Consider the following 72,089-nt stretch of genomic DNA (forward strand, 5'->3'; position numbering starts at 1 on the left):
GCAGGCCCCAGGTTCAATCCACAACATCTCAACCTAAGGCTGGGAGAGACTCAGTACAAGCCAGAAGCCTATGCTTTGAAAAAAAGCTCATCTAAAGCCGTTGGTTTGACGCACGGAACAAAAAACATTCGCCTTTTTCTCCGCCCACTCCGCAAACACCGGCACGAATCTGCTCTGTAGAGGGCTAGCGGGCGCGCGAGAACATGCACGCACTTCCCCTTCGTACATTCCAAAACCACGCCCGCTTCATGCCTTAGAAGCGGATTGGTGGAGGCGGCCTCATACATTTGCCAACCTAGGCGAGTCTATTTAAAGCCAGCTTTTTGCCGCCAGTTGGTTCTCACTGCATTTTGCGTCTTTCTCTTGCGCGTATTCCGTTGCAGAAGCTTCAGCATGTCCGACAAGCCGCCGTACAAAGTTGGTAAGGGAACCCTATTGCTTCTTTGTTCGTGGTGCGAGCTGCTGTCCATGCAAGGCCTGCAGAGCGAGAACGAGAGAGAGCTCAGTTCCCCTGTTACCGTCGCAGTTTATTGCAAACCAGCGTGCTGTCGTTTTTCACCGGGTTGGCTTGGGAGGGGCCGGATGGTGCGTTTTCTACCATGTTTTTTCTTTTTTTCATTGTCCCTAGAAGGAGCGTGACGTTTTATTGCCAAAGAAATCTTACACTGATTCATTGTTGTCTCACCACTCCCACAGCCTTTAAATTAAAGTGAAATTTAAAAATAAACAAAATTATTCTATAGCCCCGTTGGGAAGGATTATTTTCGTTTCTGTAGTACAAAATGGACTTTGACTTGACTAGCTAGCATGTAGTCTCTGAGCAAACTCCATGTGGACTCAGCAGGGAAGCCTGCTTCTGGGAGTTGTAGTTCTTCTGATCATTGGGTAGAAGGATAGTATAGTCGTGGTGACTACATTTCCCATAATGCGTCCGGGGACCATGCTGTCAAGCAGTTCCCTCTCCCTGCTTTAGGAACGCTGGAGATTTGTTAACCGTTCGTGTTAGGGGGAAGCCTAGTTCTTTTGAAACATATGGATAAATCCGTCGGAGATGGAAGGATTTTTAAAACAGAAGACCACCCCGTTTCTCTAGTCGTGTTCAAACAAACGTTTTGCCAAGTCAAGCTGGCTTCCTTTGCAGAAGGAGCTGGAGCTGGGGCAGTGACTTAAAGGGAAAGCTGTGTATTAGTGTGGTTATGTCAAAGTTGGAGGATTTAAAGATAATTTTTTGCATTCTCATAGCTTTCTTAATTTATGCATTTTTCCTTTTCTTCGGTATGGACTTTTCCTGGCCACTTCTAGAGATATATACTCATGATCTAATGATCTATGAAATAATAACAGACTGATTGGACGGCTGTTATGTGCTTCAATGGCCAGAACTGGAAAGTGAAACTACTGATGTATTGTGAAAATGTGAGAGACCCTTTAAGTCTCACCAGTTACCAGCATACAAATCACTGCAATCTAGATTTTCTGTAGCTGATTTCCAAAATATTACTACTCTGTTGAACAACCTGATGTATGCTAAAGTTATCTAGGGTCTTATAAAAATATACCACAGTGGAAACTATACATGTCTGAGGTTTTGAAACTTTCTCTGTTTTCTATTTAAGTGCTGAAGTATCTGAAGGTTGGGTAGTACAGAAAAAACAACATGGCATCCTAGTTCATTCAATGTTAATGCTTGCAAGTCAGTTAACCATTAAGTGGTTTGCATCAGCACTTTTGTTTCCCTGCCACTTCAAAGGTTCCTTGTAATTTACCTGATGCAGTACTTGTCAGTCTCTCCTCTGCTCATTCCCACAAGAGTCTCATAATGTGAGGGAAAACACTGTCAGGACCCTACTCTTTTTGCCTTGGGTATTTTCTTTGATTTTGAGATCAAGTTTAGCAGAAAAGACCACAGATAGAAGCCTCTGAACTACAAAGGGCAGCAAATATTGCTGATAAGACAAACTTATTTAGGTTAATGAAATATTAGCGAGCACTGTATGAAGAGCACAAAAGAATTAACAGTGCCAAATCCTGTTTAAGGTTCTTTTCAGATGAGTGGTTGTTGTGATGAAGTAGTGCTGAGTGGGATGGGTCAAAGTAGTAGATCATTATGGGACTATCATGTTTCTGCTGTCTCCCCCCCCCATCTACTTAAAACTGTTTTCTTAACATATGAGTACTTATGGATTCTGTTTCTCCTTCCCCCACTCCTTTGAGCCCAACTTGATAAAGGCTTGGTTTATAGTTGCCAAATCTGCTTATTGAATTATAGTTGCTAGAAATCACAGTAAACCAGAATAAAGTAGAGATAGCAAAAATGAGTTTGTACTATTATACCATTTCTTTTTATTTATTTACTTATTTATTAATTAAATTTATATCCCACCCTTCCTCCCAGTAGGAGCCCAGGGTGGCAAACAAAAAACTAAAATACTAAAAAAAATCTTAAACAGACTTTAAAATATATTAAAATAAAACATCTTTAAAAACATCTTTCTAAAAAAGCTTTAAAAACGTCTTAAAAAGCAATTCCAACACAGTTGCAGACTGGGATAAGGTGTCTACTTAAAAGGCTTGTTGAAAGAGGAAGGTCTTCGTAGGCACCAAAAAGATAACAGAGTTGGTGCCTGGCTAATATTTAAGGGGAGGGAATTCCAAAGAGCAGGTGCCACTTACACTAAAGGTCCACTTCCTATGTTATGCAGAACTGACCTCCTGATAAGATGGTATCTGCAGGAGGCCCTCACCTGCAGAGTGGTACCAATTTGGTATGTATTACCAAGACCTGGGTGGGTGAGCTGGGAGGATCTGACCCAGCTTTGCCCACCTGGATACTCGGTGCAACACCACCACAGGCTATAGGGACAGGGGGAGGGGTTGCTGTAGTCTGCAGACCTTATTTATTGGTTTATATTATTTATTTATTTGATTTATATCTCACCCTTTCTCCCGGTAGGAGCCCAGGGCAGCAAACAAAAGCACTAAAAACACTTTAAAACATAAAAATAGATTTCAAAATATATGAAAACACAACCACCATTAAAAACAACCATTAACCATTAAAACATATTAAAGCAAAACGTCTATAAAAACATTTTAAAAAGCTTTAAAAACATTTTAAAAAAAGGTTTAAAAGTATATCCCTCAAGTATGGTCTTATTGTGTACTGATCTGGTGTTAAACAGTGCACACAGGCCAGTGGGCACAGCAGATGAGCAATGAGGAACCCGTCTGTGAGCGGAGTGGGAGTGAGGAACAAGGTGTAGATAGTCTTCTATGGTAGCTCATCACTTCCCCATGGCTACCCACGTTCACTGAAATTGGGGTGGCATCACCCATGCTCCTCCTTACTAAGACTCCTCCTAAATACCCGATAAGGGCACAACAAAAGACCACAAACAAACCCAACCAGAAACAGTTATCTTAGTAGGCCTCTGAGAGAATTGGGAACAGTCAGACCCACTCAATATCTTTCACACAGGGCACATCTACTCCCACCCCCCCACCCCCCGGTCTCACACCCAGGGAGGGCCAGCCTTCTGCAAGTTGCAGGCTCTCACTCTGAAGGTATTTGGTGATGTTCTCCTATCATTCAGTTCACTACATAGGCTCTCACCCTGCGCAGGAACTATGCATGTGCCTTATGCCATCCTTGCTCCCAGTCTCCTCTAGATTGATTTAAAAAATAGAAGGGGGTAGTGCCCTCACCCTTGGGACTCCCTAAGGGAATCCCCAAGGGATGACCTCTTATGGTGTTGCCCCTTCAGTGGTGACCCCGCTGGTGGCAGACCCACTACCCAAGGGCTGCTGGGCTTTTATGCCCCCTGACCCAGCCAGGAGCCCATGCAAGAGACTGCAAGATTGACTGAAGCCTCTCTCTGGATTTGGGGTCAGGCAGGGGGTCCCAGTCCCTTAAGCACTTACCAGGGCCCTCAGCTGTCTCAAGAGACAGCAACCCAGAGAAGCAAGCAAGCACCCAGATGCTCAACTGCTCACTCCCAGGTCAGGTTTTTCTTGTTATAGCTTCACCATCTCTTAGCTGTAGTATATGATGCAACAGCATGATCATGATGCCAAGTTGATAAGGTAGTATGAAGCCCCTGGGTAGTGCTTGTGGAAGAGAAAGAGTTAACATTGCCATGAATGTACCTTTAAGAATTGCCTTAGGCTGCAATCCCAACCATGTCTCCTTAGACCTAAGCATTTTCCCCAGGTAACAGGATTAGGATTGCAGCTTTACTGGATCAGGCCAGAGGTCCTAGCCCAGTATTCTGTTTTCAACAATGGCCAGGCAGATGCTTCTATGAAGATAACCAGCAGGACACCTAGAACTTGGACATTATGCAGAGTAAAGGAAGCAGAGGTGTACTCAAGATCCCTGCAGAAAAGATCCTTGTGGAATAATTATATGAGATCAGACTTGCAGCACACTCATTATTCTCTTAACTGTTTTGGATCAAGTAGGTACTGAGGTGTTTTCTTGAGTACTTCAAATCTGTTTGATCCTGACTGTAAAGAGTGACAGAAAAATGTAGGTCCATCTTTGTCATTGATGAATGTGACATACCACTTTTACCTGTTGGAGGGTTGGGGAAATTAAAATGGTTTTTAGCCAGCTTTAATTTGGGAGGCTTGCACCTGGAAAGCTTTAAAGTGGAACAGACTTCACATACATGGGACTTCTTGTAAGAGTTCTCTGAGTATGCCTTTCTTGAGCTCTGTGGGCTGTCCTCTTCTTCAGACTGTTTGAATTATTGGGTTCAAGTAGTTGAAAATGAGTTTTCCTGTATTTGCAACAAGCTTCGTGTGTGGTGCAATATGGCCCACCTGATGCTGTGTCATAAACTTCAATATACCTACCAGTGTATTGAAGTTTGAAAAATGTAAGCTATATTCATAGAACTCATTATTGCGGGAAATCTTGCCTCTGATTCTTGCAGAGCTGGCAAATGCCCTTAGTTCTAAAAGTGTTGTTTTATGTTAGAAAGTTGCAATTCCATGGAATGCTTCTCAATGGACCATTCCAGAAGCACCTAGTTTCAAAGATGTTACTGAGCAAATTAGCTGGAAGTGATGGTTCCTTGCAACATAGGAACCCTTACCCCTAACTCCAAATCACCTGCATATGACTTTTTGTTGTAAAATGGAGGTAGAATTAAAGAACTTCATAGTATAGTATAGCACAGTGAAGCCCTTACCCAACATGTTTCTAGAGGGAACGAAGAGGAACTCCTCTCTCCCAGCTGTCCCATAGTGGCTATTTTGATAGCTTCATAGCAATTGTGCTGCTGCTGCTAACTGGAGAATTTGAATGAACTACAGTTTCATACATGCCTGTTCCAACCACCTGTTGCTTCTTGTGCTTATAGCTGACATCAGCCTTGCAGAATGGGGTCGCAAGGCCCTTGAGATAGCAGAGAATGAGATGCCAGGGTTGATGAAGATGCGGGAGATGTACTCGGCGGCAAAGCCACTAAAAGGTGCTCGGATTGCTGGTTGCCTACACATGACTGTGCAGACTGCAGTTCTGATTGAAACTCTGGGGGCTCTGGGGGCTGAGGTAAGCTTGCATTTGGATTCCTTCTTTAATGCTGCTTGTGAGAGAAAAACAGTCTCAATGTTCTGGGCTAAGGTAGAACAAAATGGCCTAGGTAGTGTTTGCTCAATATTTTCATGGGAAATGGCAGGCTGAAAAACAACCAAAATGAGAAAATTGTTCTGGAAAAAAAAAGTGTTTCCCTTAGTAAAGAGAACTACTGATCCGTACAAAATGAAGCATTTTCATGCATAATGTTTAAGTGAAGCCAGCAGGCTCTGAATAAAGTTCTTTTGCGGACATGGTTAGCTATTAAGAGCCAAGCTATAGATGTGATTTATCATGTAGCTCGGCATTGTGTAACTTTTGTGTTGTTGCTGCTGAACAAATAGCCAATGCGTGGGTCAGATCAGCACTGTGGTGTGTGGGCAGGAGGCTTTCACTCTGTGCCCTTGCTGTAGTGCCATTCTGATCTGGGCTTGTTCTGCCCTGGCTGTTTGTTATACTAAATAAATACAGTAGGGCCCTGCTTTACAGCGTTCCGCTGATGCGACGGCTTTCAATCGGGAAATTCCCCATTTTAAAGCTGATTTTGCCATTTTGTGACGCTTTCGCACGACGCAGCCCATTATAGTCTATGGGGTTCTGCTTTACAGCGATTTCTGCTTTACGGCGGAGGCCTGGTCCCTAACCCGCCGTATTAGCGGGGCCCTACTGTAAACAAAAATAGGTCAACCTGGTGGCCTCCAGATGTTGTTGGACTACAGTTGCCATTGTTCATAACAATTGGCCATGCTGGCTGGGGCTAATGGAAGACTGTGGGGCACCAGGTTAGGGAAGACTGAGCCAGGCAGTACCAAACTGTGTCAAAATCACTTCTACTTTGGCTCTGATTATGCTTCAGAGCAACTGTAGTTGGCAAATGGGAAGCACATTAGGAAGTATCTCATTGGAGAGACAATGCTGGCTATAGGGATTTAGAGCTACCGTCATTATTTTGGTGTAATGGAAGTTCTAGCTCCAATGTATATTCTAACAGTGATAAGAAAGCATTCTCTCCGCACCTGAAGTGTAGGGTGAGATCCTATGCTTGTTATACTTAGGCTAGATGTGTTGAAATTGAAAGACTTATGACCATTGGTTTCAATAAATCTGCTCTGAGTATCAATTAGAACATCAGTTGCAGTTTGCAAGGGAATGTCATGTGATTCAGAATACCTGCAGCCCAATTTGTGCAGAGACTTATTTAGACACAGACTTCCCAGCAATGCTTTTGACATTTTGTTGACTGCCCATCCACTCATGAGGTTTCATATAACCCAGTGTTAGATTTCTGGTCCACCATTTGAGAATATGTTTTTAATTGCAAGTCTGCGGCCATACCAAGGAATGCTATTAACATTCCCTGCATTGAATTTCATTATATATGAAGCAAGTACAGAAAAAGGTATATAATCCAATAAGGAGTTTCATTCATATGAGGTTAATAAAATTGTGATTGGACTTTGAAAAAGGAGGGGAAAAACACCAAACACCCATTTGTGGTATTGTAAGTTAGAACCATTTTCTAAGCTCCAATTACATCCTGATGTTTAACAGATGAATTTTAGAAAGCTTTTTGTTTGACTAGAGTTAATTGTTCCCCAAACTGATTAAGCCTCCATTTGTAAATAATTGGTTTCCTGATTCTTTAAACTGCTTTACCTTTTACATAAAGCACATGGCAATTAGATTTTGGATAAATAGCAAGGGCTTGACTTAAAATTTAAATAGAAAAAATATAAAGCTTATGGTTTCTGGAAATATTTGATTTCTTTCGCAGGTGCAGTGGTCCAGTTGCAATATTTTCTCCACTCAGGATCATGCTGCTGCAGCTATTGCCAAAACTGGGATTCCTGGTAATATGTTGCTTGATAACAGTTTAATTCCTGATTATTTCTTTTGCTCTGTCCAGCCCAATGACTGTCAAGGAAAGCCAGGGAGGGGTGGAGGATTGTCTAACAGAGCATCTGATTGTCATCAGAACAGAAGAAATGCGTCGGTCTGAAAGTGATTTCTCATGCAGTGCTGACAAGGCAACATTCTATTGGTGTAGCATCCTAGCAAAGAAAAATTGTAGGAGATTCATGGGGAAGCAGGTTATGCTGCTGTTTATATTTAATAATAAACAATGAAAATTTAGACCAGGGATGGGGAATCTTGGGCCTTGGGACCAAATGCAGCACTCCAGGTCTCTTTGTCTGGTCACTGAAGCTCATCCTAAAACCACACCCCTGACTGGGCCTACTTCACACCATGAGTGTTTTTATCTGCCTGGAACGTGTCCTTGAACTTTGATAATACCTCATAGTTGCCTAGATGGAGGACAGAAGGGTAGGAACACAGGAAGCTGCCTCACGCTGAGTCAGACCATTGGTCCATCCAGCTCAGTATTGCCTACAATGACTAGCAGTGTCTCTCCAGGTTTTCAGGAAGGAGTCTCTTCCAGCCCTACTTGGAAATGCTGGGGATTGAACGTGAGACCTATAGCATGCAAGGCAGATGCTCTGCCACTGAGCTGTGGTCCTTCCACAAAGGGTGTGTAGTACAGTGCCTTGCAAAAATAATCAGACTCCTGACCAATATTGAAGGATCATTGGTCCGGCTGTGGATCTGAAGGAAAATGAAGACCAAAGAGCATTCTACAGAAATGAGAAATAATGTCATGTATAATGTGATACAAATGCATAGATTAGGAAAAGGGTACAAAATAATATCCAAGTGTTTGGATATCCCAGTGAGCACAGTTGGATAATAATCAAGAAGTGGAAACGGTACCACACCACCCAGGCACTCCCAAGAAAAGGCCGTCCCTAAAAACTCAGCACCCGAACAAGAAGGAGACTTGTGAGAGAAGCTACAGAGAGGCCAACGATCCCTTTGAAGGAGCTACAGAGTTCAGTGGCTGGGAGTGGAGTAATGATGCACCAGTCAACCATATCAAGAGCTCCACATAACACTGGCCTGTATGGGAGGGTGGCAAGAAAGAAGCTGTTACTCAAAACGAACCATCTGAAAGCACGTCTGGAGTTTCCAGAAAGCATGAGAGTGCCCCAGCTGCGATGTGGGAAAAGGTTTTGTGGTCAGATGAGACCAAGATAGAGCTTTTGGGCCAAAATTCAGAGTGCTATGTGTGGCACAAACCAGGGCTGTGGAGTCGGAGTCGGGAGCAATTTTGGATGGAGTCGGTAGAAATGTACCGACTCCGACTCCTTCATAAATGGCAAATGTATATTAACTAGTAATAACAAATTTACTGTAGTAAAAACAAATTTACTGTAGTAAAAAGGTAGCACAAGGTATTTTATCACCACCACATGAATCCAGAGCTTGGAAAAGTTACTTTTTAAAACTACAACTCCCATCAGCCCCAGGGATTGGGCTCGTGGGAGTTGTAGTTCAAAAAAGTAACTTTTCCAAGCTCTGGATTCACGTGGTGGTGATGAAATGCCTTGTGCTACCATTTTACTACAGTAAATTTGTTATTACTAGTTAATATACATTTGCCATTTATGAAGGAGTCGGAAAGTAGAAAAATAGAGGAGTCGGAGTCGAAGGTCTGGCGTACCAACTCCACAGCCCTGGCGCAAACCTAATACTGTCCATGCCTCAAGACACACCATCCCTGCGGTAAAGTATGGTGGTGGCAGCATCATGCTGTGGGGATGCTTCTCATCAGCAGGGACTGGGCACCTTGTTAAAATTGAAGGAAGAATGGATGGAGCAAAATACAGGGAAATACTGCAAGAGAACCTGCTTCAGTCCACTAAAAAACTGAAGCTTGGGAGGAAAATCACTTTTCGGCAGGACAATGATCCCAAGCACAAGGCCAAAGCAACACTGGAGTGGCTCAAGAACAAAAGATGAATGTCCTACAGCGGCACTCCTTGAAAATGTGGTCCACAAGCGATGTCCAGCCAACCGGAACGACCTGGAGCGAGTCTGCCAAGAAGAATGGGCCAAAATCCCTTCAATGCTGTGTGCAAAGCTGGTACATACCTACCCCAAAAGACTGAAAGTTGTTATTGCAGCGAAAGGTGGCTCTACCAAATATTAATGTGTGGGGGTTGAATATTTATGCAAGCAACATGTTTCATTTTTTTGTTTCTTACAAACATTTCCCAACATAAAACAAATGTCACCTTACAATAATTGATTTTGAGTTTGTTTCAAAATAAAATATCATACAGAATGAAATTACAGTGTACCATTTGTAATTCAGTAATATGAGAGCATTGGTCAGGTGTCTGATCTTTGCAAGGCACTGTATGTGTAGAAACTAGCCTACTGTACAAAGGTAAATCCACATTCATTGCTCGACCCACTTTTAATTCTGGCCCCACCCACAAGTGTCATGTGGCCGTGGGAAGGTTGCCCAGAAGCTAATGCAACCCTGGGGTTGAAAAAGGTTTCCTACCACTGATATAGATCACAAGCTGCAAGATAAAAGTAGTTTAATAAGTACAGAAAGCTTACATGCTCCTGATGCTGCTGCATTATTCTGGTTTTGAAGATTCTCTATTATATTGTTTAATATTTGCTGCAATATAGTGAGAACCCACCTCCCACTTCTGAATTATCTCAATGTGTGAAGTGTAAACTGTTTATTTGTATTCCTGAATTAGGTGGTTAGGTTTATTTCTCAACTGTATTTTTGATGTCTTTTGATGTTTTATGCCTACAACTTAGGGGTGATTTGGGTTTCAGGAATTTGATGCTGCTCTTTTTATAAACTTACATATTTTTCTTGCACTTCTAGTATTTTTAATAAAACTACGTCATATTTATTCTAGTGTTTGTTCCTTTGGGTAAACAAGATACTGAATCCAGTCCCTTGTCCACTTTGGCTATAAGCTATTGACCATGTTTTTTATGGCTCCAGGAGCAGAGAACATGGAATCCTAGGCAGGTCCTTTTCATTTTTGCAGCTTGGGTCTTTCCTTGTCTCAAGTGGGTGGATGGAAAAAGCCGTAGTGGCAAAGTGACTACCCTGCAGGGTTGGTTTTTTGTCCTTTTTACCAGCTCTGGCAGAATTGGCAGCTGAGGGCTATGGTCCCCTTACAGGGGCTATAGTCTCCAGGAGTCTGGAACCCAGTGACCTTGACGGATTTAAGTGGGGTTAATATATGTCTTAGTCTGGGATCTAGCCCATTGATTATGGATCTTATGGGCTGCATTAGAACAGTGAATATTGTTGATCTAGGGCAGCCTTCTTCAACATGTTTTGGACTACAGCTCCCATCAGAATGGTCAATGGCCAGTAATGATGGGAGTTGTAGTATAACGGCATCTGGAGGGCATCAGGTTGGGGAAGGCTGCTCCAGGAATTAAGTAACGGTAAAAGAAGAAGATAAGGATATGGATGACACTTTTCTTAACAGTGTAAATTGGAGGCAGAGGTGATATCAGCATGGGGGCAAGGCTGTAAGATAGAAGAGCACACAATATTGCGTCTTTGAGGAAAAAGGAAAAGGAGCAGGAAGTTAATGGCTGTTTATGTTTATATCATGCCTTTCCTCCAAGAAGCTTAGAGTGTACATGGATCTATTGCCCCCCTTCCCACACATGTTATCCTCGGAACAATCCTGTGAGTTTGTGTGGGCTGAGGTCACTTGAGGTCCTGCTTGTGGGCTTCCCATAGGCATCTGGTTGGCCACTGTGAGGACAGGATGCTGGGCTAGGTGGGCCATTGGCCTGATCCAGCAGACTCTTCTTATGTTCTTAAGGCTTCTCTCAAAATGTGGAAATACATGACTAGGCACAGACAATAAAGCTAGCAAATTTATTATGGCGTAAGCTAGTGAAGCAGGCTGTAGTCCATGAAAGGCTATGCCATAATACATTTGGGCTCCTGCTGGGAGGAAGTGTGGGATATAAATTAAATAAATAAATAAAATTGTTTAGACTTTAAGGCTCTGCATGACTTTTGGTATGTTTGCTGCATCAGACTAAACATGGCTGTTACTCTGGAAGATATTAAGGCATGTATTTTGGAGGATGAGTTCTTTCCGTACAGAAGTGTGAGTCTTAAGGGTTGAAGTATGCCACGGGAAAAGCAAAGAGATGTCAGTATCTCAATAATTCTCAGTAACTCCTTACATAATCTTCCTGGAGAAGCTGAGATCTTTTTTTACTTAAAAGCAAGATAATCTGCCAGTCTTTCTCTTCCTTCAAATCCTTCCTCAAAACCCACCTTTTCCCATGAAACCTTTGGTAGAGCCCCTTAATCCTTGTACCTACTGAAGCAAAGCCCATTTAGCTCCTCCCCTGCCCTGTTACTTCTACAGTGACAGTTTATATTATGAGCTGCATGGGTCAGGGGACATATCCCGCCCTTCCTCCTGGCAGGAGCCCAGGTCTTTAACATGCATGATTAAGAGATAAATTGTGCTCCCCTATTCAGATGTAATTATTGTAATTTTCAGCTGCTTATGCAGAGATGAGTTTCTTGTTGCCTCAAGGGAAGATTGCTGATAATTTACCAGGGTAGTATATCTTCCCATTTAGTTCTTGAAATTACACTCACTTCAGTGTAGCTGACTCGGCTATTGAGAAATTAATAAGTTTTCTGCTTTGATTTGTGCCTAGTGTTTGCTTGGAAGGGGGAAACAGATGAGGAATACATATGGTGCATCGAGCAAACCCTGTATTTCAAGGATGGACAACCCCTAAACATGATTCTTGATGATGGCGGAGACCTTACCAACTTGGTCCATACAAAATATCCACAGCTCTTGAAAGGTAATTATGTCTTGTCTGTCACAAACATTTAGAATTTGCAAAGTAGATCATAAGAATATAGGAAACTGGTTTATAAAGAGTCATGTATATCATTGGTCCTCGTGCTCAATATTTTCTAAACTGACAGGCAGTAGATTCCCAGGGTTTCAGGCGGGGACCTTTTTCACCTCTACCTGGCAGTGCTGGGGATTGAATTTAGGACCTTTTACATGCAAAGCAGTTGCTCTACCACTGAACTGTGCCTCTTCCTCCTAGAAATTACCCAGATTGTCCAGAAATATTGTCCTGTCAAAGCTACTGCAGAGGTTCTAGTTTATTTTTGGGTGGATTTAGATATATTGTAAAGCATGTTTCAGACACCTTATCCAAGCGGCAGTCTATTCAGAAGGTGGAGGATTATGGCAAGTCCACTTTCACTATATAATATAGAAAATACAGTGTGATCAAGGAATGCTATGCAGAGGTGCTACATGCCACCTAATTAGCCTTTCTTCCCACTCCAAACTGGGGAGTCAAGGTTATACAAACAGAGTTGTCATGCATATGGGCCTCCAGGTAAGTGTGCCCACATGATGTTAGCTTAGGTGTGTGGTGAGGGGGATGTGTTCATGCTCCAGCACTACTCTAATGAGTCAGCATCTGGGTAAGTGTCTGAACTGGTCTTGACAAGTAAAGGGAAGTCTGTAAATGCATTCTTTATCTTTTATAGGCAACATGCACATTTTCCAACTATGTAAGTTTAATGTCTTTAAAAGGTGGTAACATAACTATTTGCAGTTAAATATAGTGAAATGTGAGCCTGGAATGTCATTATTGGAAACCTACTAGAATATTTTTTAACAATTTGCCGCTTGTGGGGAAGGCATAGAAATCCAGAGCCTCTTCTTGCCTGCCTTCCCTTCAAGTCACTTAATATTTTGGACAACAGTATAAATTGTTTGTAACTGTGACAAAAATAAGTTTGCAGGGTTCTTCAGTCAAGAGGCAAATACACGGCCCTTCATCTTACGAATTCAAGGTTTATACGTGGGACCTCTTTTGTGTATTTGCTCCAGATGAATTCTGTAAGAATAAGAATAAATGCCAGTTATCCACTAATTATACTTTTCATCACCATCCATAACTGGTTTGGTAGCAAGACTGGGTTATTCTTTCAACAAACAGATGCCCCTTCAATTGAAGCAAAACACTACTATGGTTTTGTGAAAGTATGTATTTTTGATCATCCCTTTGGAAATTTTACAGTTTTTGTTGCAACTCTTGGACTGTTCATATTTCAGGTTTTCTACAACACATAACATACTACTTTCTGTCAATGAAACACTGAAGACTTGCAATAATAGCTTTGACATATTTTAGTGCTTTTGCCTCTCAATAAACATGAAGTAGGTGTTCATTATGGGTTGGGATTCTCCTTCTGCAAAAAGCAGAATCTCATCCCAGGGCCCGTAGGCAAGGCTGAAAGTTCCCAAAATTGTATCAAGGTGATCGGAATCCTGTGACAGAAGTTAACACCCATATATACTTGATACTGCACAACTTTGTAATTGCTCTTATTGTAATCAGATTCAATAGCTTTATTGTTGTATTACATTGGTTTTTATCTGATGTATTTTAGTGATTGTAAACTGCTTTGTGAGAAGATTGTTCTGAAAAGTGGCATATAAGTCTTTAAAAATAATAATACAATATATTCCTGTTAGTGTTGGGGAAGGGTAAAGAAACATGCAGAATATGAAAGCCTTGCTCCTTCTAGCCTCAGGTAATCCTCCTTAGCTTCCCCTATCTATCAACATGAGCAGACCATCAGGCATTACTTGCACACCCTTTCTTTCTTTGTGCCATAAGGGACTGAAACTTGTAAAAATAAAAGCTGAAATTCTTGAAATATGTTGCAGTATATGTATTTGTGTGAACATCCAGTTTTTGCACTGATGCAGAGATATAGTAGAAGGAGTTGACCTTTGGGGTTTAGTTTGGAGGAAGCTAGCTTGTTCTCTAGAAATTGATGGGTCTCTTATCCATATATTTTACTCGCTTTAAGCAGTGTTGCCTTGGGCATCCCTGGCCCTAGAATGTGGCTTTTTGTGTTTGTACCAAGGAACAGGAGCTTTTGGAAGCATCAGTCACACAACATGTTTGGTTCAGGTGGTTGTGTCCTGTGTGCAAGTACCTTAATGAAATCTGCCCTCCTGTGTGAGTTCTTTCCTTTGAAAAAAGGGACACGTGCCAATATCCCCATATACCATTGTATAAATATAAGAAAGTTGAACAAGCAACAAGCCGTAGTTAAAGATCAACCAAGCATTGTTTCCAAGCTCCCAGAAGTTAAATAGCCTGCAAAACCTTAGAAGTAGGCAAGTGTAAGAAGAGCTTCTCCTGTGAGTAAAAAATGGTGTAGGCTAGAATTGCACCCCTCCTGTCACACTTCGCTCCTCCCCTGCCACTTTTCTCTCTTTTTCTCCCTCCCCGATTTTAAATATTTACTAGCACAATGCATTATCTGAGCCAGCTCCAGCCACATCAGTAGTTTAGCCTCCGGTGGATTTTAAACCATGATGGCAGGGTGGAAGTTTCGACAATAAATAAAATTGCATATGGTCAGAGGGAACATGCACACCTTGAGATTTTAAATCCTATTGAAAAGTGATTTTTTGCCAAAGGCCCACTAGAGGGGGTTATTGTACTTCCCACTGTCTTGGAAAGTGACTTCCCCCTTCTTGACGGTAACATAGTAAAAATATGCTGGAGAGACTATTTTAATGTAGTATCTACTTCAGCAGACCAGGAAACACATGGCTATAAGCTGAGGGGCAGAATTCTCTGTCGCTTATCATGGAATGATTAAGATACATCTAGAGACCCTTGTCTTTTCATGTAATCTGCTACCGATGGCTGCATGTGGTGATACCTGGTCGTTATGCCTATGCACCTTCTGCCACGGCTGCCATGAGAGGCCGTGCTGTGAACATTGTGGTGGCATGACCAGTGTGCAAAGCCCCATCAGAGAGGAGGTTGGGGCTGTGTCCTAAATAAATAAAACAATTCCTTTCTCTCCCAGCTCTTTAAGCATAAGAGTAGATCTGATATCAGCATTACCTAGGAACCTCGCAAAGGTTTGCTGTTTGAAGGGACATCTCTGTAAAGTGAATATTGGTAGAAATATATCCTATATGTTGTATCCTTGTATGTGAAGAAACATGAGAAATGATCCCTGAACTTATTCCAGAAATAAAACGTTTGTAAGGGGAGGACACATTTATTGCAAGCTTAATGTCTGTCTGGAGAATTATTCCATGTTTATCAATTCAGTAGAAAGCATTCTTGTTAAATGGGTCTCATAAATTTTCTTCCATGGGCCCCTAAAATTGTTTGGAGACATCCATGGAAATGGCAGTAATTCCTGTCTCTTCATCTGCACATGTAACATTTGTACTGTGTATTAACCATTGTGGTAGAGTTTTTTAACTGAGTATCATGTTATAAATCTTTATCTTTGTTATGAGAAGCCGTCCAATGTTAACACTTCAGGGAATTTCAACCTTAAGATCTCCCTTGCAAGAAGCAGGTAGGAAAGTTTTCATGTGAGGCATGTAACACCTCAGCAATGCATATATGGATATATGGATCATTTCCCCATGCGTGTCTTCTACAACTGTAATTGGATCACCACCAGCTGTCTTTGCTAGAAACACATATTTAAGCACCACTGCATTGTAAACAAGTTAAGGAGCCATTGGGCAGAGGATAGTATGTGTATGCAAAGCTATCAATTTGCTGCTATAATCAAATAGTAGAGTTGGAAAGGGCCTATAAGGCCATAGAGTCCGAACCCCTGCTCAATGCAGGAATCCAACTTAAAGCATACCCGACAGGTGGCTGTCCAGGTCTCTTGAATGTCTCCAGTGTTGGAGAACCTACCACCTCCCTACGTAATTGGTTCCATTGTCATATCACTCTAACAGTTAGGAAGCTTTCTGTTCTATTAATCTATTGTATTGCATCATTGGATTTTTTTCAGTATCAGTTTCAGTTTTATTGAACATATTTTGTCCTGTTACATTGGTCTTGTGCCCAAACTGAGTTGTGTCATGAGACTGTTTCATCATGGCATTTTTTGGTTTAGATTGTCCACCTTGTGAAGTAGGGAAGGTTATTGAGCTGCATAATGAAGCTGCCTCATATTGCAGGTATGGGGAACCTAATCGCCCTTCAGATGTTCCTAAGCTCCAACATCTATCAGCTCCAACCAGTATGGTCAATGACCAGGAATAATGGGAGTTGTAGTTCAACAACATCGGGAGGGGGGGCACAGGTTTCCCCCAGCCCTTTGTACTAAAGGAGATAATTGGTCTGTGTAGTCCAGTACTATTTTCCTTGACCAATACTGGTTTTCTAAGGTTTCATGCCAAGGGTATTTCCTAGCCATACTACCTGAAATCGTATTAAACTGGAAATATCAGGGGAGTGAACTTCAGGTATGCTGTCACTGAGAAATGACCCCTTCTCCTGTGTTAATTGTGGAAGCCCTTTTCAGTTACCCAACAGTCAAAATATTACTAAATAAGAATGAGGAAGCATATGACATGTTCTTAGCGTTTAGATACAAACCTAGAATACTTTAGACTGAGGCTTGTGTGAAGAGGGTTGGCTTGTCTTCACATCAGTTAGAAAGTCCACTAAAGAAGCCTACATAGTGTTTGAATTCTGCGGATCTCTATTTCAGGCAGGCTTTCGGGGTTGGCTAGATTTTATTTTCATTGTTTTTAGATTTTTAATGTCTAGGTATTGTATGCCTATTTTGTACGTCACCCAGAGTGGCTGGACAGCCAGCCAGATGGGCGACTAATAAATTAAATAATAATAAGTAATATTTGCAACATGTTGTAAACACAGTTGGATTCTTCCTTTCAGGAATCAAAGGAATATCTGAGGAGACCACCACTGGAGTCCATAATCTCTATAAAATGCATGCCAATGGGACTCTGAAGTTGCCGGCTATCAACGTTAATGACTCTGTCACCAAGGTAAGCCAGCCAGAACTCTTCTACGTCATTCCTCCTCCATTCCCAGCTAGTGATAATAACAGCAGGACTTGTTCTTCCTTTTGTTCCACTGTAAATGTAAGTTTTATCCTTCCTGAGCTGGTACCTGCCACCTGAAGTGATAGAGTTCAGGGATAATTTTACTCTGTGATGAGCTGCTTGTCTAGAGAGCAGCTAATCACAAATACTGATTTGTAATAGTGGTGGGCATTTGCTTTGGGAAGTAGTGGCAAAGCCTTCTAATATACATGCTTCAGAGTACAACTGATCATTAGCTAGTGGGGCGCTTGTCATAGCAAGTGGATCTTTTTGGGAAAAGATGCATGGATTTCCTCTGAAGCTCCTGCATTCAAGCTAAATTGCAACTGGGGCACCTTACTTAACATCTGTGAACACTTGCAACAACCTTCCTTGCCGGGATCTTGTAGCGATAATGTTTAAAATAGACTCTGAATACTGAATATCAAAGGAGGCTTCTTCTGTGAAGAAATCTCCCTACTCTTACCACTTCTGAAAGTTTGCTGTAATTGGTATATCCAGGCAGATCTTGCCGAGGAAGACTTCAGTGGCAGCAATGTAATGTTTGTGTCTATCATAGTAGTTGAGAGTGTAAGCATATTGGTTTACAGAAAGTTAGGAACACCGGAGACATTTAGTCTACCTGCAGCATTCTGATGTGCTTGCTTCATGTTGTAGGCCAAGTACTCATATGCATTTAGCGTGTGCTTCAGTTTCTTAAATTCTGCTTTCCTCCCTAGAGCAAATTTGACAATCTCTATGGCTGCAGGGAATCTCTCATTGATGGCATTAAGCGTGCCACAGATGTCATGATTGCAGGGAAAGTGGCCGTTGTGGCAGGCTATGGCGATGTTGGCAAAGGCTGTGCTCAAGCCCTCAGAAACTTTGGTGCCAGGGTGATCATCACAGAAATTGATCCAATCAATGCACTGCAGGCAGCCATGGAAGGTGAGAATTAGAGGACTATTTGCCCAAGGGGGTCATTGCCTTTGGTGATCATGGGATACTATGGTGAGGCATAAGTGTACACTGGGTCTGCTTAACCTAACTTTGCTTCTAACACCTTGATCTTGGTTGGAAAAACTGGGCTGGACCAGTGTGGGGTGCTGGAGGAACAAAAAAAAACACCTGTTGAACCTTCCACAATAAGACCTGTTGAACCAAAAATGGAGAACCTCTAGGCCGTTGGCCAATTGAGAGCCGGGAGTAGTCTAATTTTGCCTGCAAGACCATTCTTCTCAGCCATGTCTACCCCCTGCCTGACATCACACCTTTTAGTGGCCCATGGCGAGTGATATCAGGGCCTGTCCCGTAAACCGGATCCAGTATGCCTTCACTGCACTGAACTTTTGCCGGAATTGAACTGGAAAAATATCTGGTTACTGTTTCAAATCAATCTGATTAAAGAAATCTTAGTCAGTTACTCATATATGTTCAGATGAATGTCTTAAGTCTGCATATGCTGGGGGTGCAGGGGAGGGTGGAGAACAATTGCACTAGATTGGAAAAGCATGTGTTTGTCTCTTCTTATGATGCACGCATGCCACAGCAATGCAATGGACTGTATCTAAGACATATGTGGAGTAGGCCCATAGAAATGAATGGGCATGGCTAACTTAAATCTCTTGATATTAGTGGGTCTACTCTTGAGTATGACTTGGTTGGGTAAGATCTGTTACTTCCCCCTTTCCCTTGTTCTGGAGGGAATACTTCTAGCTTGGTGTTTGCTATCTGCATAATTTAATAATTGAATGTTTTTAAAAAATATAAAAATTGGCTCCTGTTCAAATGGGGGTACTGCTTTAATTGGTCAAAACATTTGTCTTAAAAAAAATTGAAACCAATTCATTGCCACTGTGGGCTCCTTTGGGAGGAAAGATGGGATAAATAAATGTCGCAGCCCTAAAAAGAAGGCTTCTTCTTCTAAACATCTCTTCTGGGTGATTAGTCTTAGGTTTTCCTGACTGGTCAACCCAATGCCTAGAACTTTTTTAAAAACAAAGGAAGGAGTGGGGAAAGTATGCTAAGACTGCCTGGAAGCCCTATTTATAATCCTTTGTTTGTAGGAGCAAAGCATGATACCTAGATGGTAAAGGGCCTTGTCCCGTCCTTAAAGGCAATCTTGTGCTGGATACCTCATTTTTTGGTACTGGTATTGAAAATGGGCTCTACCTTTCTTACTTACAAAGTGGAAGTATTTATCTCTTCATTTTGATGCACTTATTTTCCATATGTTGTGCTTATGTAACTTTTTAAAAAAATTGTGTCTCTCTGACCTGCCTTCTAAGGTTATGATAAAGTGGTGTAATCCAGCCTTCTTCAACTCTGGGTCCTCAGATATTGTTGGACTGCAATCCCATCATCCCTAACTGTTGGCCATGCTGGTGGGGAATGATGTGGGCTATAGTCCTCCAACTGGTGGGGGGGCGAATGCTGATATACCCCTACATATACCATCCTAAGCTCTTCGAGAAAAGAGCCGGAAAAATACAGTTGTGATAGATATTCAAGAGCTGGTAAAACAGGAGGCATAAGCCTTATATAAGGCAGCTGTGCAGCACAATCTACTAAAGAGAACAAAATAGGTTGTAAAGTCAGAAAGGACCTGGGGGAATGTTGGTCAACTGATGATCAACAGGGCTTTTTCGTACATTACACACGGGAAGCCAGAATTTCTTTTCCTGTTGTGTCTTATTATACACATTTGCTTCGCATTCATGCTTTACATTTCTAAGTGTACATGTAAAACTCTAATGTATGACGTGGCCCACAGCTCCAGTGCAATGTATAATTCCCTTTCTCCTTGTTTTCAGGCTATGAAGTTACAACAATGGAAGAGGCTTGCAAAGAAGGCAACATATTTGTTACCACCACTGGATGCTCAGAAATTGTGCAGGGAAGGTACCGTACACACATGAAACAGTTGTGCAGAGGAATCATGGAAGCTGGTTCACTGGCACAACTTTCCTGATGGTCTGGCTATTATTTAGACCCCCCCCCCCGGTGCTGTGTTCTCCCAGTGCAAACAGATCAGATTAGAGTATCCCTCCAGAGGCTGTGCTCTTCAGATTTAGGACTACAACTCCCATCAGCCCCAGCCAGCATGGTGAATGATCAGGGATGTTGGGAGCTGTAGTCCAATAATACCTGGAGGGCACCACATACTAGCTACTCCTGCAAGTCACCAGCCTCCCTGAACAGATTTCAGACATTCAAGTGTGTATGAAAATTTGATCCGTTCAGAGCCCAAGTCTTCTGCATTTCTCTGGAGTATTTTTGTTCAAACAAGAAATTCCAGCATGTGGAGTTCAAATCTGCATTCTGCCCCTTCTGTTCTTGCTCCCCAAGTAAATATTATAATGCAAAGAAATGTTGTAATATGGTTATGAGGCAATATTCTTTTTGCCTGTTTTTAAAAGGCAGAAATGCATGGGTCCTGTACCTAGGCACCATGCCTATATGAAGGCAACACTCCCTTGAGTAACACTATGGGTACTTCTACAACCAGCGGTGGGGAACCTGTGGCCTTCCAGATGTTGTTGAACTCCAGCTTCCATCAGCCCCAGCCAGCATGGTCAGTGGTGAGAGATGATGGGAGATGCAATCCAACAACATCTGGAGGGCCACAGGTTCCCCATCCCTATTCTACAATTAGTCTTTCATCTTAACATTAATCATCAGATCTGGTCCAAAGAGAGCTATGCTGTACCCTACAAATTCACCAGTAGCTGACTGTGAACCAGAACAGAATTTTACTGGCTTCACTAGCTGAAAGTAGATAATAAAACAGAGAATTGTGCCAGACCCTGATGACATACAAAAGATGAGTTATTTTGACTAGATTGTAGCAGGATTAGCAAACCTGTGTTAGAGTGTGACAGTGGAGTTGACACCACCGTCCCAGTTCTGTTTAAATAGGCTGGATTTGGGGTGAATAGTGTTGAGAGTGATAGGATAGCATTCAAGTTTGGGTGTGACTAGGGCAAATGAAATATATGCTTAGGCTTTGTTTTAGGCTGCACTCTTCATGGCATAACCCTTGGGCAGAGGGAGTGCATAAGTCTTTACATTAGCTTTCGCCAGCCTGGTGCCCTCCAGATCAGTGGTTCCAACTTTTTTTCCCATGGGGCACTTGAAAACTGCTGAGGGTCTTAGCAAGCCACTTAATTATTTTTCTGCCCTTTCCCTCCCAAACTTAATCACGGTTCTGTCTTTTTTTTTCTCCCCCAACCTCATCTTGCAGATGATCTCATGCACATTTACTCAGAAATAAGTTCCACGAAGCTTTAGTGGTAGATGTGCATAGGCCTGGAGCTTTAGATGCTTGATCCCATGCACCTTTACTCAAAAAGAAGCCTCTAGGATGCTTACTTGCAAGTAATCATCATGGTTCATAGGCTGGAAATCTTGACTGGTTTTACCCCTCCTTATATCCAGGCTGTTGAGATAGAAAGGAGACTTCTGCTTCAAGGGAATGGGGCATTATACAGCTGATCCCATGTATATTTACTCAGAAATAAGCCCCACCAAGATCAATGATAGATATGCTTAGGACTGCAGCCTTAGTGCATATAGGATTGCAGCCTAAATTGGTTTGTCTTAAAGATGCTATAGAGTAGTGTTAGCAAGGGGCTGAAGAAGCTTCCAACTCTAGGGTAAAAACCATCCTGCCAGCTTGTTCACTTCTGCATCTTTTCAAGAATGTGAAGTAAGATGGAAGAGTATTAAGTGAGCTAGGACCTGGGAGGTTTAAATCCTCACTTGGCCATGAAGCTCACTGGGTGACCTTAGGCTAGTCTCTCTCAGCCTAACCCACCTCATAGGGCTGTTGTAAGGATAAATTGGGGAGGGGGAGAACCTTCAGCTCCTTGAAGCAAAGCTAAATGCGAACATAATGGGTACGTAACAAACAGAAACTTAGCAGCTGAACCCCCTCTCCCAAAGACTGCAGATGCAATCCTATATTACCAAGAGTAGGCCTCATTGAATACAGTGGAGCTTACCTCTGAGTAAACATCCATAGATTTAGGCAGTGATGGGGAAGCTCCAAGATAAGTGATGGGGGCGGGGAGAGTAGGAAGGCAAGATAGCAAACGAAAAGTGAATGAGGAGACTACTTCCTGGGGACCCTGCAGCATAAGCCAGCATCCCCTCTCGCATGGGGAGGGGGAGAGTGGACTGCCTGATACACACCATAATCCCCCCTCCCTTCCTCACCCAACCAATAACACTCAGGACAATCCATCCCACCCTGCTTCTTCTACCACCAGCCATACAAGGGAAAGAAAGAGGGAGGAGTGAAGATGGAAGAAAAAAAGTCCCATCTGACCAGTCAACTCAGTGCATCACAGAGGAGAGGAGAGAGGTCTGGGGAAAGAGCTGCTGCTGCCTCCACTACTGGCTTTCTTGAACAGAGACAATCAGCGTTTGGCAGGAAGGCAGGCAGGGCTCCTAGCACTTCCTGGACACCTGGCCCATAACTCTGACCTCACTGAAGGCAGAGACTTGTAGAAGACAGAAGGCTAGCTCATTTCACAGAAACTGCAGGGGTGGGATGGGGGTCAATATTTAGCTATTCCACCCATCTGTCGGTGACCTTGGCCACATGCAAAGCCCAGGCTTGCATTATGTTGGAGCAGCCGCTGCTATTGCTGCTGCTGTTCAAAAACACATCGCAGGCCACCAGCATGAAGCTTGTGGGCCACTGGTGGTCCGTAGACCACAGTTTGGGAACCTCTGCTCCAGATGTTTGGCCTTCGACTCCCATCAGACTCTGTCTGCCAGGTTAACAAAGACTGCCATATATCCTTAAACAGATCTTTTTAGCCACACAACAGCTGTCTCGTGGTCATGGGAAAAGTGGGATTAACTGTTGGGACAAGACCCTTCCCACCTCATCTGTGGTGGTCTTCAAACAATGTCTAGTTTCTTGAGTTCAGGACAAATCAAATTGCACTGTCTGCAAAGAGCTGTGTGTGTTTTGTTCCAGGCATTTTGAGAGAATGAAAGATGATTCCATTGTGTGCAACATTGGGCACTTTGATGTGGAAATTGACGTCAAGTGGCTGAATGAGAATGCTCTGGAGACTGTGAACGTTAAGCCTCAGGTGCGTGAGGCTGAATTTGGGATCTCTTGTTTTCTGTCTTCGTGGAATTCATTCTTGGGCAGATGGAAGTCCTAGGAAAGAGTGTGGCTGCCACTAACCAGGGCTGGTGATGGTGTGGCACCATGAAAGTGTGTGTCTGTGGGTACTGCAAAGGTGCACCCTGTGCCTACCTCACCTGTTGCCTAAGCGGTGACCAAGGAATCTCCTCCCGGTTTCTCTTTCCCAGAAAAAAAGGGGGGGTTCGCATCCCTAGCTGGGAGGGAGAGATTTCTAACCATAAGGTTGGATACTTTTCCTTCTGCTGCTCTTATTTTTTAAAAAAAGGCTTAGCTATTGAAGTTCCAGCTCATGGAGTACATATACACAAACTTCAGAATACCACTGTATTTCTGATGTTTTTCTTTCTAAGTGTTGTGATCACATGGTTTTACTGGGCTGAGTGTTTAAATTGTACTGTTCATCAGTTTTATATATTATTGATTGTAACATATTCCTGGAAGCTGCCTTGGGATGGGTATGTTCTGAAAATTTGGCTTATAAATTTAACTTTAATAACCACTAATTTTATGGGTTAGAATGTGTAGAAACTAAAAATGAAGCTAATCCTTTTTTCTGATAAAATACTAGAAGTTGATGTATTTATTAATTTATATACTGCTTAATGCCAAACAGGCTTATAAGTGGTTTACAAGTCTAGAAACCAATTACACAAGCATCGAAATAAGCATCCATAATTAAACAATCCCATTAGAACATTAAAATATAAATATCTATAATCTATAATTATAATAATCTATAATCCTCATTTATTTGTATGCTGCCTTTTTCATAGTTAAGCCATGCTCAGCATTGCAAAAGAAAATTACAGTGCATTTACATAAACTTCTAAAGAGTACCTCACCCCCAAACTCTTTAAGCATACTAAGGAGGAAGTCTTGAAGAACTCGGGGCAAAGATTATCTGTGGCCCCTTCAGCAGCAGTAGCAGTTTTTGTAGCCGGAATCAATCAGGGGCCCGCCTTCCCAGGCCATATGGAAATAGGCCAGCAAAGCAGGTCTTGTAGGACTCGCATGTAAAATAATCTCTGGCCTATTCAGCAGCTTTTGTAGCTGGAGTGTCAGAGCCCCACCCTCCCAGACAAGATGACAGTGGGTCAGCAAAGCTAGGCTTTCAGGAATTACAGGTAAGATGCAATAAAACCAAACCCATTTTTTAAAAAACCCACAATAATTAAAAGAGGAGACTCTGATCCTTAGCAAAAGTCTTTCTCATTCTGGAATGGACAGCTGCCTGAAACCAGACGTGCAGACTGGATAGCCCAATTGTCTTACCAGATGGCACCCACTCCTACTTGCATAACAGGGTGAAAGCTGACTTTTTTTCTTGTACGTGTCAGACTGATGGTTTTTTTTTTAAAAAAAATCAACCCATCAAAGTCTCCTTGTACAAAGACCTAAAGCCTAGAATGTGTGTACAAAGCCCTGAACCAGTACAGCCAGACTTGTTAATCCACACACCTTCAGTAAAACAGTCTCAGGCCTTTCTGGTTAGACATGGTATGATTTTAACTACATAGGGGAGCCTGGCTTGTGTTAATGTATATCTAAAACCAGATTGGCAAAAGTCTCAGCTGGGACTGTGCTGGGTTGCTTCATGTCTTGCTAGCACAGATTCACAGTCGTGGTTATTGTGTCCTGTTGTGGGTTTTATGTAGCAAACCCACATTTCCACTTTGCGCCTTCCTAGTGTGTTCAGTTACTGGCTTTCATTTACTCAAATGTGGCTGGAGGCCTGGAGCCTTTCAGAAACGCATTGTCATCTGCTTGTGTTGAAAGGAATATATGGAACCTTTTCCCAAGGCAAAGTGCTAACTCGTTTTGAAACCTTCCATGTGGTGAGAATATGATTAATACGTCAGTGCGAGCACATCAAAAGGCAGTTCTTCCATTTCATGTTTCACAAAAACAGCCCTGTCTCTCTCAAAAGTCACTGCATCAAAAGTAAGCAAGGAGGCTTACTGTGAGAAGAGTAATTGAACCAGAGTGCAGTGCATAACTGATGGGAACCAGCATATTAGAATTCCTAAGACCCTGCTCTGTTGGGACCAGGCTTTTGAGTTATCTGTTCGACTGTTTTCTCTTCAAATATACCTCTTTAAACTGCTTTCTGCTTCCTTTTGTCTTTTCTTTTGAAGCGTAGATTGCTAGTCTTCAAGAACATTTACATTCTGTTTTCTGACATGGAGTCGAAGTGTGTGTGTTGCTGAGGGGACAGCCAAGATGGAGTCTGGGCTGGTGATTCTCCTCTTAGTTAGTTAGTTAGTATATTAACTAACATGAGTGATTTTTTGTTGTTGTAAACCACTTAGAGGTTTTCTACAATCAAGCAATATATAAATTTTAATGGTGAGAGCACATGAAATTTATTTTTCTTTAAGAGTAGGCAAGCTACGCACTCCTAGTGCATGTGCACGTGTGTGTTATAATTATATCTTATGTTTGTTAGCTAGCAGCCTCACACCTGGCATTACTTGAATTCCAAGGAAAGTATCCAATGAAGTGCTTATGCTAGTGCAAGAATTTCTGCTTGCACAATAGAACTCCATCTCCTCTCTGGCTCCCCTGCACCCTCCCCAGAACAGATTTAGGGGGGCACATGGAGAGAGGAGGGGAAAATTCCTTTGTATAGCCCAAAGTCCTTGCTCTAGTGAAAGTACTTCATTGGATACTGCCCCAAACACCAAAACAATCACTATAGTTTTGAAATCAGTGGTTAAAATAAGCAGTTTTGAAAGCTTTAGTCTGCCATCTTGATTCCAAATGACATCCAACTGTAAGCAAGCGTAGACAACCTGCTTCTTGATCATGTCAAATTTGGTGATATCTTAAAAGGTGTACGAATGCATGGACGATTAACAGATAAATAACTTTCCAAAACACAGATATACATTATTATTATTGTAATTTATTATAAAGTTAAGGTTGTATCCAACTTTATGTCAAATAGCTGTTTTGCATGTCACAATAAACTTAAGCCTTAGCTTACTGAGACCATGTCGGGTCTTGGAAAGAAGCAAAAAGGAACAAGGAGTTCCCCAGGAGCTTGCATATTCATGTGGTCTCGCTAAGCCAATGTTTGGCTTAGCATGTAATGCAGTCCAGGTCATACTTAGAACAGATCCATTGAAATTAATGGACACACCTAACCTAGATCCATTGATTTCAGTGGATCTACTTGGAGTGGAACCTAGATACAATCTAGTATCATTATATAAAAATACATAAACTAAAGGTATAATGAGGAATCTTTGTTTATAGTGAAATAAGATTTGAGGGCACAGAAACAGATTTGTAGCACTCTAATGTTGTGTACATCAACATTTTTTCATACAGACCATAACCATTTCTTATCCTCTGCTGCAGCCTAGGGAGGCAATAAATGCTTTAGGGGGGAAATCTGATCCTTTGGTGGGACCCAGCTGCCTCTGTTGAAACCTAGGAGAGTGTGCAGTCATGGGGGTTGGAGTGAACAGAGCGAATTTTGAAGCCAAAATTCAGCAGTGCCTGTAATCAGAGATGTTGTCCTGATCATGGATGGTGCCACTGCTGCTCTATGTGGGTGTAGGAGAGAATATAAGCAGTAAAAAAATATATATTATGCCAATCATCACTTTTAAGTTTCACTGTTATAGTGGTAGCCAACCTTTTTAGTATTGAGTCTTCTGCACTTAGAAGAGCTACAGGTACAGAACAGAGGATTTCAACACATGCAGGCTTTTGATTTTTGTTTAGCACAAATTCCCAAAACCTCATACAATCCCAACACAGACTAAGACCAGAATGGAGTACAAAACTAATAAAGTGAGGTATCTAATGAAATAGTTCCATTACTGCAAGAATTTCCATGTGCACAATGCAACGTCCTTTTCTTCTCTTCCTTCTGTATGCCCCTGGCACCTTCCCCAAACCTGCTCTGGAGGGTTGGGGGAACCCACGCAACAGATTTAGGGGTGTGGGATGTGCAGGCAAGGGAAGTTCCATTGTTCAGCCAGAAGTCCTTTTTGTTAATGGAAGTACTTCATTGCATACCATCCAGCATCTTTATCTCCACCAGATGTGTCAAGTACTTGGTTTTTAGTTAAAAACACTTCTATATTGCCCTTAAATTAGATATTATCAAGGTGTTGTACAATGTAATAACTTAAAACAATCCACTACAACACACTAAACACCATAAAAATAGAAGTTTTCATCTGCCATATCTAAGAATCAGCAATTACAGAAATATACTGGGGTACCATGTCCAAAAACAGCTGAATGTGAAACAAGCTTTCAGAGCATGTTGTGATGTCCCTATATTAATGTATATATGGTAAGTGTTGGTTGTTTAGAAGATACATGGATAGAAGATAGTGGAGTGAAAGAGGAGGGGGAGTGAATGGGCAGTAGAATGCTAGATGATTGGCTGAGTGTTTAAAATGGCTGAACGTATATTTATTTTTATTTATTTATTTAATGGATTTATATTCCGCTCTAGTTCAAAAAATTTAGAATTCAGAGCGGAGAACAGTAAGGCATAGTCCAATACAAAATACTAAATAACGCAATTAAAAAATACGAAAGTATATCTACTAAAACAATTTTCTACAACATTTTCAATCAGACATTAAAAGCTTGGTAAAATAAAAATGTTTTTATCCGGCGCCAGAAATCGATGATAGAAGTGGAAAGTCGTATCTCGGGCGGAAGCTGGTTCCATAAGGAGGGAGCGGCAACCGAGAAAGTCTTATTTCTGATAGCCGTATGTCGGATGGTAAATGTTGATGGAACAATCAGAGTAGATTCGGTGGTCGATCTGATAGGATGGGAAGACTGGAATTCAGAAAGACGATTAGTCAGATATATCGGTGCTAATCCGTGTCGGGCTTTAAATGTTAGAACCAGAATCTTGAACTGGTGCCGGAATTCGATGGGGAGCCAATGTAGATGATAAAGAAGGGGCGTGGTGTGGACCCACGGACTGGTTCTAGTGATCATTCTTGCTGCTGCTCTTTGAACTAATTTAAGAGGTCGGAGCGATTTTGCAGGTAGTCCGATGTATAGGGAATTACAATAGTCTAATCGCGAGGTCACTAGTGCTTGAGTAACTTTTCTTAAATCAGACATTCCCAGAAACGGTCGAAGTTGACGAACGAGTTTTAATTTAGCAAAAGCCGTTCTAGAAACAGCCGTAATCTGGGGTTCTAAGGTCAGAGCTGAATCCAAAATTATGCCCAAGCTACGGACTTGAGTCTTTAGGGGAAGGAGAACTCCATCTAGTGAAGGTAAATTGCCTAATTCTTGTGGAGGACTTTTTCCGATGAGAATGACCTCTGTTTTTTCTGGATTGAACTTTAGTTTGTTCCTGTTCATCCAGTTTTGTACTGCCACAAGACATTGATTAAGGGGATAGACAGCATCTTTTGCATTCGGTGGAAAAGAGCAATACAGCTGAGTATCGTCCGCATATTGGTGATAATGAATTCCAAATTCCTGAATAATCTTACCTAAAGGTCTCAGATAAATGTTAAACAACATTGGGGACAGGACAGAGCCTTGTGGGATGCCAAACCGTAGAGGCCAGGGTGTGGAATGATAATCCCCAAGGGCAACTCTCTGAGTCCTGCCCTCTAAGAAGGAGCGGAGCCACTGTAAGACTATACTTCTAAATCCTATTTGATATAGACGATCTAAAAGGATGTCATGATCAATAGCATCAAAAGCGGCAGATAGATCTAATAGAACTAGCAGGGATAAATTACCCTTATCTAGTTCTAGCCGAAGATCGTCCATTAGAGCAACTAAAGCTGTCTCAGTTCCGTGATTCGGCCTAAAGCCAGATTGAAAGGGATCGAAGCCGCAGGTGGAGTCTAGAAATGTTTGTAATTGAGTGGCTACAGTTCTTTCAATGACTTTGCTCAAAAAAGGCAGATTGGATACTGGACGGAAATTATTTAACAGTGCGGAATCAAGAGAAGTTTTTTTTTAATAATGGGGTAATAATAGCTACCTTCAGACATTCAGGTAAATAGCCTTGTTGGAGGGAGGAGTTGACAATTACACTGAGCCAGTTAGCTAATTCAGCTCTAGATATTTTTATGAGCCAGGAAGGGCATGGATCGAGTGGGCAAGTAGTGGGATTCATACCCTTCAGAGATTGGGAGATGTCTTCAGGGAAAACAAATTGAAAGGTAGAAAAAAGAGAGGAGTCATGAGCTTCAGATGTAGTATTATTTTCGTCTGTCGTGGTGGTATGATCTAAGATAGAACGAATCTGATCAATTTTAGCCTCAAAGAATGTTGCAAATTCTTGGCAGCGAGCCTGAGAATGAATTGTATGCGAAGCGGATTGTGGCAGATGCAGGAGATTATTCACTATGCGATAAAGTTCTTTTGGTTGATTATTTGCTAAAGCAATTTCCGTTGAGTAAAAGAATCTTTGGGCTGCATGTCTAGCTGAGGTATAAGTTTTAATGAATTTTTTGACAGCAACCCGATCAAGTGGATCCTTTGTCTTTTGCCAACGACGCTCTAATTGCCGATAAACACGCTTCATTTTTAACAGTTCTATTGAGAACCAGGGAGCAGGTTTAGGTCTGGCCATTTTCAATGGACAGAGAGGGGCAATTGTATCTATTGTTTCAGACAACCTATTATTCCAGATGTTGGTAAGAATGTCAATTGGTTCTCCCAAATGGACATCGGGGTAGTCTTTGAGTCTGGATAAGAATACATCTTGGTCTAATAATCTTCTGGGGCGATATAATTTGATAGGAGGCGGCGCCTTAGCTGGAGAAGGCATAAATGATAACTTAAATTGGATCAGGTAGTGGTCAGACCAAAACAATGAGGAAGTGACAATATCATCAATTTGAAAGTCGTTCGTATCTGAAACTGGCTGAAAAATAAGGTCAAGGGTGTGGCCAGCTGTGTGAGTTGGGGTCCGTACTAATTGTTGGAACCCCAGAGTTGACATCGAAGTCATGAAGTCCTTTGTTGATCTTAGGGAGAAAGATTCTGCATGGATGTTGAAATCTCCTAACACTAGAAGATTCGGGGATTCCAGCATCAATCCTGAAATTAGGTCAAGTAGTTCAGATAGGGAGGTAGTTGAATAGTGAGGTGAACAATAAATTAATAGGATTACAGTGGGATTCTGGTGATTAAATTTTAAACCGAGAGATTCGAAACCAGGATGGTACTGAGATGATAGCCTAGATAGAGAGATAGCTTTGCGGTGAATAATGGCTACACCCCCTCCACGATTATCTAATCTAGATTGATGGAAGGCGGAATATCCTGGGGGGCAGAGGCAATTTAGATTAACACCCCCTGCATCTTCCAGCCAGGTTTCAGTTATGCATACGAGATCAGCATGTTCGTCTTTAATAAGGTCATAGATAATGGCAGTCTTGTTGTTAACTGATCTCGCATTAAAAAATAAAACTGAGTAGTCTGAATGTGTTAGTTTATTTTCACAGTAGCATATTTCTTTTTTTAAATGCACTCGAGTTAGCATGGCTAAGCAGCGAGATGGACGAGAGCTAATTTGAAGTCAAGAACTGTTTTGACGATTGTGTCTCCCTTTACCTAGCACAGTGGGTATAGATCTAATCACACTAGTGTTGGGCCGCGCCTTTTTGAGATCGGAGGATATTAGGGAGGATCCATTTGATTCATATGGTCCTGGCTCAGTGATTCAGCATGATGGATGTATAGAATTAGTACGTCTTTCTATTGTTAGTTCGAGGGTCAAGGGCGAGGAGTTAGGGGAAATTTTCAAGGGTATATCAGCAGTGTCGGTCTCAAAATGAGGCAAAGATTGTTTATTCTGTAAAGTTACCAAGAGGTTTTGAAGGTTGTCGATGATGTCGTTTTGAGCATTATCAGAGAAACTGGAGAATTTAGATGTTAAGCCATCAACTTTGTCTTCCAGAAAATTTGGAGATTGAAATTGGTAGTGGTCAGAATTTAGTGATGATCTTTCATTGGCCGTCTTTTTTTGTCTTGTAGCTGGGGGAATGTTCTGGGGATCTAAGATAGAAGCAGTATATCTGGGGGTGTCAGCTGGAATGATAGGTTTAGATGGCAATGCAGCTAAATGGTCTGTCAAGACTGGTTGTTGATTCATAGAAGTGCGTTTCAAAATTAAAGGGTGAGGGCTGGCAACATTAATGAAATGTCTATGCAGTCCAATGCCCAGATTGCTAAAGCGACATCTATTGTTCAAAAGCGAGATCACAGTATTACTAGTTTTAAAAGTGAGTAGGATTGACATGCCAGGCTGCGCTTTTGATAAAATTTCAGCTTTCATTATGTCATTTAAATTAAACAGATGTAAATTTTGAGTCTGCAAAAAATGATGAATATATGTCTTGATATTGAAGGGGTTGTGATTGTCATATCGATTAGATGAAAGGTGATATGGTACTTGAGACAAGACTAAAGTCTTGGGGCTAAGTCGAAGTTTCCAGTGTGTATGAGCATCTAGCTTTTCCTCAATGAGAGGGTCAACTGAGGATCGATGAGAAGAAGAAAAAACATCAGGAACTGGAAGTGGAGCTTGGGAAGTTGCCTGCTGCACAGGGACTTGAGATGTTAAAATATGTGCTCCTGCTTCTTGGGACAGGTCAGTCCGATTTGAAATTCCTTTAGATCGTTCTAAAGCAAGTAATTCCTCGAGTAGTTTAAACAGTCTATGGAAATTCATCTTCCGATATTTAAGGCGCTTCACATTTTTTATATTTTTCGATTTAATTGTTTTTTGCGGTTTTCTAAAATACTTTTTTTTCGAGTTATGTTTGTGAGGCTTTTCTTCTTTTGATATTGTTGAGGTGGCTTTCGGAGGGAATTTGTCCTCAGTAAAAGTGGAGTTGGCCAGAAGAGGGTTTTTTAAAAATTCTTCTGTTAAAGTTCTTAACAGGCTGTTTGTCTCTGCGAGAAAGTTTTTTATCATCCCTAGTTGATCCGCAAATGATGTCAGGTGGAAAAGAAAAAAGGGAATTTCGGGGATTGTGGAAAACATTTCCAAGGGGTCGGTATCCTGGACAGGATTTGGGTCTTCAGGAAGATAATCTGTTAAGACTGAAGGCCTCTTCTTCAGAGTAGACGGGCTCACCGAAGTTAGTTTATTATCTTTGGTAAATAGCATATCAGCTTGTGCTAGCTCGATCGCTAAATTTGGGGTGGTAGATAGAGGAGGGTCCTGGAGCTGATGTAATACCTTAGAATCAAGTGACCAATCCGAGAAAGTATGAAAGGAAGTCCTAGGCTGAAATTTTGAGCAAACTGCGTCGGGGCTAGTTAAAGGCTGTGGGTCTTTTAAATTTTTTGAATCCGGAGTAGTCCAAAGGGGGGATGAGGCAGATGGGGGTTCCTGTATAGAGTTCTTATGAATGCAAAATTGGGTTATTTTAAGTTGTTTCAAAGTTTTCGTTTGTAAGCCTCGTATGTTTTGTTTACAAAACCCGTCTATCGACTGTGGGAGTTTCTCTGGAGATTTGAATTTATTTTCATTTTCTTGTGTGCTAACCCCATCCTTGTACATTTTTCTCGTGAGGACCATCCTTAGCAGCAGTAATTAAAAGATTTGATGGTATAGTTATAGTCAGGGTTAATTCCTATGATGTTTTTAAATTGCTTTTTATTGCTTCCTGTTACTCGCAATAATGGCCTCGGCTCTAAGCAGCTGCACTGGCTTGTTTTGCCTGGCCAACAGATAATACGCCACTCCCCGGCTGCTATCTGATCTTCAAGGCCGCTCGACAGCGTTTTTCAATTTCCTCAAAACAGAGTATGATTGAGGTGAAAGTTCATAACTCACATTCTCTACGATAATGTTCCTCAGTCAGATGATTTATATCCACTAAGGAGTGGGATGGTATATAGCCAAAATGCCAAGAAATGATTCGAAATTGTAGGACCTCTCCAGTCACGTCCTTCTGCTGAGAATCACAATCACAAAAGGAAGAGTGAGAGTGGAATCTGGGGGGAGAAGAGAAAAAGTGGGTTGTTTGGTGGGTTTGAGAGAGTGGTTTATCAGGAGAGAGTGGAGAAGGAGGGGGGTGGAGTTCGGATTAGTATTGAGTAAAACCATATGCTTATGTGCCTTAAGAAGAAATCTTGTTGATCTTGTTAGCTTTGTTATCTTTAATAAATACTTAATTTGGTTTACCAAAGGCCTGATCCTTGGCTGGGGTTTCACAGACCAGAAGGGAGGGTAAGGTAATGACCAAGGCTAAAAGGGAACTGTAATAAATGGTGGCAGCGGTGAAGAGAATAACAATACCAGTATTCAGAGTCTCTGGGAATACTAGTATTAGGATGTGACTGGTGGTTGCCTAGCAGGGGGATCTGTTGAGATCTGTGCTAGAGCAGGGAGAGAAACAATAAAAAAGGACAGTCCGGACTGGTGGAGTCCCTGGTGGTGCCTAGTGACAGGCAGTAGCCACGCGCAGGTAGGAACCTGACAGGGAGAGCCAGGGAAGGGCATCACACACGTGTATATATAACTTTTTAAAAAAGACCTGGTCTGTCCCATAAATTCCTTTCAGTAAAGCTGATAAAAAATTAGCTGCACATTCCTGATCTGTACATTTATTCATTATAGCACTGTTACAGCACTGGTTAGCCTGTTCAATAACAAAGCTTGTCTGTTGTGCAGTGCATAATTATAACTGCTATCAACAAATGTGTCACTGGTTCCTGATTTTGCCAATATCTCAGTTTCTTTCCAACCTCAATTTAACAGGATAAATTGTAACTAAAAAAGCACAATATAGCCTGCCATCTATTCAGTTTTGATCAAAAAAGTTTTCTCCCAGAACTCTTGTATATATTTACAAGACCACATCCTGTGAAAATCATTTCCTTGTTCTTCACAACATTTACAATTTCTCTTTTTTACATACATATTTCATTTGTTCCAGCATGGTATACCATCTGCTCATAATTTTATAAGAAATTTCTCTAATAGACACAACTTAAATAGAAGCATAGTGGATCCAAAGATCTTGCTAGTCCTCCATATCATCTTTCCAGGTCCTCCTCCCGATTCTGCATATTCCCCATTTTAGCATTCAGCAAGTATATAAGCTTGACCTATCAGCTTTTGTCTTGTCTCTAATGAAACATGAGGAATAGTTATTTTGCAATCAGTTGGGACAAGAAGAGCAATCTAGGGAGACCAACCACTCATCTGTATGGATGTTTTGCCCAGTCAGAAAGCAATCCTGTTCTATCCATCCAGATTATCCTTAATTAAACCGAGTTAGCCACCTTTAGTAAAGCAATCTGAGCACCTTGAACAGCTCCTTGAAAGTTCAAACTAAAACCCAGAAAGGATTCACTGCCCCACTGACATCAGAGCTACCAGCCTCCACTGAGTAGATGTAATATAAAACTCTGATACATTAATGATTTATCTATTTATCCATATAAAGGGTCCCTCTCTTGAAATTCCTGTTTCTGTTACAGCTGAACTAATATTCAATCTTTACATGGTGTAGAGGGTGGATTAACTATGCACCTAGCCATGTCTATAAAAGTAAAAGCACAATAATGCTGGCTTAGATAAAATTGGATTTCATTTGATGCTGAAAAGAGCATCAAGTGTGTTGTGAACTCCACTGTGAAGAGGAATTCCAGAACTTTGACATCATTACTGAGAAGGCTGCCTGTGCCTACCTTCCTCTGGTGGAAGGAGTGCCTCTATGGACCATAGAACAAGGCCTCCATAGACGATTGTAGTATATGACATGCTCAGTATGGGAGGAACAAGGTCCAGATATCCTGGTTCCAGATTCCTTTAAGGCAGGGGTAGCCAATGTAGTGCCTTCTAGATGTTGTGGACTTCAATTCCCAGCATGGCCCATAGCTGGGGATTATGGTAGTTACAACATTTGGAGGGCTCTACACTGGCTACCCTGGCAGCATGCGGAATTGCAAACAGGTACTGGAAGTCAGTGTAGCTCTTCACTGGAGTCATGTGCTTGGAGCAGTGAGGCCCAGTCAATAGCCTTGCTGACAAATTTTGAACCCAGTTGTTTTTAAAAGATAGTTCCATTTAATAATGTATTGGACTAATCTAGCCGGGAGATTACCAAGGTATGGAGGAAGATGGCAGCATCATCTTGTACCGGAAGGTGATGCAGCTGGTGTATCAAAGTTGTTGGAAGGTGCTTTGGGTTGTGGATGTTGTCTAGGCACCCCAACTATGGAACTAAAGTTTTGGGAGGAAAGTAATTGCCATTCATAATATGTGGGAGTATGTCTTAGGCTTCTTGAAGTCTAATGCCACACCATCTAATGCAAACAAGCTTTTTCAGATTTTTTTTACATAATCCAAAACAGAATATATTAAACAAAAATTGTCCTGTATGTTGCCAGTGGCTCTGTTGCTCATGCAATGGAGAGGTGGAACAATGAGTGATTTTTGTAAAAGTAAAAAAAAAAAAATTGAAGAAGGATTTTTAATTTTAATGGAGACTTAATTTTCTCCTTTAATCTAATAAACTTGTTTCTCTGCTTGGTTTCAATAAATTGTTTTTGTAACTGATACTCTCAGTGACTGATCACTGTCTGCTGGGATCTATTGCTGCATAGTAATCCCCTGCTAAGATTACATCTCTGTTTTCTGGGCAAACGACTGTATACAGAATTTCCCCCGTGCTTGGTTTAATATCTGTTTGGACCCTAATGTGACAGATTTGTTTCTTTTACCTTTAATCAGAATGTCTCTACCTTCCATAACCTTTACTGTTCTTTGTAATGCAAAAGTAAAGTGTGTCACTAGTGTAATTGTTGCTTACTCTACTATTTTGGTTTCCTGGAGTGTGTATTGTTAATGACTCCATTTGTGTCTGAGAGGCACTTCCTGCAAAAATACTGTATCTATCCCTTTTCTTTCTAAACTGCAAGCTGTTCTATCTCCTTTGACAAGTCATTTTATTCTTCTCATATTAACTCTTCCCTTTCATCTTGCTGCAAACTTCATCTGAACCCAATATGTCTAAACTGTCCCTCTTCTCCACCCAAATATTGGAACAGACTTTGCCAACCTGGTGCCCTCCAGATGTTCTGGACTAGAACTCCCATCAGCTTCAGCCAGCATAGCACAGATGTCATAGTCCAAAATATCTGGAGGGCCCCAGGTTGCCATTCTGATCTTCTCTAGTTGCTCTTCATCTCTTGTGTTTCCAAGAGCTCTCCCCTTCTCAGTAAAGCTGTCCATTTACCCTCTCCATCAGAGTTTTGGTTGCAGCCCCCAAATCTCAGATCATCTTCCTCTCTCTTGAAGGGTGGTAGCTCATAAAGGATGTTTCCAGACAGTCATTGTTTTACAGGAGGGGTTCACTAGACTTGCACAATTAATGTAGGTTAAATTGCTGTGTTGCCCTAGCACAGCAAATGTACTTTAAAAAAGAATTGGATTTCTTGTGGTTTGGAAAGTGATGGGGAAATGTATTGAAAAGTGTGAGATGAACGAATGACTAACAGGAAGATGTGTAAACACCCCATAAGCAAATTGAGATAAATGCAGGACAGATACTTTTTGTCATATATCCACCCTGCAAACAAATTGGAATAAATGGTCAGTAAAGACCTGATATAATCTAACCTCTGTGTAAGCTTTGTACAAGCAAATCAGGATGGATGCTCAGATAAATAGGTCATCTGGAGGGACCCAAAATCTTGTCTTTCATGGTACACTAGAAGCTTAAATGGGAATCTTTGCTTGCCTTCTTCAGTGCTCCCTTATGGCTTTTGAGTTCTGATATCTGGTCTAGAGTGTCTGGTGCAAGTTTTTTTAAAAAAATCAGTGCCTTATGACCCTCATAAAATGAGTGTGGTGTGTTCCTTTCTGAGGAGATAACCTTCTTTCATTCTCTAGGTCAGGAGCTTAACTGTGCTTCTGTACCTCTGGAGGTTTGAGTAGGGCTCTGTGAGGTTGCTCTATCATCCATTCATCATAGTCTAATTCTAGTCAGGACTGGATTAATCTATTAATTTAGAAACTAGCTTGCCCTTTTATTGGGAATACTCTGCAGACTAGATATTCGGTTCTTGTTTTCATGGTCCCTTGGAAAATACTAGCTGCTGGCACTGAGGCTATTGCCTGATAAAATCATGGCTCAGTGTGTCAGTTGTCCAGACATCTACAGGATGAGCATCTCCCAAAACACTCAAGTTGCTGATTTCTTGCACAAATACTTTTAATTCATTAAATATTTTTGAACTTAATTAACCACAGACTATATTTCCTTGCTGAATCAGCTGAAAGACCCACCTAGCCCCATGCCCTATCTCCAGCAGTGGTTGAATAATGTACTCCTTTTGGTACACTACCTGCCATGATTAACTCCTCTAGATAGGAAAGAACATACAAAGCTACCTTGTATTGAGTCAGACCGTAGGTCCATCTAGTTTAGCATTGTCTGAAACCCTGGATGGATGTTCCTTGCTTTGCCATCCAGAGAAATCTTGTACATGCTAGCTTTGAGTTAAGTCCCACTGTGTTCAATGGGATTTATATCAAGGAAGTGCTGTGATGTCCCTGTATTCTAATTTATGTAAATATGGTAAGTGTGGGTTTATTAAGTGATATATGGTAAGTGACTGAGTGAGAGGGGGGAGTACATGGGCTGGAATGCTGGAGAATGCTGTATGATGATTGGCTGAGCATTTGAGTGGCTGAGGGTATAAATGAGAGGATGACAGTTGGTTCAGGGGGCTGTTTGGGTGGGGGAGTTGTTGGCGATTGGTTGTGGAATGTGGATTGGAGTTGGTTGTGGGTTGGATTATATTTGGCTGGTATTTAGGCAGAATATATAAGACTGGAAACATAAAGAGTGACACTAAATGAAACCATATGCTTGTTGAACATTCCTAAAGTAATCTTGTTAGTTCCTGGTGTTATCAAATAAATACTTTTATTGGTTTACCAAAAGCCTGGTCCTTGGCTAGGGATTCACAGACCAGAAGGGAGGGCAGGGTAATTACCAAGGCTGGAGGGAAACAGTATCAAATGGTGGCAGCGGTGAAGAAATAGTGTATCATCAAGTATCCAGGGCAACCCAGGGCTGTATGCTTTATAGACAAAGATACAGGGGGGTTGTGGTCTGCAAGTGCACCCAGACACAGAATAGCAATAAGCTGGAAGGGGACTAAGGCAAAGTCCTAAGGCAATATTGTGAAACAGGGAGTGGCTGGTGGTGCTGCCTAGCAGTGGGATCTTGCGAGATCTGTGCTAGAGCGTGTGAAAGAAAAATAAAAACTACGTTTCTCCCTAGTGGTAGCCACTGGTGGGAGTCTGACAGGTGGTGCCAGGGGAGGAACATTACAAGTGCATATAGGACTTTGACCTTAATTTCTTTAACCTAGCGTATGTTGTACTAAACAACTAAGAAAGGTTTGGCAGACTGGTGCATCTAAAAAGCCATTTGTCCTGGAACTGTTCAGCTGCCTGAACAATCTGCTCAGGGGGCATGGTCCTTTCTTAACATTAGCTTGGTTGCTTTTATTGTACTGCTTGTGCAGTTATACAGTGAAGAAGATTGGAGAAGGGTTGTAGCTCAGTGGTAGAGCATCTGCTTTGCATGCAGGAGGTCCATTTAATACCAGGCATCTTCAGGTAGGGCTGGGTACATCTCCTGTTTGATATCCTGGAGAGCTGTTGCCAGTCTGTAGAATCTGCACTACTCTCCAGGGTTTCGGACAATGCTAAAGTAGATGGACCAATGGTCTGACTCAGTATAAGGTAGCTTCCTATGTTCTTTCCTATCTAGAGGAGTTAAACATTTTCTGTCTCTTCTGCAGTGGCTGCTAAACTGCTTACTGTAGGTCCTAGGTTTTCCCCCCTCCTCCTCCTTGTGTGCATCACTCCTCCCACCTGGCCATCTAGCAGCCCTTGTCATAATGCCCATGTCCTTTTCTGATTCACCAGTTAGCTTTAAATGGGCCTTTTTCCTTTGACTTTTGTTCAGGTGGACCGCTACACACTAAAAAATGGCCACCACATCATACTTCTGGCAGAAGGCAGGCTGGTGAACTTGGGGTGCGCCATGGGTCATCCCAGCTTTGTCATGAGCAACTCCTTTACCAACCAGGTGCTAGCACAGATAGAGCTGTGGACACATCCTGACAAATATGCAGTAGGAGTCCATATTCTACCAAAGAAGGTAAGTGTGTGGGCTAAGGGGATAGTCTTGTGATTTCTTTGGTGATAGTGGTACATGAGATAATGAGGGAGGGGAAGAGGAGGTGGTAAACTGAGTGAGACCCTGGAGAGTTGCTACCAGTCAGAGCAGACAATACTGACAAAAGGGCCAACCTTATACATGGCAGCTTCTTATGTTCCAAGATTAGAACATAAGTGAGTTTATGGCTGCTGTATGATTTGAACTGGGGACTCCCTAGCTGTCATATCCTTGCAACAACTGCTGTTTGTTTGCTTGTTGTTGAGGGACTTCCTGTGATGCACCTGGAGTCACTTACATGCTGGCATTAAAAAACAGTGAAAGGGTTGTCTAGAAAGCCTCTTACCTAATACAATGATAAGTAGCTAACCTGTGGGCTAGTTCACACTTGAATATGTTTGGGTTCATTTACTGCCAAATATACAACTTCTGCAAGGAATACTTTTTGAGACAGATTAATCTTGTCTATCATCGGTTGAGAATTTGATAGCACTGCTCCAGGGGTCTTGCAACTTTCATTTTGTTCTCTGGGACTGCCATTCATTCCTAGGAACATCACTTTCTTCCAAGACCCTCCCCTTCCTAAGAAATGTGTGCACATAAGTATGCTTCATGTCTAGTCAAATGAGAGATGAGAGTTTGTCCTCATTCTTTCTTGATCCTTCTGGAGCCTAATTGTGCCTTGTAGTTTGTTCCTGTGTATAGACATAATGGGAAGAAGGGATTATACGACTCCTTGAACATCTGAGCAAAGACGGTCATAATCTGTTCCTAATTGTCCAGGTGTCCACCATGTCTCTGCAAAATCTCTATTCCCAAGTTATTTTTTGTCATTTTATTTCCCCCGGGTTCCTCCTTAATTATGAGAATCATCAGTGAGTTCTTTGTTCTGAAAGGGAAGGGTGCTTGAGAGAGATGTCGTAAATTCCACATTTAAAAAAAAGTCATCTGGCTTCCATTTTCCAAAACGAGCCTGTAAACTTGACAAGATGGTAATTGTTTGGTGCTTGGGTTACGCTCAGTCATCTTTGAAATTCAGCCAGTTCCAGAAGAGATTGCAAAAGGTTTTTTCTTTGGTAAATAAGATAAACCTCTGCACAGATGGCTGAATGCATAACTGCTGGAAGGGCTGTTCAGCTTAGACTATTCCCCTTGGTGAGTCCCCAAGAGTTTTGGAAGGATCTAATGCAATGTTGAGGGACTTCCCATGATGCACCTGGACTCACTTACATGCTGGCATTAAAACAAACATTGAAGCTGAAGATTAGTTCAGTGGTTGCACAGAGTTTGCATAATATATACAGCCTTGACTTAATGCCAGGCCTTGCTAGGGAAGGGGCCACATAGCTTCATGGGAGAGTGCATGCTGTTGTCCGTCACTGTAGGCAATACTAAGCTAGACAGACCAATAGTCTGATACAAAACAAGGCAGCTTCATCTGTTGTATAGTAATACAGCTCAGTCTTACATCTTTTAATTATTCCCCCCTCTCCTTTCTTTCAGCTGGATGAAGCCGTGGCTGCTGCTCATCTGGATAAACTTGGTGTAAAGCTAACAAAGCTGACCGATAAGCAGGCCAAGTACCTGGGGCTGCCCAAAGAGGGTCCCTTCAAACCAGACCATTACAGATACTGAGCAGCTGGTAGGGCCCAAAAATCAAGACACAGGGATAGAAATCTTCCAAAATACTTGCTTCCTTGCTGGGAAGTCAGTGAACAGCTCCACCCCTTGTCATCTTTTACACACATTTAATAGTGGTTCTCTTTTGTTACACCTGTCTCTTTTTCTACGTTGTTCTCCCCAGCCATGCCCTAGTACATCTCTTTTGGTGAGAATGCCCCACAACTTTTCTTGCACACTTTTTCAAACAGTTCAGCCAGTGCCTCAGCAGAGCAATTGTAATGCTGCAAGGTCAAAAAGGAATTAGCACATAGAGTTCAGATCTGTATTTCCAGAGTCCTCTCCTATGCATCTTCAAGTACCTTGACAATAAATAAGCTGGAGGGAAATAATGAGAGAAGGGCTGCTTTGTACAAAGATGCTTCTCTCACCATGGAAGGTACGGGCTGCACTTCACAGTAGGCTTCATCTAGCTGCTATTTCATAAATAACTTCATCATGCCTAGGTAACTGGAACTTGGCTGGAGATGACCTGAAACAAAAAATGCAGGGTTTGCTTATATCTGGTCACTGAATCTCTTGGATCGCAGATGTTGGTCCAGATGTAGCTTTTGTCCGTATAACATGATCTGCTTTGCATATACAATCTCTGTAATAAGAAAAGACAATGTTTGAAGAGAGGCGGTATCTGGAAGGAACTTCTTTCATATGTAGAGAAAGAAAGCAATGTCTGAAAGGACCTTCTTTCATGTGTAACAAAATTGGTTCTGTAAGCCTGGATCCAGGTGTGGAGAGCAGTCAGTTCTCCAAAGATGACAGCACTGAATGTCTGCTCGGGCCTAGTTTTTGTATCTTGTGCCTGTCACAGTGTCTTAAAATGAGTTTTATTAAAAAATCTGCAGTGGTAGCTTTGTTTTCATTATGATATGTATTGCTGTCATTTCATCTTGTTGTCATGTTTGTTCACCTCTTTAAGGGCACTCTTAAGCAGCCTTGACTTTAATATTCTCTGAATATATAGAGTTGTATTCAACTAAGTCATATTTGGAGTAGACCCCTTGAAATCAATGGACTTAGGACGTTAGTAATGTTCATAAATTTTAATGGGTCTACTCTGAATATGACGTAGTTGGATTCGCACTATAGTTTTTTTGGAAGGCAGTTTTTTTATTGCCCAATATTACACTCTATCGCAGTGAGTTCCAAAGAATGACAATATGTGGAAAAGTCTACAAATATAGCAATGGCTTAGGGCAGGCATTGATTTCCTTGGACAGGTGTGTTGGGTAGTTTGCTTCAGTGCAAAGGAAATTTGAGTGCTTATTCCCAAAATAGGATTAATCCGTGTTTAAACTCCTAACAGCCAGACCTCCATAGACCAATAGGACTGGGCTGGGGAATACTAATGCCCAGGATATGTTTGTAAGCATCTTGCAGTGCTTGGATTAATTCATGCAGGAAGCAGCGCTGAATTCTTCATATGCAACTTACCTGTAGTTCTCTCAAATGCACAGTTGTCAAGATGGTCTTATATGACCCAGCTATATGTGCATATATGGGATTCTGTAATGATTTTCACTTTCTTGGTGACAAAAATCCTGCCAAGATAGGTGAGAATCACTGCAGATTTGTACAGCAGCATAAATCTGGTTCACACAAGATTGACTTCATGTGATCATAGGGCACAGAAATGCAAAAGGTGGTTGAAGAGAAGTTGGCAGCTCTACAGGTATGAACTGGCCCTCCTTTCTGGTCTCTGCAGGCACACAAATTGGTTCTGCCCAGAGCAATGAACAAGAATTTCCTAGAGAGGGAGCCTGAGAGCTGGTGCTCCTACAACCACCACTGAAGGACGAGTGCTCTCCCCAGATAAATTGCCTCTCAGCTCCCCATTGTTTACACTTCTCTCTGAACAGGGTGATAAATCAGTTTCCTAGGTCTTGGCACCTAAGCGATCAGCAATGCTGAAGTATGGCCTTGTGGCTAAAAGCCTATATGTTCTCTGGTCATCTGTGCAATCAGTCAATCTGCCCTTTCTCCGTCTCCAACTTATGTGGAACACTCTTGCAGCAATGAAGAAATCGAGTATGGCACTTGCTCCCTCCTTAAAGCATGCATAAACACACAACAAACAAAAACCTTACTGAGAGATGGGGCAGAGCTATGATTTAGTTCTAAAAAGTATCCAGACATTTTCATGCACAGATACAGGATCCATGTGTGTCTGATGACACAGATGAATGCTTAAACAATACCAGTTACAAGTAAGCAGCATGTTTTTCAATCTGGATACCTTTTCATGCAGATCATGACTTATTTACAGCTTTGTAAATATTTGGGATTCTCATTGTTGTGGTTGTATGCATTTCTTTGATATATTTCCACAGCTGTTTAAAACCTGGGCACATTGGTTGAATGAAAAGAAATACACCTTTTCCTCAAACAGGTGGGCTCTTTTTGTAAAAGTGTTCTGCATTAAGGCCTCCAAATAAGCTATGGAGGAAATTGTACGCACAGAGAGGTGTATTGCCAACTTCCTTTTGATGAAAATGGAATCTGCTTTTCTCTTTTAACATCCATGCTTGCTTTCCATTATCTACGAGTTAAGTTATATTTTACACCAATTCAGCTTATGGGGACTCATGATAGTCTTGCCCTGTTTCTTGAGATGGGAAAATTGACAAATATAGCAATCTTGTACTCAGTGCCAGCTGTGGGGATATAGAATATGCCTGAAACCCTGCTGTGCTGGTAGAATGCAAGATATGTCACTACTGTAGGCAGCTGCCTTAATAGTGAGTCAGACCCTTGGTCCATCTAGCTCAGTATTGTCTACACTGACTGGCAGTGGCTGTCCAGGATTTCAGACTGGGCTTGTTCAGTCCTTCCTGGGGATAGAATCTGGGACCTTTGGCAGGCAAATCAGATGCTGTACCACTGCAGTGCAGTCTTTCCCTCAGATAGTGGAACATTCTGCTAGTGCAGCTGTTCCACTGATAAAGAAATGCCAACAGAATGGCTAAAATGGACCAGAGTCGGCAAGCAGAGGGAATGAACACAGTAGAATTGACCGGGCAAGCACAGGGAAGGAACACACTTACTCCATATACCTCCAAGCAACAACCATGTTTTTGTTGATAGTATAACTTACTAGCCCTGGACCTGCACGAAAGAATTTTCCCTCTCAAAGGGGGAGTGGGGATGGACAAATCTGTCAATTTCATTTTTCTACATTTCTAATTTTTCTAAAGTTCTCCACATTTCTGCAACATTTTGATTTTTCTCATGAAAATTTGTTAGCATTTTAGTTTAATCTCTCCTAATAAATACAGTTTATGTATGTATTTATAGAGTGCTAAACGGTAAGCACCAGGGTGTGCCCACGTGTATTTGTACATGTTCATCTGTACATGTGTATATCAGCCCCAGGTTGAGACCAGGAAAATATGCAACAGTAATAAAGAATAGTGGCAATGCATGTGCAGAGTATCTTTCCTTTATCATGAAAAACGGCACCTCTCTCAGTTAGGATTAAAGAGCAGGGATTTCAGGCAAATAGTATCAATTTTTTTAAAGGGGGGAAATGATCAGGTAAATTTAAGCACCACTTTTTTTAGCCCACAACTGAAATGGCCTAAGATGAGACCAACTAGGTGCGCTTCAGATGTTTTAGACTATAACTCCCATCAGCTCTGGACAGCATGCTGACTGGGGTGATAGGAGCTCAAGTCCAAAACATCAGGAAGGCACCAGGTTGGTGAAGGTTGACCTTTGGTGAGGCTTGCCCCCTTCCCTGCCAGAATTAAGCCAACAAGTGAAAGAGGCTTCAATCCAGCTACGATCTCTCTCTTTGCAGTTCTCAAGCAGCCCTCCTGCTCTGCCCTTATGTCATTTGCTCTGCACCATAGGAGTTCCCTCTGCAATTAGGGATGGGTAAATCTGTCAATTTCATTTTCTTTCCATTTCTCTTTTCTAGTCTACACCTCAGTTCCCTACATTTCTGCATCAGTTTGTGATTTTTTTTGTAAAAAGTCCTCATGAAAAGCTACCCATGAATTTCTCCTAATATCCACGTTTGTATGCAATTTTGCCTAATATAGACAGTTTTGCAATGTTCCCTGATATAGCACATTTGTGTACATTATTTGCTAACATACGCATTTTTATGCCCTAGTATATGCATTTTTATACACATTAGTTGGCTGGAAAAGTGCCCTGTGAAATTCAGAGAAATGCGAATTTTGAAGGATAGCTAAGTTTCGGTTCACCTATTTCAGAAAGTGTGAACTAAGTGTTTGACTTTAAATGAGAACTGCATCAAATTTCTCCCCCACCCCTACCTGCAAGCTCGGAGACAAGATATCATCTTCCATGGCCTCTCTGTTCACCCAAATCAAGTAATTCCTCTCCATGGATGCTGCTCCCTGCCTTCTGCTCTTCACCACACCATCCCCCCCAAGGTCCTTAAGAGATGAAAGTGGGGAGAGAGTTCCTCAATGCCCCCCTTCCTACCCTAATAAGGACTACAAACGTGTCATTCTCAGAAGGTCCTGCTGTGTCAAGACAGTATATTTGTGACCTACAAAAAGTAGCAGCAAATTGATCAGGAAACCGTGAAAGTCAGCTCAGTCACAGTAGCTGGAGAAACAGCTCCCATTTTCCTCCCATTTAAAAGATTTCAGCTTTGTGTGTGTGTGTGCGCTATATTTATATTCTGCCCATCCAACCAAGTTCTCTGACTGGTTGATATAAACAATGAAATACAAAATACAGTTAACAACCCTAAAAGCAAACTAAATCACAAAAGCAAAAAGTCCAGCAAAAAAACCCACCCAACTAAAAGCAGTATAAAACAACAGTTGAAACAATTTAAACAACTAAGCCAGCATAAAAACCAGCAAGGAGGAACTTGGTGTAAAAATTGAAGGACCAATGGATTGTAATTAAAAGGTGTCTATAATACAGAGTAGGCAGCAGTGAGCCTCTTTGGGGAGGTCATTCCATAACTGGGGCACCACCACTGAAAAGGCCCTCTCCCTGGTATCTACCTACCTCACTTCATTAGGCAAGGGAACCTGGAAAAGGGCCTCTGAAGATCTAAAGTTCCAGACAAGCATACGTGCTTTCCCACCTTAAAAGCTTGGCAGGATTTGGGGGCCTGATAAGTAACAGGAGGATTGTTTTTTAAAAGAGCATAATAGAGAGTGAAAACCCAATAGAGTACCTGAAAACTTTATAGGTAGTAGCTAGAGGAATAGAATGTGATGTCCTAAACCTGCCCACCAATAGGAGTCTTTTAATCTCATGGACTGCAGTTTTTAGAAAACTTTAATATACCTTTTAATGAAATCTATAATAGAGTGATTATTTTTTTCTAGTGTTAAAAACACACTGAATTCTAAAGTTTAGTAAAAATCCTCATTGTGAACATAAAAGACTCCGTTCTGGAACCTTTGATCACATCCGTGCCATACATTTAAAGCATTATTATATCACTCGTAAGAGTTGTGGAGAATCCTGGGAACTGCAGTTTGTTAAGGATACTGGGAACTGTAGCACTGTGAGGTCAGCACCATCAACAAACTACAATTCCCAGGAATATTTGGGGGAAGCTGTGATTGTTAAAGTGGTAGTTTAAATGTAAGGTGTGATTTTGACAGTATTATGCCGATACAGGCAAGCTCTATTACTTCTTTGATCCAGGTCTCTCTGTTTTGCATTTGTTTTGTGGTCTGAAGCTGAATGCAAAGAGAGTGAAGCTAAATCCAGACAAGATCTGAAGCAATGTCCAGATTTTAAACCAGATGTGAGGAATCTTTGGCCCTCCAGATGTTGCTGAATCACAATCCCCATCATCCCTTTCCATTGGACATGCTTGTTGAGGTTGATGTGAGTTGGTTCCCCACATGTTTGAAACAAAACTGTGGCCTTCTCCCAGTACGACATCTAGCTGTTTGCTGTGCCTTTCCAAACACATTGTTCTTTTTCATGTTCTTTCTGAGAAACATAAAGCATCCAGGAAACATCCCATGTGTTACCGCAGAGGCAGTCAACTTTGACAGTCTAACGGCAGAGTCACTGCGTTTAGAAGACAGCTTTTAGATGTCAGCAAAACAAGGTCCATTGGATGGGAAAATATTGTGTTTATTCTCTGCCTTGTGATTTGGTTTTGGAAAATGTAATATAAAGTTCCAGTTTTGCCATATGTGGATATGCTGGGCATCTGGCAATGGCTAAAGAGGCTATTAAAAATACTTAAACCATTTCCCCCCAGAATGCATAGCAGCTAATCATTTTTTTCATGGACTATAGAACTGCCATGGATGCTTTCAATGAGGGCTCATTATTTAATCATTTTTCAGAACTGTCACTGTAAACGCTCATCTGGGGTCAGTTTGGGAAAGATGACTTGTATGCCAGACAATAGTTGAGACTGAATTTTTTTACAGAGTTTCTGGTGAAGAAACCAAAATGTCTGGAGGGTTCTAACATCTGGCTTGAGGAGGATAAGGTGGAGGGAACACTATCAAGAAATCCAAAAGGCATGCTGGCTGGGGCCAAAGCATCTGGAGGGCACCATCTCGGGGAAAGCTGGGATAGAAGGAACCAAGGAATGAAAACCTGAATGAGTTTTAAAACAGAAGCAGCTTGCTGGGTGGAGTGGAGCCGCTATGCTGGCTTCCCAGCAGATGGATCTCTATTGCTTAGCAGGAAGATCAAGGTGGCAGGGAGGTCGGCACAGTGCAAATATGCCAGCAGGAGCAATGCCTGACTACTGGCTCAGGTTGCATACACTATGTTTTATTCTAAAATCAATAGAAATTGAGTACTTGTTTTTTCCTACATAATCTACACTGGGTATAGAAAGATCTATCAGCTTTGGTTCTCTGTTTCTCAGTTTTCCACATTTCTGGAGCAATTGGCAAATTTTAAAAAATCCTCATGAAAATTCTCTAGCATTTTAATGTGGATTTCTCCTAATAAGCATATTTTTGTGGGCAGTTCTGAATAATGTACACATTTTTGAAAGCACTTTATCCTCATATAATGCATTTTTCTATGTTGTTTTCATTTTTTTTGCACTTTCCCTTAACATATGCATTTTTGTAAACAGTGTTTGGTTGGCAAATATTGAAGGACAGCTGTGTTTCAGTTCTCATATTGTTTCAGGAAGTCAAATTTGATATATTTGGCTTGAAATGTGAACTGAATTTCTTGCCCATCCCTAGCTCACACACCATTTAGATCCATTGCATATTTTTTGCCTTGAAAAGTTTTTCTTGAAAAACTGGTTTCATTCCAAAAATAAAAGCTCACTGCAGATTTATTCTGCATTACCCTGCAGTGTCTTGAAAATAGATGTGGGTGGTCTAGCACTTTGTGTGTGTGTTCACACCTGCCCAATGACATGGGTGGGTGTTTGCCAAGCTTGCAGTCATCCAGGGCATGTACATGGAGTTAAAAGTGTGGATATCTTAATCAAGGGGAAGATTTCCAAACATTAAGTAACCACACACACACTTGTGAATGGCAGGATCTGGAATCAGTCTAGATTGAAGGCAGCATGCTGCAGACAAGCATGAACAATTCCAGATTGAGAAAAATGACATTTTGAGTAATCTGGGCAAATCAGGAATGCTTCTAAATATGGTTTGCCCATAGGCTAACTTGTCATTTGATTAAGGTGCTTGCAAAGACCATTAAACTGGCAGCTGCCAGGCACTCCTTCCACTGTTGACAACTATTATTGCCTAAGCCAGGAATGGACAGAAGGTAGATATGGATCCGCCGGGAGGTATCTGGCAAAGATGTCTAACTCCCAATTGTTTAACAATAGCAACAACAAAATGAGCCCCCTGTCCTAAATTATACGGCTGAAATGAAGAAAGCTTGATGGAACCAGCAGTGGAGTTTAGTATGGAAGGACTGTGTGCTTTTTTCAGGTCAGCTGAATGAATACCTGGGCTCAGAATTCTTTCATTCTAAACTGCACCTGCTCTGGGTGGTGGATCTTGCGGCTCTGGTAACCCCCCCCCCCCAACCAAAGTAGATTCTTCAAGCCTGAGGTCTGCCCACTCCTGGCCTATCAGGACTGTATGTAAAAAACGCAGTTGCGAAGCACAATATACACACACAAGCACATATCTGATCCTAAAAAAAAAAAACATACAAAAGAACTGATATATAGGAAAACTGGCATATTTATTTACAGGTGAGGAGAGCGTGGCTGCACTCGGGTCCTTCTTGTGGGCTTCCCATAGGCATCCAGTTGGCCACTGTGAGAACAGGATGCTGGACTAGATGGACCTTTGGCCTGATATTTTTATATTATGTCAAGTAGGCAACCAGAAGGTGCAAAGCAAGTGAACTGGGGAAATGAATGAGCCACTTCAAACAGAGTTGGCAGCACCCCCCACCAATTTTTTGTTCTTGAAATATTATTCTTAAAATATTTTTTTTTCTAAACCAGGAAGCATATATTTCAAGTGTAGATGTCCTGGGGCTGGCCACCCTGGGCTCCTGCTGGGAGGAAGGGTGGGATAATCAATCAATCAAATAAATAAAGGGTTTATTCTCAATCACCATCTTATGCCTAGAAAATATACGACATATGGTTATAACCCCAAACACAAACAGTTAGCAGTGGAGAGGAGTGGTTAGTCAGCAAGTCCCATCCCAGCATGCAGTACAAATTTAGTACAGTACCAGAAACATGGACACATAGTGACAGAATAGGAACAGAAGCTTATGAGAAAGTTATATTTGGAGGATATGCCACTGAATTGTGGCCATTAAGAGTACTGCAGTGAATATTGGGACATGTGCGAGAAAGAGAAACATACGGTCATGGTAAACAGAAACCCTCTGAATTTGGGGAAGGGACATTGCTCAGTAGACGCATCTGCCTTGCATGCAGAAGGTCCCAGGTTCAATCCCTAGCATCTCCAGGTAGGACTGGGACAGACCTTTATCTGGAACCCTATACAGCTGCTGCCAGTCAGTGTAGCCTGAGCTCAGCTAGATAGACCTAAGGTCTGACTCTATTTAAGCAACTTCCCATGAATCTGGGGGAGGAGATGTATCCAGTGGAGCTGGCTATGAAACTTTCACCAAAGTAAAAATTAGCAACTCATTCAAAGATGGGCCAATTGCATACTGCAAGAATTCATTAAGCACACAGCCATGTTGTAAAGCTGGTGTAGCAGAGGCTAAGTGTAGAAACTCACAGTTCTGCCAGTTCCAGTGCGTCTCCACCTTTCTCTTCTGAAAAGAGGGGCACATGGCACCAGTCAAACCCCAACTCTTTTTACTGTAAAACATGGTGGAATCAGCTTGAATGCATTTTTTTTAAATCAGCTTCAGAGAGATTTCACAACTGATCAGCAGATCAACCTGTTCCCCCTCCAGGTGTGGCTAATGGAAACATTTTGCTATTAGCAACAGAGTGTTCACAGCCTGTGGGCCAAGAAATGTATCTCTCTGCTATGTTTAGTGACAGCAAACATCTAAGAGAATGCTGTAGTAATAGGTGACTTATGTGCTCGAGTCATGACAAAGAGGTAAAATTTCTACATACCCTAAATGGCTGTGCCTTAGAACAGTAGGTCATGAAACCAACTAGAGGAGGGGCAACACTGGACTTAAATCTTAAGCGGCATCCAGGACTTGGTTTGAGATGTGTTACTGAACTGTTTAGGAACAGTGACCATAGTACTATCAAATTCAATATATATGTGAATTGCCACGAAAATCCAACATGGTCACATTTGACTTAAAAAAGCGAGAGGAAACTTCCCAAATGAGGGGATTAAAAAGGAAGTTGAGAAGGAAAGTCAAGAGGATCAAATCCCTCCAAAATGCTTGGGAGTTGTTTAAAACCACAATATTAGAAGCTCTACTGGAGCGTATGCTGCAGATCAGGAAAGATACCACCAGGGCCAAAAGGATGCCTGTGTAGTTAACAGAGTCAAAGAAGCTATTAGAGATAAGAGCTTCCTTTAGAAAATGGAAGTCTTGTCCAAATGAGAACATAAAAGAACACAAACTTCGGCAAAAGAAATTTAAGTAGACTGTAAGGGATGCTTAAAAAGAATATGAGGAGCACATTGTTAAAAACATAAAGACCAACAGCAAGAAAATATTTAAATATAATAGTAGCAGGAGACTGGCTAGGGAGGTGGTTGGACCCTTGGATGACAACAGAATCAAAGATATAATAAAGGAGGATAAGGAGACTGCAGAGAAGCTAAATTAATTTTTTGCACTGTAGGGCAGATCCTATGAACTAACTTTCATAGGAAGGAAGTCTGAGGTACTGAGGCAAACAGTGCTAACAGGACAAAGTTCTAGGCCTTATATACAGATACTGACAAATCTCCAAGTCCTGATAGCATCCACTCAAGAGTTCTTAAAGAACACAAATATGAAACTGCTGATCTGCTTACAAAAATATCTAACTTGTCCCTAGGATCAGCCTCTGTACCTAAAGACTGGAAAGTGGCCACTGTAACACCAGTTTTTAAAAAGGGGTTCAGGGTGGATAATGGAAACTACAGGGTGATTAGTTTAATGTCTGTTTTGGGAAAACTAGTGGAAAGCATTGTCAAAGAGAAAATTACTGAACATATAGAAAAATAAGCCTTGCTGAAGCAGGATCAGCATGACCTGCATGGCTATGTCCTCTCTCATTAACCTTTTACTGTTCTTTGAGAGTATCAACTGGATAGAAGTGATCCAGTTGACATTGTGTAATTAGTCTTTCAAAAACCTTTTCACAAAGTACCTCATCAAAGGTTCCTGACCAAACTTAGCCATCATGGCATAACAGGAGAGGTCCTTTTGTGGATCAGCAACTGGCTAAGGAACAGCAAGCAGAGAGTAGGAATAAATGGACAGTTCTCCCAATGAAGGGATAAAGGAAGTGGAGTTCTCCAATGATCGGTATTGGGACCTGTTCATAAATGATCTAGAATTAGGGGTGAGCAGTGAGGTGGCCAAGTTTGCTGATGATACCAAATTGTTCAGGATGGTTAAAACAAAGAGAACTTGTGCTCCAAAAGGATCTCTCCAAATTGAGTGAAAGGGCAGTAGAATGACAAATGCAATTCAATGTAAACAAGTGTGAAGTGATGCACATGGGGGCAAAGTATCTTAATTTCACATATACTGTCTGCTCATGGCATCTGACCTGGCAGTGACTGACCAGGAATGAGACCTTGGGGTTGTAGTGGATAGCTCGACAAAGGTGTTGACTTAATGCACAGCAGGTGTGAAAAAAGCAAGTTGCATGCTAGGAATAATTTAGGAAATGAAATGAAAATAAAGCTGTCAATATCACGCCTTTATGCAAATATTTGGTGCAACCACACTTGGAATACTGTGTACAGTTCTGGTCACCTTACCACAGAGATGATGTTGTAGAGCTGAAAAGGTTCAGAAATGGGCAACCAAAATGATCAAGCAGATGGGGCACCTCCCCTGTGAGGAAAGGTTACAACATTTAGGACTTTTTAGTTTAGAGAAAAGGTAAGTAAGAGGAGACATGATAGAGGTCTATAAGGTTATTGCATGGTATGGACAAAGTGGATACAGAAACGTTTTTCTCTTTCTTTTATAAGACTAGAACTTGTGGGTACCCGATGAAGCTGAATATTGGAAGACTCAGGAGAAAGCACTTCCTCACACAGCACATAGAACTATTGGATTCACTCCCACAAGAAGCAGTGATGGCCACTAACTTGGATACCTTTAGAAGAGGATTACACAAATTCTTGGAGAAAAGGGCTATCAGTGGTACTAGCCATGATGGCTATGTTCAGCCTTCAGTGTCAGAGGTAGTATGCCTCTGAATTGGAAGTTGCTGGGAATCACAGGTGGGGAGAGTGCCATTGTACTCAGGTCCTGCTTTCGGACTTCCCATAGGCATCTGGATGGTCACTGTGAGAACAGGATCCTGGATTAGATGGGCCATTGGCCTGATCCACGGGACTCTTCTTATGTTCTGAAAGAGGAAACTGAGGCATGTGCACGAGCTCTCCAGAGTTTTGGATTGGAATATGAGGACATGAACTTGGACTATTATTATATTTCTATTTGGTCTTCAATGCATGCCCTTTTTAAGTCTTGATATCGCAAAGCCACTTCTAAAGAGAATAGAGGAGACCCTGTCTATGGTTAATTGATTTAGGAATGCTTTATGTATCCATCATTGAAGACAGGTCTGTAATTCTTTGGTTCTCTCTGTATCAATTACATTTGCGTTTGAGAAATTTCAGAACGTCTGGAAAACCTTTGTAAGAGTGCCCTCTGCCAGTGGACAAAGGGAGAAATGAACACTTCAAAGATGAGAGCTGGTTCCAGAGGCTGTCATGAATGGTTTGGTTGGGGTCTGGACAACAAACGTTTTGAAACTTCTATGAAACATCTGAATGAATTCAGCCCCAGTTCACAAGGGGAAATTGAAATATTCATAATATTTAAATTAGAGGGGATGGAGAAACTTACAGTCAAGTTTATCTAAGAGCCGTCTATCCCCCTAACTGGAGTTAGGTAACTTAAAGGGTTGTGGGCCAAATCCAGCCCCAAAGTCTTCCTATTGTCCATAGCATATACCCTGATCTCAAGCATGCTTGCCACATACTTACGCACTTCAGTCACTTTCCCTCAAGTTGAAACAGAAGCAAAGAGTTCCTAAACCCGTCTCTCTGCCCCCCACGCCATCAACCACAAATAGCAACAGAGCCTTTGTCATAGAGTTTTCCCCTTAGGTACTTCAGCTGCTCACATCTATGCACAAGCCAAGGCACAGAGTGAGCAGCTGGGAGAACTCGGGTCCTGTTAACATGCAGGAGAAGGGGGTTAAGCAGCCCTCTGCCGTATAGCAAGTCAGATGAGCACTCCAACTAGCAGTGTCTTTCCAGGATTTCAGAGAGAGGTCTTTCCCATCATACCTGCAGATCCCAGAGATTGAACCCAGGACCTCTGGCATGCAAAGCATGTGCTTTACTATTGAGCTATGGCCCTTCCCCTTGGTTCCTATAGCAGTGATTTAGCGGACAGAGCCTTTTGGCTTTTGCAACATATGGTCCTGGTTAAATGTTAGCTGCCAACCAGGGGCCTAGACAACGGGATGCTGCTGCACTCTACACTGCCTAAGACTCTGTGAGCCTAATGGCTCCAGATGCAGCCTACCTGTCCATCAGGGAACTCCATGTTTAATAAGCATCTAGGCATGGCTGCATTCTGATGTGTCCAGAAATGCTGTGTCTCCTCCTTCCAGCTTTATCTTCACAGGCTGCTACAGCAGGTTGCACCCATGAAGCAGCAGGCCTTTTCCCCACAGATATTGGCACAATCAAAGTGTTGATATATTTGGCCTGCAAGCCAGACCCTCCTTTTCCCTTCATCTTGGCACACTGCTCGCCTACCAGCCCCATCATTTAGTCTAGTACATAACAATTTCTTTGGAAGAGACTAAGCAGCCTTGTCTACACCCCACAACTTTCTTGCCCTCCAATCCCACAAGACATCTCCGAGAGGTCAACTATTGTTCAGTCCCACTTCACCTCTTCAACCACCTATCTTCATGAAATAAACAAACAATAAATATATTATTACATTTATGAATCGGTTCCTATGAGACATCTCAAAGCAATTTACAATTAAAAAATACAAAACACATTAGGCATCACGATAGGCAATAGCCATATCATCAGCCAGCAACACTAAGTCTTATTATACCTTTCACTATACAGCCAGCCCAATGTTTATGTAATACCAACAGTATGCTAGCTGGCACAGAGAGCTTTTTAACTTCTGCAAAGACTCACACTGAATGGTTAATGCTCTCCACATCACCACACTGAGAAAAGCTATACCTGTTGGAATTGCTGTCTCGTATGCATCTTGAATAAAATTGGTGGTATTGCAGAATATCCCCCCCACCCCGCCTCAAGTGGGAAGGAAACCAAAGTCCTATAGCGAAAGACTGAGAGATCTGAGTTTAGCCTGCTGGAGAAGATTGCCAGAGAGGGGAGCAGGAAACACATAACAACACTCTTTAAACATCTGAAGGGATGTCAAACAGAAGAGGGCAAAGAATTGTTCTTTGTTGCCCCAGGGAGCAGGACAAAGCTAACGGGTTTGTGTTATAGGAGGGTAGATTTTGCTTGAACATTAGCAGAAACTTTCTGATGGTACAAGTTCGACAGTGGAACCAATTCCTGAGAGGAGAGGTGAGATCTCCCTCCCTAAAGGTCCTCAAGGATGGACAGTCATCTACTGGGGATACTCTAGCTCTAGATCTCCAGTATGAAAAAGGAGGTTGGGCAAGGTGGCCTATAAGGCCCCCACTAACTTTAAGAATCAGCTACCTAACCAGCACTTTGCCTTGGGCATGGAAATGGACAGGAAGCTGATGAAATTGTTGCAGCAGGGGCCTAACATGCCCCCAATAACACCAACTTTTCATAGTTAGTATGTATATGTGTTGAATGTGCTTTAAATGAATGGTGTGGATCTGCCCTAGGTATGATGTTCATTCAAGAGTGAATTGAAAAGAACAATTTTAAAAGATACTTCTTACTCTTACTCATTTCTCAGACCTCTTTCTGAAGTAAAGGGTCAAATCTGTAAAAAAGTTTGGAGCAGCAACGTTAAAAGATAAGGGCAGGGTATTCCAGGCAGGGGGTTGCCAACCCTGCTTGGATATGGATGTCTTTGCAGAAGAACCCTAGTCAAGGTTTACCAACAGCACAATCCAAACTATATCTACTTAGAAGTCAGTCCTGTTGAGTTCTATGGGGCTTAATACCTTAGGAAGTGTGTTTAGAATTGCAGCCTTCAGGAGCATCCATCTTTACTCCCCAAAGCTCCCATCTAACATCTCCACAACACTAGGCTCCTTTGTCTCTGCAGTGGCCTTCTGGTGACTGCCCTGGCCTGAAGGCACTTAACCCTTCTTGCTGAAACAAGTAGGCTAGATTAAATGTTCCCCACCCAGGCTGCATCTTTTAGCTCAGATTTTTTTTTAATTGTATGCTCCAAGCAACTGTGATTGATGCTTAATGACATCACTCGGGCCCACCCCATGACATCACTCAGGCCCGCCCCATGACATCACTCAGGCCCGCCCCTCAAATCTCAGGTTTTGGGATGCTTCTGACCTGGCAACCCTAATGTGAACATAGCTACTTTTCTATCCTCACTATAACTGCCTATCCAGAGTAAATGCTGCTGAAAGTTTGAGTTACAGCTATAAGTAGAATTTGATTCGCTGTAAGAGTAAAGGTTTTAAGAAACACTTCTAAGCTCTCTATCTCTCTTTTTTTTTTAGGAAAGGAAACTGCTGGTCAGCTTACTCACACATCCTAAGAAACAAGTTCAGGGTAGGGCATTGCACAATACATGAGTACAGCAAAAAAGGAGAAGTTTTTACCAGTATGTGCAACAAGGGGCGAGATTACTTATATGTACATCCTACCTGCCCTCCATGGAACGAAGGATGGCATTTATAGTCCTTCTGCCCCCCCCCACAACCCTGTGAGGGAGGTTAGACTGAGAGAAAGCGATTGGCCCAAGGTCACCCAGTATACTTTATGGCTGAGTGAGAATTCCAGTTCGGGTCTCTTTAACGTCAACCCAACGCTAGTCACTCCACCACACTGGCTCGAAGGGTGTTACAGGTCCATAAGACTTTCTCTGTTTTAACCCGTGAAATGTTGGACACTCCCAGAAATTTTCTGTCCAGTCACCACATGGCTTCTCTCACCCCGCGCACAACCTTCATCTTCTCACAATGAAAAAACAGCAGGCCACCCCACGTACTGTCTCCCACCGTCTCGAACCTCTCGGTTTGTCTTGTACGTGACGCTCTTGCTGCTCGACGAGCACATGCGCCTCGCCCTGCCTCCCTATGACCTCACCGGCTCAACTTCCTCATCCCCAAAGCAACACGTGTTGTAGTCCAGATTTCCCCCGCCCCCGATTCTTTCCGCGCCTGCGTAGTAGCCGGACTACAATTCCCAAGAGGCTTGGGTTGAGGGTACAGCGCATGCGTTCATCCGGGGTAGCCGGGCTGCCTTCTGTCTCCTCCTGCTGCTGATGCAAGAGCTGAGCGCGGCGGCGAGGCAGGCAGAGCCTAGAGCGCTTGTGTGACTGAGCGGAGGGACTAATTGCCCGAGCGGTGTTGTCGGCCACCTATACCGGAGACGAACCCTTCTGAGTTTCTGTCTTGAGGGCCGGGGAGAGCCGCAGACATGTCAGGGGACGAGGTGAGGGCCGGGACGCGCCTAGGCCTCGGGTGACGCGGGGCTGGGGTGGCCGCCATGTGAGGAGCCAGGCCTGAGGCCTTCCTGCACCCTGGTCCGAGACCGGCTGGGATGGCTCGTTGGGCCTGCTTTGTATCCCGGTGGCTCCCCAGGTTTGAGCGGAGGTTGCTCGGTCCTCGTTCTCTTTCTCGTAGTTTTAGGGAGTGGCTCTTGATGGCCCTTAATGGGTTGCCTTTTCTTTTCGCCCGTAAGACCGTGAAAAGCGCCTGGCTGGTTCAGAGTTATCTAGTCCGGTATCCTGTTTCTCTCAGTGGCAAACCAGATGCCTTACGAGAAACCCAGAAGTAAGGCATGAGTTTGCTCCCTTCTCTTCAACCCCTGCAAAATAATAGAGCGCTTAGAATCCCTTCACACGTTACCTGATATCGAACACGAATTGACAGCTATCGGGGTCACTTCACTCTCGCTTTCTCTCAAAAACATATAAAATGAAAAGAGTGAATGCAGCCATTTTGGTTGCAGGCGTCTGAAAATGTGCTAAAAGTTCCCCTTGGGTGTGGGCGCCAACTAAGTGTATGCTTCATGGCAGGCCTGTGTTTGCCATCACATAACGTGTGGATTAGAATGCCCTATGATCCTGGTTCCATGCAGATGGGGATGTTTCCTTCCTGTTTGATATGCTGTAAAATGTTGTAACCACACTTGATGTTTTTAGGTGTGCAATCAAAACATCCTGTGTTTTCATTTAGAGAGTTTGCAGAATTCACCCTTTGCCCCTCCGTTTGGTAGACTAGGCTTTATCATCCTTTTGTACTAAAGATCATTGCGACTAGTATTCACATATTGCAGTTCTGCTAGTTTGTGGCGTGAACCCTTTGGAGAGATTCAGTCTTAGAATTAGTCAGTTGTGAAACGCTTCACTTAAATGATGTCTGGACATGGTAAAATGCATGGGCTTGAAAAAAAGATACATTATTAATCATATTTAACAGCATTAATTTAAACTTGTAATCTTCGTAAAGAAGAATTGAACTCTTCCCCCCCCCCCAAATTCTCATCAAGGCAAGCTGGTTGTCTTGAATTAATTTAGATAATCTTGTGTTGTGTGCAGAATAAAATTATGTATGGTTTGTTTTTTATTCACTGGTGGTTTAGATGATTCCATTTTAGCAGTTCTTGCTATACTGGCCTGTTGGGAGCAGTGGCACTATACAGCTTGTAACTCAGAGAGATATATTGGTTTAAATCCTGAAACAACAAGCACAAAATTTAGAAAATTAATCTGCTGGGCTAGAATTAGTTTAGGAACAGGTATTAAAGCACCACTTCTGCATAGGAATGAGAATGCTCTAGATTTCCAAGCACATTGGGCTTCTCTAGTCTACATAATGGGTTTTATAATAGTCTTTATAAGGAGTTTGAGAGCCAGTGTAGTGGTTAGAGTGTAGTGGTTAGAGTGTTGGACTACGACCTGGGAGACCAGGGTTCAAATCCCCACACAGCTATGAAGCTCATTGGGCTAGTCACTGTCTCTCAGCCTCAGAGGAAGGCAATGGTAAACTATCTCTGAATACTGCTTACCATGAAAATCCTATTCATAGGGTCACCATAAATCAGAATCGACTTGAAGGCAGTTCATTTTCATAAGGAGTTTATGCTTCCTTGATTCCGAGTCATTGATCAGTTGTACTACCACAATTACAATGGCTGGAAAGTTACTGGTTCAGACAATTTGTAGTAGACATGATCTGCACAAAGGTGTATATGAAGCCTGTGGCTCACCAGTTGACAGCGCTTCTTTAGAAATATTGCCTTTATTCAGAATGTTGTGCTTCCAAGAATATTTTTTTTGCTTCCTTTTATATCTCACTTTTTTCATTATGGAACCCAAGGTGATATGCATCTAGTTCTCTTTTGGTCTCCCATCACGACCTTCTTAGCTTCAGCAAGTTGGTGGCCTCATGTGCCTTCAGACTTTACACAACACAGAATCCACCTTCTGTGGATTTCTCCCATAATTATTGTTTGTGAACATTTGTTAGCATGTGATGAATTGTTACGTGTTGCTGATTTTTGAATGGGTATCCTTATAGCCATGATATGCTAAGGTGACGTTATCTTCTGTCCCAAGCTATTTAGAAACTTTTCTCGACCCAGAATGATTCTAATTCTAGCTTGATGTGTCAAAGTACTATAGCCCATAAGTTTCCAAACACTTAAGACAATAATCGCTACCACTTTTTTTTTATATTACTAAGTTCCTGGGCTAAGTGTGTGAGTTATGTATTATCGCTATTCATGGATTGTAAACTGTTGACACTTGCAAAATCCTAAGTTTGTCGGGCCCAGGATGGGAGGCAATAACCGAACTCGTGGGTGTGTTTAATTCTTTCTTTATTAAGGAAATTACAACATTGAATTTACTGCGCTTCATGCAAACCTCTAATCTAACTCACTAGATTCCCTAACTATCTAATCCTGCAGCGTTGAAAGAAAGTTGACAGAGCAAAGTTTTCCCGCCTCCCCATCACTTATGAAGGAGGGAGGCGGTCGCGCAGCCTCTCGCTTCTTCGGAAAGATCCCCCTCCCTCCGCCTTTTTCTGCTCCTCCCTCCTCTACCGTCTTCGAGCTCAAGGGGAGGGGGGATCCTTGGGTCCCTCTCCTTCCAAGGTACTGACGTCTCTATCCCGTGCAGGGGGGCCGGGTGAGTGGAAACTGGACACCAGCTTCTTTACGGGGCTGCTGGGCTGAGGAGGGGTTACATATCCTCTTCCCTCCGACTCCTCCTCCATCTCCCCTCCCCGCTGCTCGAAGGGAGGCATGAGAACTGGTAGGGATGAGTCCCCGGCCGCTGGAATCCCAAGGTCTCTTACTGTAGACATCTCTCTCTCTCCCCCCTCCTCTTCACTCCCCAGCTGCAACTGCTGGAATTCCAAATCCCCCTCCCCACTCTCTCCCACATCGTCTTCAGGATCCCGATCCAAAGTCTCGACAGTATCCCCCTTCCCAAGGCTTTCCTTCCTCCACCCCTCAGGTCTGGGTCTTTGGGGGTACTGCTGGTGAAAGTCCCGGACCAAGTCTGGGGCGTGGACGTCCTCCGCATTCTCCCACGACCTTTCCGCCGGGCCGTCTCTTCTGCGTTCGGTATTCCTGCGCACGGCAGGAAATGAGCCATCTTAGTTAGAGTGTCTACCACCACCAGGATGGTCGACATCCCTTGGGAGTCAGGGAGGTCTGTTATAAAGTCCATCGAAAGTGCTTTCCAGGGGGCCTGCGGCGTGGGCAAAGGTTCAAGTAATCCAGCTGGTTTCCCAGGCGCGTGCTTTGTCCTCAAACAGACTGGGCAGGTCTGGATGTAGTTCTCTATCTCTCTCCTCATTTGCGGCCACCAAAAATCCCTGGCGACCGTTTGGATGGTTTTGAAAATGCCAAAGTGGCCTGCCGCCGGGGAGTCGTGGCACTGCCTCAACACCCAGGTCCTTATCTCTCCAGGAGGCACATACCTCGCTGATCGGTAGCACAAGAGTCCATTGCTTTCATGTAATCCGCTCTCCTTTTTGACAGGTAGATCCAAGTCAGCCAGACATTGTAGCACGTAAGGGTCTTTTGCTTGAGCCTCCTTAAGTTCCTTTTCCCAGGATTCTTGACACGCACCCACGACCACTCTCTCTGGAGGGATGATGTATTGGTGAGTAGTTGGGGCTTTCCCTTCCAAATATCCCGGCAGTCGGGAGAGAGCGTCCGCTCGCTGGTTCTTGGCTTGGAGGTAGTAAGTAATTCGGAAGTTAAGCCTAGAGAAGAACTGTGCCCACCGCATTTGTCGCTGGTTCAACTTCCTAGTCGTCTGCAAGCTCTCGAGGTTCTTATGGTCCGATCTAACCTCAATCTGGTGTTGAGACCCTTCCAGGTACTGTCTCCAGTGGGCGAATGCTTCTTTAATCGCAAGGAGCTCTTTCTCCAGGACAGTGTAATTTTGCTCGGGGTCCGTTAGCTTCCTTGAAAAGTATGCGCAGGGGCGCAGTCCCCCTCCTTCTTCTCCCTGTTGTAACAGAATTCCTCTGATGGCAAAGTCTGAGGCGTCGCTCTCCACTATATAGGGTTGCATGGGGTCTGTGAACTTCAGGATCGGCTCGACAGAGAAATGCTTCTTTAATTCCTCGAAAGACTTCTTGGCCTCCTCCGTCTACCTGAACGTCCCCTTTCCCCTTAGGCAGTCCATCAAGGGGGCCGTCAGCTTGGAGAAGCCCGGGATGAACTTCCGGTAATAGTTAGCGAACCCCCAAAAGTGTTGGACATCTTTCTTGGTTTTAGGCTGACTCCATTCCAACACACAGCTCACTTTCCCTGGGTCCATCTCTATCCCCTCTGGGTTCGGTATCCTAAGAAATCCAAGGCAGTCAGGTCAAAGCCACACTTCTCGAGCTTCGCATACAGTCTGTTCTCCCTCAGTCTCTGCAACACTGTTCTTACATGTCGGTCGTGATCCTGTGGGTCTTTTGAAAAGATCAAAATGTCGTCCAGATAAATGATAACGTAGGAGTCTAGGAGGTCCCGGAACACCTAGTTCATGAATTTCTGAAACACTCCAGGAGAGACGGATAGGCCAAAAGGCATCACTAGGTATTCAAACTGACCCTGCGATGTAAGAAACGTGGTTTTCCACTCGTCCCCTTGTTTCATTCGCACCAGGTTGTATGCCCCTCTCAGATCCAGCTTGGTAAAAACCTTGGCCGAACGTAACCGATCCAACAGCTCAGGAATGAGGGGCAGGGGGTAGCTGTTCAGTATAGTGATTTGATTTAATGTGCGGTAGTCATGGCACGGCCAGAGCTCTCCTCCTTTTTTCTTGACAAACAGCAAGGGCGCTGCCGCAGGTGACTGTGAGGGTCGAATGAACCCTTGCTTCAGGTTCTTCTCCAGGAACTCCCGCTGCGCCTCCCTCTCTGGCTCCGTGAGCAAGTAAATTCTTCCTGCCGGGATGCTAGCACCCGGGACCAGATCTATGGCGCAGTCATACGGGCGATGCGGGGGTAGATTCTCTGCTTCCTTCTCATCGAACACATCTTGGAATTCTTTATACTTGTCTGGCAACACAACCTCCTCTGGACTTTGTCCGGTCCTGGCCAGAATGGCTTCTGTCGTTGAGGGCTGGCAATTCTCGTGGCAATACTGGGAGGTAAACACCACCACCGCTTCCTCCCAATGGATCTGAGGTCCATGTTTCGCCAACCACGGCATCCCCAGGATCACTGAGAAACTTGAGAGATGAGACACATAAAAGGAAATAGTCTCTGAATGCCCTGGGATTTCCATCTCCAATTCTTGAGTCGCCCGTGTCACCCCCCCCCAATTTCAAAGGTCTTCCGTCAATGGTCTCCACAGCTAAAGGCTTTTCCAGCTCCCAGGTGGGAATCGCGTAGCTGGCCACTAGCTCTGCATCCATAAAACAAGTGGATGCCCAGCTGTCTATCATAGCTTCTGTCTTAAAACTTTGCCCCTTGGGCGTCTTAATCCGAACAGGCAATATCAGGACCCCCCGCGAGGGGGGTTGTGTCACTGCAGGCCCTTTGTTAATGGTGGCCCCCAGCCCTCTGGCCTCGTCGAGAGCTGGGTTGTTTAGTTTCCCAACGGCTCAGGCTTCCCCATCTTCGCCGCACAATTCCGCGCTAGATGACCAGGTTTAGCGCAATACAGACAGAGATTCTCTCGCCTCCGCCTCTCCTTCTCCTCGTCCGACAGGCGCGGTCGAACTCCCCCCAGCTGCATGGGTTCCTCACTGCTGGTGGACGGGGGTGTCGAGCTTGGCGGGATGTGGCTTCGGGGAACTGGTATGGGAACAGGGTATCGGGGCACCTCATGTCTTTTCTCCAGCCGGCGCCCCTCTAGCCGGTGGTCTATCTGCAGGCACACACGGGTCAAGTCTCTCAGATTGCCTGGGGGTGACATTCGGGCCAGTCCATCTAGGATCTCAGGACTCAATCCACTTCGGTACAAATACATGTGCGCAGGCACACACGGGTCAAGTCTCTCAGATTGCCTGGGGGTGACATTCGGGCCAGTCCATCTAGGATCTCAGGACTCAATCCACTTCGGTACAAATACATGTGCGCGGGATCATTATAGTCAGTCTCTTGGGCCAGGAGTTTGAACGCATTGGTGTAGCTCGCCACTGATCCTCTCCCCTGTCGAAGCGCGCCTAGTTTTCTTGCTGCTGTCTCCTTCCTCTGGGGGTCTTGGAACATCTCTCCCATGGCGGTCTTGAAACTGGCGTACAGCCCCAGTACCGGGTCGGCCCGGATCAGGTAGGGGGTTGCCCACTTCGTGGCTTCTCCTTCCAAGAGGCTGATGACAAAGGCCACCTTCATGTCGTCCGTCGGAAAGTCCGCCCGTCGAACCTGCATGTAAAGTTCACACTGGGCCAGGAACGTGGCAAACTGATCACTCTGCCCTGCATATCTCGCGGGCAATCCTACAGGAGTCTTGACTGGAGCTGCAGCGGCACCGGGAGGCGCTGCCTGGAGCTGGATGACCGCCGCCCTCAGGGCTTGGTTGTCAGCCTGCAGGGTCTGTGTCGTGGCCCACAGGTTCTGATTCTCGGTTTGCAGAGCTAGGAAGTTCATCTGCAGCGTCTGTAAATCCGCTTGCAGCGACTCAAGGGTGACCCCTCCTGCAGCTCCCAGATTCATCTTGTACTCGGCAAGTTGCTGGGGACTTGAGGGATCAGAAGCTGGCTCTGTCAAACTGTCGGGCCCAGGATAGGAGGCAATAACCGAACTCGTGGGTGTGTTTAATTCTTTCTTTATTAAGGAAATTACAACATTGAATTTACTACGCTTCATGCAAACCTCTAGATTCCCTAACTATCTAATCCTGCAGCGTTGAAAGAAAGTTGACAGAGCAAAGTTTTCCTGCCTCCCCATCACTTATGAAGGAGGGAGGCGGTCGCGCAGCCTCTCGCTCCTTCGGAGAGATCCCCCTCCCTCCGCCTTTTTCTGCTCCTCCCTCCTCTGCCGTCTTCGAGCTCAAGGGGAGGGGGGATCTTTGGGTCCCTCTCCTTCCGAGGTACTGACGTCTCTATCCCGTGCAGGGGGGCCGGGTGAGTGGAAACTGGACACCAGCTTCTTTACGGGGCTGCTGGGCTGAGGAGGGGTTACGTATCCTCTTCCCTCCGACTCCTCCTCCATCTCCTCTCCCCTCCCCGCTGCTCGAAGGGAGGCATGAGAACTGGTAGGGATGAGTCCCCGGCCGCTGGAATCCCAAGGTCTCTTACTGTAGACATCTCTCTCTCTCCCCCCTCCTCTTCACTCCCCAGCTGCAACTGCTGGAATTCCAAATCCCCCTCCCCACTCTCTCCCACATCGTCTTCAGGATCCCGATCCAAAGTCCCGACAAAGTTCCCTCAGAGCTGCATATGGTAGTAATTTGAGAAAATATCGCACGGAAAGAGTCTGAAATCCATAGTAGGATGAACCAAAATATCATAAGGGTTGCATGCATGCTTATTTATGATAAATGCATCTGGCACAATGTTGAAATCATTTAGAAGAGCTACAAAATTCTCACACATACAGTTGTTCCTGCATGAAGCTTGCCTGTCTTCCAGTAATATTAGAACCAATTTGGAGAGTCATAGGGAATACTAAGGGAAAAGACTGCCCCTATCCTCTATATTACAATGCATGCTCAGGGAAGGAATCCCAAAAGGCATTAAATTAACATTAGGTGCTTGAGTCAAGTGCAGGGAGAGATCTAGTCAAAGTCAGATTAATAAAGTTCTTTAGGTACTTGGAGATTCTTAGGATTTCAGTTCACTGCCAAAGAGAATAGTATAAGCATACACTGACTGAACTAGTTTTACATATTAAATACATCCAAGGATTTAGCTACCTTTTTGTGTTTGAATGTGTACTGTATGAAGTTCTGTTTTATGAGGGTGTCTTGATTCCTAACAAGCCCTGTTTAACCAACTGGCATGATGAGACTCCCTTGTATTACTAATCTTAAATGTCCAAAAATATGATTACAAATGTCAACAAGGTTTTTTTCTTAGCTTGCTGCTTGTGGTTCATAGGAGCATAGGAAGTTGTTTTATGCTGAGTCAGACCATCAGTCCATGTAACTCAGCATTGTCCACACTGACTGACAGTGGCAGGAGTTTAGACAGGATTCTCTCCTAGCCCTACCTGGAGATGCTGGGGACTAAATGTGGGACCTTCTGCATTCAAGGTAGAAGCTCTGCCACTGAGCTACAGGTTCACAGCACTTTTGGTTTGTTTTGGGGAAACAAAATGCAAGTGCTGGTTTGCATGTAATGCAAAGCCAGACTTAGTTTGTTTCCTTCCTGTGTGGCAAGAGCAAGCATGCTATAAGCGGTAAGCCAGAAATAAACCAAGGTTATTTTATTTTTGGCTTACTGCTTAATTTTTTATTGTTTTTAAAAAAAACATGGTTCAGATAACACGAGAAGCCATCCTATGGCTTATTGGAGCTGTTCAGGTACACCTTGAGGCAGGTGAGAGGCACGTTCATGATTGAACTATGGTTTAAAAGAAATTATGGCTTCTTGTGATGTGCAGACCAGACCAATATCTGTTAGAGACATTTTTGAAATGTCTTCTTTAAATTCTGTTTAATTTTATTGGTTTAACAAGGTGGAAATCTTAACTTTAATAGAATGTTGGTTGTTTAAATATGTGTAGTAAACTAGCTTATACTGGAGAAAATATTTTAAAATGGTTTTTAAAGTTGCTTAAGGAGACTTTCTTGTTTGCAGATGATTTTTGATCCTACTATGAGCAAGAAAAAGAAGAAGAAAAAGAAGCCCTTTATGCTTGATGAAGAAGGAGGTGATGCACAAACAGAAGAAACACAGTTATCAGAAACAAAAGAAGTGGAACCAGAACCAGTGGAAGACAAAGATACAGAAGGTGATGAAGAGGACAGTAGGAGAAAAGGTAAATGTAACACTCACATCTATTGGAAACAAGTTTAATTCTTTGAATGATAGTTGTATGTAAGAGAGCACAGCATTTACTTACTGCCTTTGAAGCCTTTCAGGAAAGCCCATGTATTAATCACTATTGTTGATAGTGATGGATTTCAGGGAGACCTGCGTTCAAACCCTGTTCAGCCCTAAATTTACTGGGTGGCCCTGGGCATACCACACCTTTTCTCATCCCATCCCCAGCAGTAGTTAGAATCAAATGGGCAATTCCATATTTGCTGCCATGTCCTTCTTGGAGAGAGAATTCAGTGATTCTAAATAATCTACTTGTGCCCCAGTCCTGTGCAGAATTTGGCACACCTAAACTCACTGAAATCCATGAGCTTAAGAACTCCTAACATTGCATAGCATTACAGCTTTAGGGGCACTATATGTGTCTTACTTTGGACAAAATCCGATATTGCATGTTGCATGAACAGACATCTGCTTCCTCTCCTGCCCTTTGCAGCCCCCGTCCCTCCCCAAATAAAACTGTTCTGGAGGGTCTCTCAGCTGGAATTACAACTTATTTAGTATACTGAGTAGGCTAGATAAGAGCTTTTCTTTGCATCTCAGTACACTTGCTGTGGCCTGTTTGTATATGCCAACAGCCTGTGCATGCATCTATAAGCATTTTAACACTTTAGTACTTTTTAAAGGTTGAACTGTTAAGTTGTTTTGTGCATTTCTTGAGAACACTGGCTAGGTTATTCACATTGTACCTTTCCTTTTATGAACTGTTTTTAAAAAAAAAACAAAAAACCCCGTACACTTTCCCTTCCTGCTCCAATCGCATTGAATATTAAAGTAATGAGGGAATGTGGCAATAAACTGACTTTCTGAGGTATATTGTACCTAATACAGTCCGCTTTGATTTTTAGTCTGATGCTGTGCCTGCCATACGAATGGTGATATCATCTGCAAAATCACCATTGATCAACTTTCAGCACATTGCTGAAAGACAGCCTACCACAGAATAGATTTTCAAGCAAACGTCTGCATTCACGTGAGCAGTTCATTTTGTGACAGCGCAGCTAAAGTTGGCATGCACCAATCTGAAAATGTGGCTCTCGGTTGCAGAAAAGGTCCTGAGAGTTACCCCTGAGTTACTGTCATTGCTCAAATATTACTGCTGAATATATTTCACTGCTCTGTAATGTTACTTTGACTTTCAGATGCATCAAATGACTTAGATGATTTAACCTTCTTCAATCAAAAGAAAAAGAAGAAGAAAACAAAAAAGATATTTGATATAGATGAAGCAGAAGAGGTTATAAAGGTCAGCTTCCCAAAAAATCAAATCGTGCACTAAACGCTGTCTGCAGCATCAGTCCAGTAAAAGTTTAGATGATGGGATCCTGTAGTACTTTCTCTTTCTATTTCTTGGTATCTAACATTTTTTTTCTCCATGAACCAAAGGAGAGTTGTGCTTGCAGAAAAATGCCTTCTGTGAGTATACCTTTCCTTCTTGGATACCTTCCATTGGACTGGTTTGAACATAATGTTAAGCCATAGCTTAGCACAACAAGAATGAACCTTGCCTCTCCCACCTTCTCCCCTTTTCTGGCACAGGAGTGAGGCATTGGAATCCTTTTGCTTCTGTTTTTGTTTAACCACTGCTTGACATTAAATCCTAGCAGACCACGTAAAAACAGTTTATGAAGCTGGCTGGCTTGTTTTAATTAACCATAGTTAAGAACTTAGAGTTTGGACAGTGACTAAACTGCTATTAATCTAAAATGGAAGAAGAAGCTCTGAACATCTTGCAGCCATTCTTTGGGAGGAATTCCGTGAGCCCAGGGGAGGTTAGACTTGTTCTCCTAACACCAAACCATGCCTAAGTATTTCATCAGATCACATCCACAATGGGCAGTATCTAGTGTACTCTTTCCATTAGTGCAAGGATTTCCATTTGTGCAGCAGATCTCCCACATCCTCTTCCCATGCACAACCTGTACCCTTCCTAAATCTGCTCCAGAGGGTTGGGGTAATGCCCAGAGCATTGTAAAGGGCGTGAGGGGGTTGCTCAGGGACAGGAGAGGGAGGGGAAGTTATCTTGTTCAGCCAAAAGAGCTAGCACTGACTGGGTGAGTTGGTGAATACTGCCCAGAATCTTTATTTGCTCTTTTAGCACATGTATTTAAGACATATCCACTATCTGTATAGAAGAGGTGCTGCTATAAAACTGCCCAGTACACACTCATATAGGAATAAATCATTTTGAGATGAGCAAAACTGGTTTTGTTTCTTTATTAATGTCACTTTCAACGTGAATGAGGATTTCACTTATTTTTTGAATGTGTATGCTCTATTTAAAATTGTGTTTTAAATTGTTTTTAAAATATGTTTTTAAATTGTGTATTTGTTTTAATGTTTTTGATTGCTGTAAACTGCCCAGAGAGCTTCGGCTATGGGACGGTATACAAGTGCAATCAATCAATCAATATTGTTTGCTTCTGCCATAGAATATGCTACACTTATGACACAACATTAGCCTATCTTGTGTTCCTTACGATTTGATGTTTCACACATTAGGGTCTGTGGACTGTATACATTAAGAGTTACAAACTAGCAGCAACAAGCCATCCTGGGTATTTTGTTAGAGTTGGAAATAAAACACTCCAAATGTACCCTAAGAAAAATAAAATGGGAATAAAATAGAATAGCTTGTATCAATGAACTCCAGAACCAAATTTTCTGGATAGATGGATAACGGTGTTTCAGTTATAATGAGCAACATACTGTTACATATTTTAGAACTGCTGCATGATATGTTGTATTGCATCCAGTATTGCCATGCCACTGATGGAAGGCTTCTGTTAGCAGTATGGGAAGGGAAGTCATTTTGAATGATGCTTCCCCCCCCCATACCTCTCAATCTGTTCCAGATGCTCCCTCAACCTTTTAGAGAAGAATTGGGAGGGGCAGAAGTGGAATTGCCAAAAAATGTTTCCCTTCTTGTTTGCTGACAGAAGCCCATCAGTGGGGTGGTGCCATTGGATATATCCCTTTCTTTTTACTGTTGCATATTTGTGTAAATGCATCCTATTTCATGTCCCTTTCATATTTTAAAGGATCTGAAAATTGAGGGTGATGTGCAAGAGGCGGTAGAACCAGAAGATGACCTTGATATCATGCTTGGGAAGAAGAAGAAAAAGAAGACGGTGAAGTTTCCAGATGAGGATGAAGTATTGGACAAAGATGAAGGTAATTTACGGTTATTCAGTTTTGTGTGTTTTTTTCTTTGCTATAAGTGAAAGTTAATAACTTTTAAGTGTTTGGACAAGACATATTTGTAATTGAACCTAGTAACTAATTTGTGTAGAGCAGGGCAGAGGCAGCTTTAGCTTTTCCACCCCATTAAAGATCTAGTTATGAAAACACTTCTCCTTCTTTGCTCTTTTGTGAGTCCAAAGCGCCATGTCTTTCGTTCTCTTTCCCTCTTCGTGCTTGCTCAAAATTCCAGTGGCATCCTGTGAGGGGAAGGGGGAACTGTAGGGCAACATTTCTGTTTTGGACCCCTAAGTAGGATCTGGATGGGGACGGGAGAAATCTAGAGATTGCAAATGTGTTGAGAGGAAGATTGCAGCAGTTGTTGTTGTTGTTATTATTATTTGTATACCGCCCCATAGTCGAAGCTCTCTGGGTGGTTTACAACAATTAAAAACATTAAAAGCAAATATACAGATTTAAAAACACATTTTTAAAAAAACAATTTAAAAACACATGCTAAAATGCCTGGGAGAAGAGGAAAGTCTTGACCTGGCGCTGAAAATATAACAGTGTTGGCACCAGGCGCACCTCGTCAGAAAGATCATTCCGTTATTATTAACGTAATAAACCTTAAATAAAACTATGCAGGTAAGAAACCAGCAGGGGTGTGGGGGCTTTCCAATGTTTTGCACTGCCTGCAGCATGTACGACTGTCTGCCTGTTGGACAGAAGTCATGGGTGTGCTCTCGGTGCAATGAGCTCCTGGTTCTCTGGGAACGACTTCATTTTCTTGAGGCCAAGGTGGCTGACCTGGAAAAACTGAGAGAGGCAGAGAGGTGTGTGGAGGAGGCCTTCAGGGACGTTATAGCTGTGTCCCACTCCAAGGATGATAGCTCTCCTGCTATCATGGAGAACAATGGTCTCGAGGAAGGAGAGCATCCAGCTGAGGAAGAGGGAAACGATCCCTTAGAAGGGACCCATTCCTTGGGGGATGAGCAGCTATCCTCTCGTGCCAAGGATATATCTCCGGGGGGTGGAGGGATCCTTGTAGTGGGTGATTCGAACATTAGGAACATAGACAGTGGGGTGTGTGATGGGCGTGCAGACCGCAAGGTGATTTGCCTGTCTGGTGCGAAGGTTGTGGATATTGCCCATCATTTCAATAGTTTGGTAGACAGTGCTGGGAAGGAGTCAACGGTTGTGGTGCACGTTGGCACCAACAACATGGGGAAATGCAGCCGTGAGGTCCTGGATGCAAAATTTAGGTTGCTAGGTAGGATACTGAAAGCCAGGACCTCCAAGGTGGCTTTCTCTGAAATGCTACCGGTTCCACGCGCAGGACCAGCCAGACAGGCCCAGCTTCGCAGTTTCAATGCGTGGATGAGACGATGGTGTCGGGAGGAGGGGTTTGGATTTGTTAGGCACTGGGGAACATTTTGGGACATGCTGGGCAGAATGGAACCAGACTGCTGGCACTTAAAATTAAAAAGGTAGCAGAGCAGCTTTTAAACTGACTGAGGGGGGGAAACCCAACAGGAGCTGAGGTTAGGTCCTGTTTGGAATAAACCTCCCCCCTGGGATAAAGACCAAAGAAATGATGAAATTTTAAATGGGGTAGGCCTAGAAGTAGGCATTGTGAGAGCAGGGGCACAGGATATAAATTCAGAAGGGCAAAATTACCACAGGCCAAACCACAAGTGCCAAAGACACTTGAAGAGACACACTGCTTACAAGTGCCTGTACGCTAATGCTAGGAGCCTCCGAACCAAGATGGGAGAACTGGAGTGCTTGGTCTTAGAGGAGAGCATTGATATAGTGAGCATAATGGAGACCTGGTAGAATGGAGAAAACCAGTGGGATACGGTTATCCCTGTATATAAACTATATCGGAAGGACAGGGAAGGACGTATTGGTGGCGGAGTCGTTCTATATGTGAAAGAAGGCTTTGAATCCAGCAAGCTCGAAACCCCAAAAGAGGCGGACTCCTTCACAGAATCGTTGTGGGTGGTGATACCATGCCCCAGGAGGGATTTAATACTGGGAACGATCTATCATCCCCTGATCAAAATGCTTAGGGAGACCTTGAGATGAGATATGAAATTGAGGAAGCATCCAAACTAGGAAATGTGGTAGTAATGGGTGACTTCAACTACCCAGACATAGACTGGCCGCATATGTGTTCCAGTCATGACAGAGAAGCAAAATTTCTAGATATTCTAAATGACTATTCCCTAGACCAGTTGGTCATGGAACCGACCAGAGGGACGGCAACCCTGGACTTAATCCTC

The 72,089-nt window shown here is 42.8% G+C and overlaps 2 protein-coding genes across 2 annotated transcripts in view; both read left to right on the forward strand.

Annotated features, from left to right (window-relative positions):
* Positions 1-310: 310 nt before the first annotated feature.
* AHCY (adenosylhomocysteinase) lies at positions 311-42,259 on the forward strand. The gene is made up of 10 exons (XM_061631635.1): positions 311-421; positions 5,367-5,557; positions 7,356-7,431; positions 12,161-12,313; positions 17,228-17,340; positions 18,117-18,324; positions 20,190-20,277; positions 23,366-23,483; positions 39,505-39,699; positions 41,221-42,259. Exons 1-10 carry the CDS (start codon positions 394-396, stop codon positions 41,350-41,352), a joined length of 1,302 nt encoding a protein of 433 aa, XP_061487619.1. The 5' UTR covers positions 311-393; the 3' UTR covers positions 41,353-42,259.
* Positions 42,260-57,348: 15,089 nt separating this feature from the next.
* The window catches only part of EIF2S2 (eukaryotic translation initiation factor 2 subunit beta), a 26,895-nt gene continuing 12,154 nt past the window's right edge, over positions 57,349-72,089 (forward strand). The window contains exons 1-4 of the mRNA XM_061631636.1: positions 57,349-57,608; positions 66,379-66,559; positions 67,764-67,867; positions 69,663-69,795. Of these exons, the coding sequence (XP_061487620.1) occupies positions 57,594-57,608; positions 66,379-66,559; positions 67,764-67,867; positions 69,663-69,795 (433 nt within the window). The 5' untranslated portion in view covers positions 57,349-57,593. The remainder of the gene's footprint in view (positions 57,609-66,378; positions 66,560-67,763; positions 67,868-69,662; positions 69,796-72,089) is intronic.

This window comes from Rhineura floridana, chromosome 6 (genome assembly GCF_030035675.1).
Source record: "Rhineura floridana isolate rRhiFlo1 chromosome 6, rRhiFlo1.hap2, whole genome shotgun sequence".
NCBI lineage: Eukaryota > Metazoa > Chordata > Lepidosauria > Squamata > Rhineuridae > Rhineura > Rhineura floridana.

Excerpts from the sequence above, each read along its gene's own strand:
- AHCY (XM_061631635.1), top strand. The coding sequence starts at position 394 with ATGTCCGACAAGCCGCCGTACAAAGTTG. Across the intron at positions 18,325-20,189 it reads ACTGCAGGCAGCCATGGAAG|GCTATGAAGTTACAACAATG; the intron begins GTGAGAATTAGA and ends CCTTGTTTTCAG. Across the intron at positions 23,484-39,504 it reads CTGTGAACGTTAAGCCTCAG|GTGGACCGCTACACACTAAA; the intron begins GTGCGTGAGGCT and ends ACTTTTGTTCAG.